At 44.7% G+C, this 72089-nt stretch overlaps 1 protein-coding gene and 1 long non-coding RNA gene across 2 annotated transcripts; both read right to left on the bottom strand.

Moving 5' to 3' along the window:
• Positions 1-13415: 13415 nt before the first annotated feature.
• On the bottom strand, positions 13416-18959 carry LOC149440790 (uncharacterized). The gene is made up of 2 exons (XR_016307497.1): positions 18586-18959; positions 13416-13814 (listed from the first exon to the last, which is right to left on the bottom strand). It is a non-coding gene; the product is annotated as an uncharacterized LOC149440790 (long non-coding RNA).
• A 1269-nt stretch (positions 18960-20228) lies between these two features.
• On the bottom strand, positions 20229-53088 carry LOC149440789 (class I histocompatibility antigen, F10 alpha chain-like). Its single transcript, XM_089658137.1, has 4 exons — positions 52736-53088; positions 26108-26386; positions 21798-21911; positions 20229-20278 (listed from the first exon to the last, which is right to left on the bottom strand). The coding sequence occupies exons 1-4, from the start codon at positions 52872-52874 to the stop codon at positions 20229-20231; spliced, it is 582 nt and encodes a 193-aa protein (XP_089514263.1). The 5' UTR covers positions 52875-53088.
• Positions 53089-72089: the final 19001 nt, after the last annotated feature.

Genomic DNA, 72089 nt, shown 5'->3' with positions numbered 1-72089 from the left:
CTCATGCACTGTACACACTAACGCATTTGACATTTCTAGTGTGCAATGCGTTAGTGTGCAATGCCTTGGACAGTACAATGCATTTGCAGTATTGGTGTATGTTTATGAAGCACAGATAATTAATCTGATTTTAGTTATCAAGGAGAAGTCTTCTCTGTCCCCCTGTTTATGAGGTGGAGGACAATTGTTTTCCGAAGAAGAGAGGAGACATTTTTTCAAGGAGATCTGTATAGATTTCCAGAGATCTGTGTAGATGGTTGAGGGGCTGCATGTGATCGCCGGAGATAATTGTGATTAACGATCACCTGAGTTAAACCAGTGAATGAAAAGTGTAAAAAAACATGGATTGAAAATAATCTGCACTGACCACTGTGCTTTGTCAAGCCACATATTGGCACATTCTGGTGTCACACAGATGCGATGTGAAATTTGCAGTGTTTTCTGTGCAAGCGCTGCACCGCATCACAACCGCAACCCCTTCATGCCACCTGCTGCGGCTTTCTAGGTGAAGTTACCAACACACCAATATTAGTACACAAAGCGTATTGCGATTTGCCAAATTGGATGGCATGCCTATTCACACCCATGTGCATACCCTGAAAAAGGGTCCTGCACATTTTTGGCCTGGATGCGGTGCAATTTGAGGTGTGCAAAATGTTTGTCTCTAATTGCAACGCACACAAATTGCATGTGATTTGCCCAGGAGTGCGGTGTTAGACCACAATGCATGTATGTGAAGCCAGAATAAAAGGATGTGGATTTTGTCTATTTTTACTTGCGCATGTTAACATTATGTAAGTGCATTTTTCTTCTGTTTAACATGCTATAGAAATGCAACATGCATTTGGATGGAGTGTTTTTGTATGTGCATTTTGGAAGTATTCTAAACACACATTGACCCTAGGGCCACACCATATCTTATGCAGGCCATAGATGGGTCGAAAATCGGCCGATTTTTCGGCCGAAAATAAAATCGGCCGATTTTCGGATCGTTAGTGGGCTATTTGTTCGGCCGTTTTTCGGTATTTTGGCAGATTTTTTTTTTCGGTAAAGTTGGAAAAAAACGGCCGAATTTGCCAATCGGCCGATTTTCGCGGCAATGATGGGCAAATCGGCCGATTTTTTACTGATAAAAAATCTGCACATGAGCAGTGACCTGCAAGAGGAAGACAAAAAGAAGAAAAAGAAGAAGAGGATGAAGATGATGATGAAGAGGAAGAAGAGGATGATGATGATGAAGAAGAAGAAGAGGATCATGATGATGAAGATGATGAAGAAGAAGAAGAAGAAGAGGATGATGAAGAAGAGGATGATGATGATGATGATGAAGAAGAAGAGGATGAAGAAGAAGAGGATGATGATGATGAAGAAGAGGATGATGATGCAGAGGATGATGATGATGAAGAAGAAGAAGAAGATGATGAAGAAGAGGATGATGATGATGAAGAAGAAGAGGATCATGATGATGAAGATGATGAAGAAGAAGAAGAAGAAGAGGATGATGAAGAAGAGGATGATGATGATGAAGAAGAAGAGGATGAAGAAGAAGAGGATGATGATGATGAAGAAGAAGAGGATGATGATGATGATGAAGATGATGAAGAAGAAGAGGATGATGAAGAAGAGGATGATGATGAAGAAGAAGAGGATGATGATGAAGAAGAAGAGGAAGAAGAAGGATGAAAAATGAGAGGAATTCCAGTATGGCAAAAAGTGTCCCTGCAGAGAGCTCCGCTATTTCTTTGACAGTTCCTTGACATTTACAGCGGTTGCAACATTGTATCTATTTGTTTCCGAATAAAAACATCTGTATCCGAAATGGATACAAATACATTGTTGCAACCGCTATAAATGTCAAAGAACTGTCAAAGAAATAGCGGAGCTCTCTGCAGAGACACTTTTTGCCGGCTGTAGACGGGATGAAAATCGGCCGATTTTTTTTTTTACCATTGCTGTTAACGTCGGCCGCTTGAACAACCGATTTTTCATTTTTTAAAAGAAAAATCGGCTGTTTTTCTCCCCGTCTATGGCCTGCATAAGCATTAGTGTGCCTGGGGGAGGGGGGGACCTTTGGCCTTTCCAAACACAGTAGATGCTCCAAGAATGTTTCCTTGAACTCTTGAAATGGTTAAAAAGGAAAGACACTCTAGATAGCCTGCACTGAGAATTGACTGTCATGATGACGTGTCAATGATTATTTGCTCTCATTTTTCAGGAGTGGTACTGCTTGCGGTTGAAGCTGGTAGAAATCCACCTTCATGTCCTCCACTCACCTTCACTCGTGGCCAGTAAATATTTTGTGGCCGCAGGCAAGAACTGGCATCGAGGACCTGCATAATGACCCTGGCATGCCTGAGGTGGTTTGGAAGCAGCACAGCAATTTGACCATCCCTTTCCTCTATGTTGGTTTTAGGGTGCAGAATTGCTTCTCGTTCGTGAACGGACTGTCGCCGGATATCAGAGTCCCCATATTTTCAAGATATGTTTTAGCCATGTTGGCTTATTTTTATGTTATTTTCCAAGTGTGTCGCACCTAACCGCACAGTAGTGTGGTGCCATGCGTATTTGTGGCTGTGAATGGGGCTGTTTTTAATAGACGTGTGTAGGTGCAACAACGTTTTCATCATGGTACCTGCGCACATCTACATAGGGCATTGCATTTCTTTGCTGTGCTGGAAAATGTGTGTTCTTGCATGCGTTTCTGCACCACCAATGGTGTGAACAAGTCCTAAGGGCTGGTTCACACTTTAGAAACAGTCTAGATGTGTTCCTGATGGGTTTTTTTCATGCCCTTTTGGCATGCATGTTTAGTGTGTTCCAGTACATTTTGGATGCGTTTTGGACATGTTTACATTGCATTTTTGTATCCCTTCCACTTATTTTTTTCTATTTCCTTTGTATTCAATGTAGTTAGGGACATGTGCGTTTTAGTACATTCAAGGACGTTTCAATGTGTTCCAGTACAGTTCTGTGCAGAAACAATGCAGTGTGGTCAGCTTTGTTTACAGCACCTGCAATGCATTGAAAATGCAAGCGCTGATGTGAACTATGACATTGACAACCATATAACCTTCTTTCTGTGCGTTTGTGATGCTGAAAAAGCAACTGAAACACATGTAGTGTGAACTGGCCCTAAAGGTTATTAGAGGTCAGGGAACGGGACTGACCAGGAATTGTGAATTCAATCAGACTAGTGGTGAGATACAATCAGCAATTGTATAATAATGTGAGATCTGAGCTGTAGCTGATAGAAAATGAGACACATTCACTTGATCAGTAAATAGATAGTTAAAGAGTGGGGCGGTGATCCATAGATTTGCATATGGGACAGGTGATGATGGGGTGGGGGAGGGGGTCAAGTTGTATAAGGAGACAGATTTAAAAGAGAAAAAAGTTACAATGAAATATACACGGCATGAAACTTGCACATGACCTAATTGGCAGAAGAACAGTACGCAAGTAACATTCATCCACTTTCTAGTCATTAGGCAAAATCATAATTGATTGATCAATATTCCTGCCACAACCCAGAAAAGTGATCTCCATTTTTTTGGGATGTTGCCAAGACTGGGATTAGAACCCATGACCCAAGTGCTGTAAGTTCTGAGCTCTAACCACTAAACCACTGTGGGAGACACAGTTTGAGTTATAATGTAGAATAGTTCCATTGTTTAAAAATGATAGAGCGAGCGCTGGTCACATGATATAGACTAGTAAAATGGTATTACACAAGATAAATATAACCACGAACAGTAGTGCATGAACTCGTGAAAGGTCATCCACCCCTGTGACAGTGTACTACACTATTGAGCACCTTTCTGGCTCCTGTGGCTGAGCTAATTCCTCCCCAGGACCATTTGGGCACCCACCCTGATGGATGGATGGATGGAGCTGGATGACTAACCCATAACTGCCAGCATACCGCTGCACCCCCAGATGTGTGGAGTGTATAACCCATGCACATTAATACTTTTGTTCTGGTGAGTGTAGACCAGTCCCAAGGGTGGTTTACCTTTCACGAGTTCATGCACTACTGTCCGTCACGGAGAGAACACACGTGCCATTCATAGGCACTCTCTGAGTTGGTCCTCTCACACCAAGGACATTCCATTATTCAGGAATAATTATATGAACTTATTTTAGCACGATTTACCAGTTTACATCATTATTGCAATTCTTTACACTTTTTGGTTTTTACATGCGTTCATTATTGATCACATGCATTTATAGCGCTGCACTTGTCTTTAACATAGAATAGTTATGTGATTAAAGAGAATGAAGATATATAACTATATTGGGAAATTAGAAGTATATAAATTATTTGAGATATAAGTGTGAAAATGTTTAACATTTGAAAATAGAATGTATGACATTCATTAGTAAATGCAATACTTTCCTGATCATTTTGGAGAAACAGCAAAAAAAAAAAAATAGCAAAAGAGAATTTTCAGAATGTAATAGTACAGCTGTATTAGAATTTTCTATCAGAAAAACGCCAATGTTAATAAAGCCCGCGCTTGTGCGCCATCTAGCGAATATATCCGGTATTGCACCTAAAAATGTGCCAGACGGGATACCACATTCACTAATGGCAAAGTAGTCAGTAGACGCTCGTTAATGAGCTTGCTAGACGCTGGTCAGACGACTGATTGATTGACCGGAGTCTGCCTGAATGGTCAGTCTCTGCTAGTACACTCACATCTTAGTGAATCAAGGCCTTAGTATCCTTGTAATAAATTATGTAAATTGTTATATTTCTATAGTTTGTTTGTTGAGTTCAGGATTCTCTGGTTTGAAGATTAGAGATACATGGAGGGTGTTGCATTCCAAACACAATTGTTACTTTGAAAATAAAAATAGATTTCTGTGTTGGACGTAAAGATAATGTCTGCTGGGCCTGGCAGGGTTTGTGAGGTTCTGTTCTGATGGTGGGGTGAGTGGGTTTGTGGCCATGAGTGTGGATCCGGGCCCCGAGCTCCCCTGAAAACTGCTCCTGGCTCCTTTGAATGTTCCCTCCAGTCCTGGTGCTCATCAGCAGCCATGTCCCACCCAGACCCCCCCCATGTGCTCCTACATTTCACCTGCAACTAGATCTCCTCTCATGGAAATAGTGCCGGGATGCTGCAGCGTAGTCAGGCTTGAGGATATATCGGAGCGGCTCCATCGGTGCTGTCCCTCCCTGTAGATCACTCTGTACCTACTTACCTAGAGATGCTGCCAACCTATATAGTCAGCAGGAACCTACCTGACATCAAAGTACACAGGAGAGAGACAGAGGGCAGTCATCATTGGGAGGCTCTATATCAGTGGTTCTTAACCTGGGTTCGATCGAACCCCAGGGGTTCGGTGAGTCAGTCTCGGGGGTTCGACAGAGGTGACCCACACCCGACTCATATGATTTGTGATGACATGCCCCGCTTGTCCATCATTGGCTGCAGGTGGTCACGCAACATTGCTTAGCCCAGTGGTCGGCAAGCCGCGGCTCTTGTGTGCCGGGCGCCCGCTCCCCTCCCTCCTCTCGGGCGGCAGGGACTCAAATGCAATGATTGGCCAGTCTCGCTGCCACTCACATCCTGATAGCCAGTGATTGGCTGTCAGGATGTGTGTAGGCGGGGCAGCGTGACGAAAGTGAGAGGAGCTAGGCTCCTCTCACAGTCCGCCCTGAAGACCAGAAAGGCGCGGGAATACGGCGAGAGGAACGCGCGGAGCAAAGGTAAGTGAATTGACACAGGGGGGACTTGGCTTACTACTTGCTACTTACTTACTACTACTATAAGGGATGAATTAATATGGGGGATTAATTACTATAGGGGGGATGAATTACTATATGGGGGATGAATTACTATGGGGGATGAATTACTATATGGGGGATGAATTACTATGGGGATGAATTACTATGGGGGATGAATTACTATATGGGGGATGAATTACTATGGCGGATGAATTACTATATGGGGGATGAATTACTATATGGGGGATGAATTACTATGGGGGATGAATTACTATGGGGGATGAATTACTATATGGGGGATGAATTACTATGGGGGATGAATTACTATATGGGGGATGTATTACTATGGCGGATGAATTACTATATGGGGGATGAATTACTATATGGGGGATAAATTACTATACCAAGGTAATGCCGCGCATTTCTGAACTGGCCTCTGAAAGACAACAGCAGAAGTCACACTGATTTGCGGTAAATATTCATTATTTTGTTTTTGTGTGAAAATCATGTTTTAATGGTTTTGTTCTTTGTTCTTAATGGTTTTGTTCATTTTGTGCACCTATGTATAAATATATACCTATGTTTTGAATTTTAAAAATCATATTTTATTTTTCCAATTAAGAAGGGTTCGGTGAATGCGCATATGAAACTGGTGGGGTTCAGTACCTCCAAAAAGGTTAGGAACCACTGCTCTATATGAAGACAAGGGACAGTCCGAGTGAGAGGGGAACTCTGCAAACTCATACAGCCCCAACACATGACTGAAGCCAGCCATACACGGGTCCAACTCCAAAAGAATTGTCTTTCGAAAATCTTTTCTAAGAATTTTCGTTCAAATTTTGCACCATTAGTGGGTCACAGAAATGGCTGATTTTCGTGTGAACATCGAATTTGAGTTATCGGGCATGTTGGAAATTTTTTGAAAAATGAATGAATTTTGAATCAATGATGGGAGAATCCTGCGGGAAATATAAACCAAAAAGAAATGAGGGTGAGCTGTGACCTGGAAAGAAGAGGAAATTCTTGTCCATGAAAATTCTTTTCTGTAGCAACACTTGAAATTGGAAGGCTTGGTTGGTTGAATTTCGAAATCAATGGTGGCGCCATCGGGTTACAAAATGCACAAAATTTCCGATTTTCTAAAGAGAATTCATTCGGAATTCAACCCGTTTATGGCCGGTATTATTCCCTGCTAGGACTCGTGTACAACCAGAGCTTAGATTATACCAACTTATTACACTCAATGTGTGCAGAGCAAAGACAAACCATGACCTAACTCCCCCCCCACACAACCATAACACCCCTCCCCCCGACACCTCACACAACCATAACCCCCCCGCACCTCACACAACCATAACCCTCCCCCCCCGCGCACGCACCTCACACAACCATAACCCCCCCGCACCTCACACAACCATAACACTCCCCCGGCACTTCACACAACCGTAACACTCCTCACCCCGACACCTCACACAACTGTAACCCCCCCCCCCGCACCTCACACAACCATAACACCCCTCCCCTCCCCCCAGGCACCTCACACAACCACACGAGGACACCCCCTTCCCCGCAGTGCTGCACTGATACTGAATTCAAAGCCGAGTTGTCACTACAATATACACTATGTTGCTTACACAGCAGTGGGATGGAAGATGCAGCAAGGGGCCCGACTGTCAGCATTGCCAAGGCTGTACAAGCTGGCAGTTTGTCAGTCAGCACTAGTCCCGCCCACTGCTCCCTGGATTGGTCGCACTGCCTCTCTTACTGAACCCTCCCATTGTGAGCTGCAGTGTCAGGGAGTGGAAGCGTGTGAGACACAAATGAAGGAGGGCTTGGATCAGTCTGGGAGGGTGAAGGAAGTTTGTTTACTTTACGTGGTTAGTGCATCACGCAGTAAATGGATTTTCGAACTTGTTTAACTGCTTCTGAGCCGCCCTGTAGCAGAAATACTGCTACAGGGCGGCACGGGTGCGCAAAATCACATGTATATATATATGTGATTTTGCAGTTCTGGGTAGGGGGTGCGCGCGCACCCTAGCCATGCCGCCATTTGTGGCCTCGGCTGTCAATCACCGGGTCCCAGCCAGTGATTCACTGCCGGCACCCAGCGATCTCCGAGGATTTCTGGCGGGGGAGAGACCTGTATGTAAACAATACAGATCTCTTCAGTTAGCTCCTTCACACTGCTTTGTATGGCTTTTCATAGCACATCCATACAAAGCAGTGTGCTTACAGTGAAACACACACACATAGTAAAATAAAGCAGTTAACCCTTTGATCGCCCACATGTTAACCCCTTCCTGCCCAGTGCCTTTAGTACAGTCAGTGCTTTTTATTAGCACTGATCACTGTATTGGTGTCACTGGGGATGTCAGTGACACCAAATCAGTCCCAGCGCCCCCCCCCCTTCCCCCAGTGCCAGACAACCCGCGCAGTCCCTGATTGCCGCCATTGCTAGTATAAAAAAAATTCCTGTATGTAAACCGCCATTTGTAAATGCTATAAATTTCATGTAAACCAATTCATTTACACGTATTGGGATTTGATTTTTTACTGGACATGTTTAATAGCAAAAAGTCAAAAATATAGTTTTTTTTTCTCAAAATTGACGGTCTTTTGTTTATAGCACAAAAAATAAAAAACGCACATGTGATCAAATACCACCAAAAGAAAGCTCCATTTGTGAGAAAAGAGGGAAGTAAATTTAATTTGCGTGCAGCGTTGCATGACCGTGCAATTGTCAGTTAAAGTAACTCAGCGCCATATCGCAAAAATGACCTGGTCAGGAAGGGGGGTAACTCCTCTGGAGGGAAAGTGGTTAACACCTTCATGACGGAGGATAAAACAAATCTTAGCCTCTTCCCTCTGGCTGTCCGCATATATACGGCCCTATGTACAGACATTGCTGTGCTGAGTGTGTGCTCCCTGTGCGCACCCGGCCCTGTAACTGATGGGTACCACAAAGCTCCTGATGTATACCTTCTGATCATGTGACTGCTGTAACTGACAATCACAGCGGTCATATGATCAGAATGGTATTTAGAACCTCTCAAAGGGGCGGGGAGGGGTTAATGCCTGATCACAGTTCTGCAACTTTGTCATGTGTTAGTAAATCTCTACATATCATTGCAACTACTTATTGTATTCAAGTGAATTATATTGTATTTTTTCCAGCACAAGTTGGGCTTTCATTTGGTGCTAAATTGTAATGATATCACCTGACTTATTTTTATTAAAAAAAACTGGTGAAAATATTGCATTTGTTACTAGTTTGTGCCAACCAACCAAGAACCCAAAATAAATGTTCCGGCTCCTGATGATTGCAGTGATATCACATGTGCAGCACAGCCCAGAAACATTAGAGTCATGTGATTGTCAGCTCCGCTGCATGGATCTGCCAATCACAGAAAATACACATATTAGTCACATTTCAGGGATTATTTGTGACGGCTGTTGAATGCTGAAACATTTACACAGCAACTGTGTTCTGTATAGATCCCCTAAATTTCACTTCTCAATTCTGTATAATTATTTTGGATCCGTGATTCAATGAAAACACCAAAAGCTACCGGATCCCCATGAAAACAATGCAAACGGAATTCACTGAACAAGGTTTGGTAGCCTCTAGATTCCTCTAAGTTCATTTTCGGGTAGAAGGGGCGTGTGCCCTACCCGTGCCGCCATTGACGGCCTCACCTGTCGATCACCGGATCCTGGCTGGCGCCCGGCGATCGCCGAGTATCACTGACGGGGGAGAGACCTGTATGTAAACAATACAGATCTCTCCCGTCAGCTCCTGCACATTGCTTTGTATGGCTCTGCATTGCAGAGCCATACAAAGCAATGTGCTGACATAGTAAAGCACACACACAGCACACTGTAAAACAGCACACAGTTAACCCTTTGATCGCTCCTCATGTTAACCCCTTCCTGCCCAGTGTCATTAGTACAGTGTTAGTGCTTTTTATTAGTACTGATCACTCTATTAGTGTCACTTGGGATGTAAGTGGCAGTCAGTTCCCCCCCCCTCAGTGTCAGAATGCCCGCCCCAGACCCGCTATAAATCGCTGATCACTGCCATTACTAGTATATATATTTACAAATGGTGGTGTATATATACCGGAATTTTTTTTTTAGATTCTATACCTTTCACGTAACCAATTAATTTACACGTATTGGAATTTTTTTTTTAGCAAAGACATGGAACCGAATACATTTTGGCCTAAATTTATGAAGAAATTTGATTTTTAAAATTTTCTTACTGGACATGTTTAATAGCAAAAAGTCAAAAATATAGTTTTCTTCTAAATAAGACTCACCTTCCCTAATACCACAGCAGACAAGTTCACAGATTTCACACATCGGCCCTTCCACTGCCCCACTATAGGACCCTTCTCAGCACAGACTGACTATACTGGAATGTGATTGGTCGATAGAGATTATTGCATGGCATCCTTTCTCTATGTGGTGCCTTACTGAACAAACCCAGTGTAGTTATTTGTGCCACCAGGGACCCCATCCCACGAAGCAGAAAAATATAGAAACTTGTTTAGATGATTGCAAATTTCCTTTTTACATATTTGCACTGTCAATAAATTTTTTCTAAACATATCAATGTATTAAAATACAATTTATCTTGATTACATTACAAAATTCTGCATAGATAACTGCCAGATTCACAAAACTGTTTTTTTCTTTTGCAGGAAAGTAACGATGTTTACAAATAAAGTCAAATTATTTTCTCGAAATCTGTACTTGTAACTTGTTCATGCAGATTTGGCAATATATCTGTGAAGGGTGAAATGTATCCAGGTCATGGTATATCTAGCGGGGGTTAGCCTAGGTTCCCACTATGGATCACACAGGGATGCACACTGCATTCTGTACAATTCACACGTGATTCAGTGCAGTGCAAGCTGACCAATTCATTTTGAATCCACTCAAATGACACCGAAGTTCTGCATGCACCAAGTCTGGAAATGCACTGCAACCAGATCACATGGTCATGTTGTACCCTGCAATCTGGCGCAGGATACGCACTGCATTTGTGACCTGTGTTTGTGGTGTCGTTATCATTGCACTAACCCCCCTGCAGATCACAAGGGCAGTGCAGGTAGAATGCGGTGTGGGGAACCCACATGGATCACGGATTTCCTGCACCGCATTCTAGTGTGAACCGGACCTTAGTCACATGTAACCGGACTTGTTCTGTAATGTTTACATTTCACAGCCATCCAAGCAGCTTCTTACGTTGAGCAAAATGTAACTTAAAGAAGAATTTATCACTTTTTTATACGAACGAGTTCCTGATGAGACAAAGTAAATGCATTTTCCCCATCTCCTTAGGTGTCCAGGGCAGAGTGACAGGGGCTCACTCCCCCAACTCATTTACACTTCCTTTTGCAGTGATACCCCACTCTGTTGAAGCCCCCCAAAAATACCTGGGTGTGGGACAGGATGTGATATCTTCCCAGAATGCAGTGCTTGGGGAAGAGCAACCAGCCAGAACCCTGACAAGTGAGAGAGGAGGGTGGCATGACTAGCAGTAGGTTGGGTGGCCTTTAAATAGACTGTTACTTTGTTCTGACAAAGTCAGATTCTCTTTATAGGGATCCTTTTGGCAATCAAAGTACTGAAACATGTAGCAGTTCATTGACAAGTGACATGCCCTCACCAAGCCTGCTGCTGTATGGATTGCAGGATCAGTACAGATTGAAAGTGGTTGTAAACCCTTACATATACCTAGTGAAGTGACTGGCCTCGGGTGATACACAGAGATTAAACAAATTCTCCTACATAAGTTGTACCTGTTTATCTGTGGTATTCTCTACATCTATTCACAGTTCTGAATTTATAAAGCTTATCTGAGAGTTCAGAAAACTGGGACAGAAAACAGAAATTACACACTGCAGAGCTCAGTGACGAGAGTTCTGAGAGTTGATTGGAGGAAACGGCCACACCCCTCCCCCCTCCAGACAGCATACAGGTACAGAGCTGAGGCTATCAATCTGATGAAGATCCCTCCCCATCACCATTTTTCTCTTGGTGTCAGGAAAACGTTTCATGATGACAGCAGACAGAAATGACACTTCGTGCTCTTAATTGAGACAAGCACACACTATAGAGGGATGTGCTTTGTACATATTTAATGTCTGAGGTTTACAACCACTTTAACTATCCACCTTGTATTTTGCAATCTGCACCCCCAGCAAATCCCCCCATACAGTCACATTCTGAGCATGATCATTTCCACCTCTCCAGCCCTGACTGTACATACTCCACTCCTGCACTCTCATTGGGTGGTGAACCTCACCCAAGTACCAGGCCTGACCATACAGAATATTGGCCATGCTCATTTTATTTCCCGATATTTCCCAGCAGGCATTGCATGAACTCTCTGTCTGCAATGTTTATTCCACTAAAGTTTTGCTTTGTAATATAAATGTTTCATTATCACATAAAATTACTTAAAAAATAAACTGAGTATAAATGTGAACACAGTAAAGGACAAACACAACCCCATTGCAAAAGAAATTATTGATAGCAAAATGCTTGTATAATAGAAATCAGAGATCTTGAACAAAACCAACACCATACTGTATCAGCTGAACCCTTAAAGGGAACCTGTCATTATGAGCAGAAATCTAAAACATATTAAATGAAGGGTCTCTTTTCCACTGAAAGGGGTGGGATCTGTTATATTCTGAGCTCCTCTGCAGTCCTCTGACATTTCCCACCCATCCTCCATATTTTGTTTGTCACAGCTACATTGATGACTTTTTACCTTGCCAATGTTTTGTGTTTTATACTCTCTGGGCCTTTGGTCAGTTGCACATCTTATAGTCAGAACAGGCATTTAACAGATGTTTCTGAAGTTCAGCGCTCACAGTTCATCTGCATAGATTTTGCCCAAAAGTGTTCCAAAAGTGCAGCAATGAGGGAGGTCGGCTGACATGCAAGGTATCGCCGTCCATCACACATCTCTGAAAACCAACCAATAGGCTGGAAGATTGGACTGGAGAACTTGAGGTTCTTGCAGCAGACAGGAGTGATAGCTGAACAAACACAAGCATGCTCTAATATCCCTCAGCTGACACCAGATGTCAGACACCAACCTGCTAGGACTAGTAACTGAGGGGAGGACCTTGCTTGTTGTGGGAAGGAATGAGAGCAGAACTTGATTTGGGCAGCTAGAATACAGATTTCACAGCCTGTAATATCTTTGGCAACCACTAGAGGAAGACTTTACCAAAATGCAATTGTCTGTCTACACTGGGGGGGGGGGGGGGGGGGGGTAGACCCAAATCTCCCATGCAGGGCATTCTCTAACTGGCACCAGTGCTGAGCGAATGACCCCCTGAGGTTAGTACACAGAAGGGAGACACTCAGCACTGGACCCAGAAGACTGCTGATATCACTGTAGTAGCAGCAACAGCAACTACTACAGCAATTTCCAGTGTTATACAGGGAGCGGTGAGGTATGTGATATACATACATACATTGATCTAAGCCAGGCCAATGTAACTGTGCAAGAAACAGCAAACCTAGTATTCAACTTAATAATAAAATAGGATTTGTTCATTCTTCCCATCTACTCTGCAATACACAGATCTGATTTCACATATGGCAAGATCAGTTTAGCAGAAATACTTTTTTATTAAATTTACTTTTTTTTAAATTATTATTATTATAGACAAAGTAGGGAAGAGTTGGGACTATAAAATTGTTATTGCTGTGTGTGGACCCTGTCTGGGAAATTTCCCTCCAATTCCTTTCTTTTGAGGAGTGTCAGACAGAACAGGAAGTATGATAAAATCGTTCAATCAGGTAATAGACACCAATAAAAATTCATCCATCCAAAATTAATACAGGAAGGGGAGGTCCTTAAACAGAATGCTAAAAATAAATTTATATGTAAAAATGATTCTTCGTTCCAAACATCCTGAACATAGTGCTCATTATTCAATAGAAGACGGGTCCACCTGAAAGTAGAGAACAAACGCTAAAACAAGTCGGCAGATTGAAAGCAGAACGGCTCCATATCTTCCGTCTCCTTGTTGATGATCTTCAGACAATTGTCATCCTGTAAAGACAGAGATTTTTATCTTTGGTTGTACTCCAATGTAAATGTTAAAATATAAAATGACAGAAGTCTTTGTACTAACTAGGACCTCTGTTTGGACATTTGGGTGCAGTGTTGCATGACCGTGCAATTGTCAGTTAAAATAATGCAGCATCGTATTGCAAAAAAATGTCCTGGTCAAGAAGGGGGGTAAATCCTCTGGAGGGCAAGTTTCACATTTTTCTGTTTGCTGCACCATATTTCCAGCGCTGCAATATACTGTATATTGTACAGTAAGTCCCTGGGTGGCAGGCTTGTAGACGGTGGATACAGTATGTGTCACGTTGGGTTTTCGCCTACACATGGTGAGGGGCTCCAGGGTTTGTGTCTAATATGAAGAAAACAAACTGGTTTTCTCAGATCTTAAAATAAGTTCTATTGTCACACATATTCACTCTGCCCTGTTCATAGGCACTGCTGTGTCACACATTTCACAGAGCCTGCCTTCTGAACTGGTTGCTGGGAGGAAGAGTCTCAGGAGGCGGAGTCAGTACAAGAATCACTGCTTGCAGGCAACACGGTACCATGGGATATGTAGTCCTTAGAAATGGAAAGCAAACAGCAGAGGAGAAGCTGCAAAGCATGCTGGGATTCCAAGAAGTTGTGGAAATTGAGGGCTCCAGACAGGCAACACTCATAACAAGAAAGGAGATGTTTGAAGTACACTTATATTGGATTGTGAAGAATAACAGTTGGTTGTATTGTTATTACAATGCTGAGGTTATAAAATGAACGTTGTGACTATAGAACTCATCTAGATCTGATGATTCCATTATATTATCTGACATCTTCTATTACAGTATGAGATCCCCCCAAATGGATGTTTCAGTATTAGATATGGGAAGATGTCAAACTACTAATTCCTGATCTGGTGGCATACAGTAGGTGGACGGGTCCTCACACCTGGTGTATCTAATAGAAAGGTCTCATTCTCCCTGTAGGACAGACTTTCTCAATCTTTTGAACACAGAGGAACCCGACACAACTCTCCGATCTCAGGGAACCCCTGCTAAAAATTCTATATCTACAACTCATGATACATTCGTGTGATGGTCAGTGGGAAGAATGCTCCTTACATTTGTGGTCATTGGGAGGAATTAGCCCCTTATAGATCGCTATGAAGATCAATGGTGTCAGTGGGAACTTATCGGAGAGGCACATTGCTTATTGATCAAGGAACCCCTAACCACCTCTGGAGGAACCTTTGTTGGGAAACCCCGCTGTAGGATCCTATTTATATTCTGCACAGAGAGTGTTCATGCAGCTCTCAGACTCTATGGGAAGGGAGGTGAAGCTGTGAGCTCCAGCCCACCAATCACATCTGGGTGGAGTGACCCTTTAGCAGCCATTGATAAAACATTTTGCTCCTTCACATGAAAATGGCATTAGACTCAAATCAAAAAAGGTGTAACACTAGAGCTAGATTTTATGCATTTTTGCTTATTTTGATAGTAGTTTGTTTAGTTCATACATCACAAATCTTACCACAGACATGAAAATGTACTGAACACGGCACAATTCACTAAGCGGTATCTTACCTCATCCGAGTATGCAGTAGGATACCGCATAGCATTAAAAAAAAAAAAGTTTGAATTCACAAAAAAAAAAAAAAAACGCTACTAAAATACCGCATGAGTTATTTTATCAAGTCATTAAATGTTTCAGCTGTCAGAGGGATTCCCCACTGACAGCTGAATGTAAAAGAGAGAATTGCTGGCAAGTAACAAAATAATTAAAAAAATGGCATGGGGTCCCCCTCCATCCATACCAAGCCCTTCGGGTCTGTTATGGACTTTGAGGGAAACCCCCATGACATTTGTAAACAAAAAGGCATGGGGTCCCCCCAAAATCCATAACAGACACTTATCTGAGTATGCAGCTTGGAACGTCAGAAAAAGGGGGGGTGGGGGACGAGCGAGCGCCCTCTCCCCCCCCGAACCATACCAGGCCACGTGCCCTCAATATGGGGGGGTGCCCCCCCCACAAAGCACCTTGTCAAAGGGACAAGGGTCTTTCCCCACAACCCTGGCCGGTGGTTGTGGTGGTCTGCAGGCAGGGGGCTTATCGGAATCTGGAAGCCCCCTTTAGCAATGTGAATGAGTATGCAGTGCATGATACCACTACCCATTCACAAAATACAAACAAACAAAAAAAACAACACTAGAGTGAAAAATGACAAGAGAGAGTCTTTGACAAGTCATTTATTATACAAAGAAAAATAAAAGAATGTCCCCCTAAGTAGATTCAAGGTCAATCACAATGCCCACCGCCGCTACCCGAAAAAAGAGAAAAAAAAAAAGGGGTTTGCTCACCTAGTGACATGTACAGTTGTGTTCAAAATAATAGCAGTGTGTTGAAAAAAGTGAATAAAGCTCAAAATCCTTCTAATAGCTTTTATTTCCATCCACACAAATGCATTGGGAACACAACACCTTCTATTCCAAATCAAAACAGGAAGAAAAATACATCAAATTTGAGTTGTTCCTCTAACAAAATTGAAGAAAAGTGAATATTAGACTGTTCAAAAAAATCGCAGTGTTTGTATTCTTCTTTACAAACTCAAACATTCACTATATAAACTGAAAAATGTTTGAAGATTTTGCTTTCCTTTGAATCACTTAATGAATATTTGGTTGTAGTCGCACTGTTTCTGAGAACTGCTGTAAATCTGTGTTGCATGGAGTCACCCAACTTCTGGCCCCTGTGAACAGGTATTCCAGCCCAGGATGATTGGACCACATTCCACAGTTCTTCTCTATTTCTTGGTTTTGCCTCAGAAACTGCATTTTTGATGTCACCCCACAAGTTTTCTATTGGATTAAGATCCGGGGATTGGGCTGGCCACACCATAACGTCCATCTTGTTGGTCTGGAACCAAGATGTTGCACGTTTACTGGTGTGTTTGGGGTCGTTGTCTTGTTGGAACACCCATTTCAAGGGCATTTCCTCTTCAGCATAAGGCAGCATGACCTCTTCAAGTATTCTGATGTATTCAAACTGATCCATGATCCCTGGTATGCGATAAATAGGCCCAACACCGTAGTATGAGAAACATCCCCATATCATGATGCTTGCACCACCATGCTTCACTGTCTTCAGTGTACTGTGGCTTGAATTCAGTGTTTGGGGGTCGTCTGACAAACTGTCTCCGGCCACTAGACCCAAAAAGAACAATCTTACTTTCATCAGTCCACAAAATGTTGCACCATTTCTCTTTAGGCCAGTCAATGTGCTCTTTGGCAAATTGTAACCTCTTCAGCACATGTGTTTTTTCCAACAGTGGGACTTTGCGGGGGCTTCTTGCAGATAGCTTGGCTTCACATAGGCGTCTTCTAATTGTAACAGTCCTCACAGGGAACTTTACACCTTCTTTCATCTTCCTGGAGCTGATTGTTGGCGGAGTCCGCGCCATTTTGGCTATTCTTCTATCCATTTGAATGGTAGTTTTTCGCTTTCTTCCACGTCTTTCAGGTTTTGGTTGCCATTTTAAAGCATTTGCGATCATTTTAGCTGAGCAGCCTATCATTTTCTGCACTTCTTTATATGTTTTCCCCTCTCCAATCAACTTTTTAATCAAGGTACGCTGTTCTTCTGAACAATGTCTGGAATGACCCATTTTCCTCAGAATTTCAGAGAGAAATGCACTGTAACCAGCATGTACAACATTTGCTGCCTTCCTTCCTTAAATAAGGGCAATAATTGCCACCTGTTTTTCAAAGAATGAATGACCTCACTAATAGAACTCCACACTGCTATTATTTTAAACATGTCCCTTTCAATTAGTGATTCAATGACACAGAATCAGCAGCATGCATGTCATGACTGTTGGGTCTGTTGGATTTCTATTACTCTACTACACCTGCTAGTAAATTATTTGCCATGTAGAAATATCATTTCTACCAAAAACAGTGATTGATCCGGTTAGTGATGTCTGACTGCTATTATTTTGAACACAATCCCGCCCCTTTGTGACATCATCCACCCCTTACATATTTAAGATCTGTCAAGCCAGACCCCCACAACCACCAGCCAGGGTTGTGGGGAAGAGGCCCTTGTTGAGGGAATATGGCCTGGTATGGTTAAGGAGGAGTGTGGGGGTGGGGGATGTTAACTTTGGCATGGGGGTTCCCCTCAAAACCCATACAGTGGGGATCGAAAGTTTGGGCACCCCAGCTAAAAATTTGTATTAATGTGCATAAAGAAGCCAAGGAAAGATGGAAAAATCTCCAAAAGGCATCAAATTACAGATTAGACATTCTTATAATATGTCAACAAAAGTTAGATTTTATTTCCATCATTTACACTTTCAAAATAACAGAAAACCAAAAAATGGCGTCTGCAAAAAAGTTTGGGCACCCTGCAGAATTTATAGCATGCACTGCCCCCTTTGCAAAGCTGAGACCTGCCAGTGTCATGGATTGTTCTCAATCATCGTCTGGGAAGACCATGTGATGTCAATCTCAAAGGTTTTAAATGCCCAGACTCACCTGACCTTGCCCCAACAATCAGCACCATGGGTTCTTCTAAGCAGTTGTCTAGAAAACTGAAACTGAAAATAGTTGACGCTCACAGGTAATGTTCAATTTATGAGGATAAAGAAAGATGTCACAGCAATGTGATAATCAGTGACATAGAATACAAACATGCGTACTACTGTACATAACTAGACAGGAGACAGACTTATAATAGTAATACAAAGCAGACAGCTGGGTAATGACATTCAGGGACTCACATTCAGTTGTTGGAGGAGTTAGAAGAATTCTCTTCATTGTCTGCAGATAGAAAGTATTGGTAACTATGGTTAGTTTCAGCCTACAGAAATATGAATGCCTGCCCTCAGACAGCCTCTTGCACACAGATAGTTTGACCCATCAGTACCAATTCCCACAGGAATTCTGTGATCGGGGCATACGTTCACCCACCATGTCATTTTACCTGCCATAGATCTGACCGGCTGCTGGCAGCAGAGGAGGATGCTGCACCTGTGACTCCCGGGAGTCCAAAACACAGATCTGATGCTGATGGGCCAAAGCACCTGTGTGCATGTAGCCTGACCAAACAGAGAAAATGCCACCCCCACTGGGAAGTTCAGTGTGCTACTGTTTCTCCTCCCCCATCTCGCTGAGCTCCTTATGCAGCTGAGAACAGAGAGAATGTGATCACTAAGACCTCATGCACACAGGACATTAAAAAAAAAAAAGAACAGAAATAAACCCTCTCCTAGAAGCTGTCCTCCTGGCAGCAGCGTTTTTGCAGAAAAAAACACCTTATGTTTGTAAAAGTATCTAACGCTTTTACAAGCGTTTACAAGCATCAAGCACTTGGGCATGAATTCATTTCATTGGCCAGAATGATAACTTATTCTGGCAACTGAAATGAATTAACGTTCAAGCGCTAAACATGCCTAGCGTTAAGACGCGTTTACCCACGTCAAGCGTTTTTTCTGCCAAAACGCTGCTGATCCTAGACACACTGACCCTTTTTTTCTTTAATTTTCTGCTGATAAACGCTATTGCTACTAAAAGTCTATGTGTGCATGGACACATAGGATAACATGGAGGGCTGTTTTGAAGAAGTAAATCCTCTGGAACTCTCTACCCCAATCTATCAGACTATCGCCCACTTTTAGGCGATCTCTGAAAACCTCTCTCTTCAGGGAAACCTATCCTGCCTTCAGCTAATAATGGAAACTTCTATTCCTCCTACCAGTCCATCCCAGACAGTTACTACCTTTTGTACCACCAGCCCCTCCCTCTTAGATTGTAAGCTCCAAGGAGCAGGGCCCTCCTAACCCTCTTGTATTGAACTGTATTGTTGCTGTACTCTTTTATTTTGTAAAGATCTGAACAAACTGCTGGCGCTATACAAATCCTGTATAATACTAAGAAAATAAATCACCTGACGCCCCTAAACATGGCTGTAAAAAAATGCCCTGTGTGCATGAGGCTTTATAAAAAAAAAAAAAAAGACCCCTCCCCCAAAAAAAACCCAGACTGTAGTTATAATGGTCTTTATATCTATACACAAATGTTTTGCCTTTTATTTCTATTTTAAACTGAATGAGTTGTTTTACAAGGGAGGGTTCACATATACTTTAATTAACTGGAAAATAGATAATCACAGAATAAACCCGCAGCATGCAATCTGTTTGTAGATCATTTTCACTCCTGTCCCCAGTGCGATCTCTGTAGACACTGTTGCCTCTAGTTTTATGATTTGGCTTCACAGCCTCTTTAATTAAAATAAAAATCGCACTTTATAGGAGGAAAAACAACCATACATCCCCCATAGCCTCAATATCAGATCAATATGCATCACTCTACAGCTCAGCCCCCATAATATAACACTGCGGAGGGGACAGAACACATAATAATGTTACTTACTGGGAGCCGGAACATAAATATTGCCATCAGCAGGCGTCTTTCCTAAAGAAACACAGAATTTGATACATTAGGAACCAGAAAATTGCTTTTTGAAACCTTTCATATATAATAAGTCACACACATATCTTCAATTAATCACAATTTAAAAAGTATACATCTCTATTCTGTATTTGCTGGTACTTTGTTTTTAATGAAGTGGAGACCTTCGGATGGTTTTCACTGATGCTGGTCGGTGAGATTTCCTGTTCCAAATGACATCAATGGTCTTCCAAGATTACCCTAAACGTTTGGAGATAATCCTGAACAATATCTGTATAATATCTGTTCCAGCCGTTTGCCTGTGTTACCGGAGCCACCCTGGACTTCACTGTGAGGGACGCGGTTTATGAGGATAATAGCAAGAAGCTGTTCTTGTTGTGAACTGTTTACTGAAGTGATGATTCTCAGCCAGACTTCTCATAGAGACCATACTATACAGCCACATGTTACCATGACTGAGCCACATAGACATTGCTGGGAGGACTCCATGTTAGTGCAGCTTTCATCATCTATTGTGTATTATTCTGCAGTGTATTCATGCTTTCCCCATTCTGGACCTGTCTTGCATTATAGATTCTAACATTGTACCTGTTTAGGCTGGCCATACATTATACAATTTTCCTTTAGATTTACCAAAACCATATCATATGAGGTCAAAGCTAAACACTTTCAATTTGTATGCAATCAGGCAGGCCCTTGCACTACATAGCTGAAGGTAGATCTAAAGGAAATTGAACAAGAAAATTATATAATGTATGGCCAGCTTTAGTGAACTACAAGTTACAGTCACCGTCTGGCCAATTACCAATTCTGTTACAACTTTAAAATCTAACATATTGAACTAGGGACTGTAATTGGAGAGCTTGCTTTTAGAAATGTTCAATAACAGAACCATATGAAGGCCTTTAAAATGGATACTAAAAAGGTTCTTTTTTTTTTATATACAAAATAACAAACATGTTATACTTACCTGCTGTGTGTAGTGGTTTTGCACAGAGCAACCTGCATCCTCCTCTTCTTGAGTCCCCTGCTGGCACTCCTCCTTTCTGTTGGGTGCCCCCATAGCAAGCACCTTGCTATGGGGGCACCCAAGCAGGTGTGTTCTCAAGTCGTTGCTCCGTGTGTCCATTCACACATGGAGCCCCCCCTTATTGGCTGACTTGCTATGATTGACAGCAGTGGGAGCCAATGGCTCCTGCTTGCTGTCTCAGCCAATGAGGAGGCAGATACCCAGGACAGCCAAGGCTGTTGTGCACATTGATGGATCTCGATGGGGTTCAGGCAAGTAATGAGGGGGCTGGGGGCACTGCTGCACACAGGTTTTTTCCCTTCATGCATAGAATACATGAAGGTAAAAAAAACCTCGAGCCTTTACAACCACTATAAATATCCCTCTGTGCTGACACATCATTTTCTTCGTTGTCCATATACAAGGGCTTCCTGCTGATCAGTGTGTAGGACTCATGTCTGGTTCTCCTATATGATGAATAGAGCTCTGGTGTGTAATGTGCAGTAATCTCACCTGAAGCGGAGCGTTTCCTGTATATGACGACTCCAATAACGGCCCCGATAATCAGCGCTACAGCAACGACCACAACAACCCCGATAATTATAGGAATATTGTCCTTAGGGGGATCTGGGGGAAACACAGAAGTAACATGATGTGAGATCTACTGACAGTCTTGTGTATTTAGTCCCAGAATCAGCTGATTGCAGGTCATAGAAGCACATTGTTCCTGCATTGTTCCATCATATCATTACAAGTGCACATTATAATTCACTAAATGAGATATAATGGTCTATAATGAAGAAACAGACTCACACATGGATGATGTCAGTGCCAGGAGGATGGATTTGAGCACAGCCAGGTCCACAGAGATTTGGGTTTGTGGAATGTGTAGAATAGACCTGACACTTCATAAACATGTGTGCGGTGTTGGGGGGGAACATGAAGGATAACAATCACCAGTCCACCATAAATAACACAGTGCAGTCAGCAGGCATCAGTGTGATCATCGTGGAAGGAACACCTCGGGAAGGGTGCAAATTCTTCCAAATCATTTACAAAGAGAAGGTGTGCTAAAGAGGTTCTATATACAGAATAATGTCTGTGTACAGCACAGTGCACTGGTATGGTACAGCAACTAATAGTAGAAGCAGATAACTGGGGCCCATTCTCACTGTAACAGAGCTTTCTGAATGGACCATCAATGCACCTCATTGCACAACAAAGGTCCTTCCCCATTACTATACAGCCCAGCTACAGGAGTTAGTCAAAATCTACCCTTGTAGTGGGGGTAGGTCTAGGGGGTAGAATCAAACAATATAATTAACCCTCACCCCCCAGTCCAGTGTTGTCCTCTTCTCCACCCAAAGCTCCAGCCTATGTGTGGTCCTTTCACTAATAACTCTCCATGGAGGGGGCAATAGTGCGACCACGGCCATGAGCAGCTTAGCCACTTCTGGAGTTTCTGGTGGTTGTACCGGTGTGATGCCAGCAGCTACAGGCATCACCCTGATACAGTTTTTTACAGCTGGCGGTCGGCTCTCTTGTACAAGCAATCGGAGCAGCTAACTAGCAGCTCAATGGCTTGCACAACCAGGAAGGGAGCCCCCCCCCCCCCTTCCGCTGCCTTCCAAGGCTCTCTTGGGATCTCCCATCCCACCGGAGTCCTGAGCAACCAGCCGGTGTGTCCGACATTTACTTGGCTGTCATGCTGACCCTCTGGATTCATTATTTTCTAATGTTATTGACCTGGAACAAATATGCAAATCAACTAAGTCAGAGTAAAACTTGGACTCTTTATTTGTATACCTGTTCTAGGTTTGTGAAGCCAAAAGGGTCAGTGTGACAAACAGGCAATTATCAACCAGTCAGCAATGGCAGCCTCTATGGCCTCCTTTAAAGTGTTACGAAACGCAGGACCCGGCATTCACTATATCTGCTCTCCACGGATCCTGCATTCACTATATCTGGTCTCCCCGGACCCTGCATTCACTATATGTGGTCTCCCCGGACCCTGCATTCACTATATCGGTCCCCCAGGACCCGGCATTCACTATATCCGGTCTCCCCGTACCCGGCATTCACTATATCTGGTCTCCCCAGACCCGGCATTCACTATATCGGTCTCCCAGGACCCGGCATTCACTATATCCGGTCTCCCCGGACCCGGCATTCACTATATGTGGTCTCCCCAGACCCGGCATTCACTATATGTGGTCTCCCCGAACCCGGCATTCACTATATCCGGTCTCCCCAGACCCGGCATTCACTATATCTGGTCTCCCCGGACCCTGCATTCACTATATCCGGTCTCCCCAGACCCGGCATTCACTATATCTGGTCTCCCCGGACCCTGCATTCACTATATCTGGTCTCCCCGGACCCTGCATTCACTATATCTGGTCTCCCTGGACCCTGCATTCACTATATCTGGTCTCCCCGGACCCGGCATTCACTATATCTGGTCTCCCTGGACCCTGCATTCACTATATCTGGTCTCCCCGGACCCTGCATTCACTATATCTGGTCTCCCCGGACCCTGCATTCACTATATCCGGTCTCCCTGGACCCTGCATGCACTATATCTGGTCTCTCACAGTACACAGAAATGCAATTATTTTAGCAAACATAAACTGCTTAATACCTTTTCTCACCAGCAGTATGTAGTCTTGTGACTTCTATCAGTGTCTGGTCGAGCACTGGCTACTCTTGTAGGAGGAGTTTTCATTCTCCTCTGACTATCCTACAAGGCTGCATAACCCCTGACCCTCTGTTTGGACAGCTCTGATTGGCCCCGTGCTGATCACATGCCCCTCCCAAAAAAAAAAAAACAGAAATGAAAAACACCCCTATCAATACACAGTAAACAGAGCATGTGTAGACTTGCCACTGCTGCTCTAACTATGGCTGATGGATTGGGAAACGCAAAAGAAGGGCAGGATCAGAGAAGACAGGATCAAACAGCCTTTTTTACACAAGGCAGAGGATTACCCTCTTAAGTTCCACAGTGAGTATAATAAGCATGCTTTACAACATATACAGACTGATTTTACTGTTGTGGGTTTAGTAACACTTTATCTGTAAATTCTCAGTTATGTATGAACTAACCCTTTAAATCCAGAGTTACCGAGGTACAAAAGAAGAACAAATCCCTCCATTGGCAATGTTACAGAACAGAACATGGGAGAAATACTTTTGCTAATGATTAACATATCAAGAACAATATATCTTATATATGTGACAGTGATCATTGGTACAATATGAAATGATGACATGCCAATGACATGGAGATTCTGGAATTTTCTACAGATAACCATACAAAGGCAGATCTTTCATTGTAAATGGATTTCAAATCTCAACAAATCACCGACCAGCCTCAGTGCAGGAAATACTACCCCAGATACTGCTGTGTACGGTCTGAATGCTATTTCTGTATTTCAGTACTTTGTTTTGTTCCTCGGTTGCACTCGTTCTCATTCATTTAGTGACACAAACACAGCCGGCTTATTACAAAGGATGTTTCCATTTTAGCATTACTTGTGATAAACACACAGGGGGAGATTTACTAAAACCGGAGCACTCAGAATCTGGTGCAGCTGTGCATGGGAGCCAATCAGCTTCTAGCTTCAGCTTGTTCAATGACAATAAAACCTGGAAGCTGATTGGTTTCTATACAGAGCTGCACCAGATTTGAGTAATTTATTATTATTATACAGTATTTATAAAGCACCAACAGTTCGCTCAGCGCTGTACATTACAAAGGGGGACAGAACATGTGACAGAACAATACCAATACAATGCAAAACATGAGGGGATTGAGGGCCCTGCTCTTTGGAGCTTACAATCTAGGAGGGAGGGGATGGTGGCACAGGAGGAGATAGCTGTGGGGGATGGAGTGGTAGGAAGAGTGGAGGAGGTCGGCAAATTAGTAGGGGGTGGGGTAGGCTTCCCTGAAGAGATGGGTTTTCAGGGTGCGCCTAAAGGAGAGGAGAGTAGGTGATAATCTGATGGGTTGGGGCAGAGAGTTCCAGAGGATGGGTGACACCCTGGAGAAGTCCTGGAGGCGGGCATGGGAGGAGGAGACCAGGGAACTAGAGAGAAGGCGGTCTTGTGAGGAGCGGAGTGTGCGTGTTGGGCGGTACTTGGATATTAGGTCAGTGATGTAGTACGGGGCAGTATGGTGGACGGCTTTGTACGTCAGTGTTAGGATTTTGAATTTGATCCGTTGCGCAATCGGAAGCCAATGGAGGGATTGGCAGAGGGGGGTGGCAGAGACGGAGCGGTTGGAAAGGTGAATGAGTCTGGCAGCCGTATTCAGGATTGACTGAAGAGGGGATAGCCAGCGGCGAGGCAGGCCAGTGAGGAGGGAGTTGCAGTAGTCCAGTCGTGATATGATGAGGGAGTGGATGAGCTGTTTAGTGGTTTCTGGGGTTAGGAACGGGCGGATTTTGGAGATGTTGCGGAGGTGGAGTCTGCACGAGTTTGTTAAAGAGTGGACTTGGGGCTGGAAGGATAGGTTGGAGTCCAGAATGACACCAAGTACTCTGGCCTGCGGGGCGGGTTTGATGGTGGCGTTGTTGGACGTGTTTGAGAAGTCAATGGGGGGTGGTGTCCGGGCTGGGGGGAAGACAAGAAACTCGGTTTTGGAGAGATTCAGTTTAAGGAAGTGGAGTGACATCCAGTCTGATATGTCGCTCAGTAGGTGTGTGATTCGGTCGGAGACTGAGGGGGTGAGGTGGGGGGTTGAGAGATAGATTTGTGTGTCGTCGGCATAGAGGTATAACCCCGTGGTGTATGGACAGATAGCAGAAGTCCTACTCACTCACCCCATTTCACACTGAGAGTCTCATCCCCCAGGCTGGTGTGGTCCACATGACAGAAGTAAGTGTCTCCCTCCTTGGTTGGGACTTCCACGCTGACTCTGGTCTGATAGGTGCCATCAGGATGGGGGAGAATTGGAGTCATTTCATCTGAAGGAACATGGTCCTCCCCATTCCTCATCCACTTCACATCCACAGGTCGGGGGTGAAACCCGTACACCAGGCAATGAAGTCTGGTCACATCATCCGACTGACGGCGGCCCCACACCTGCACCTCTGGACGCACTGAGAGAGAGAAAACAAGGTATGTGATCTACTGACAAATGTAATCTATGTTCTCCTATGAGATGAATGTGGACACATACAGTATGATGATCTCCAGCATAGAACTATGAGGCCACAGTCCCCACCATTCACTCTAATAGAAGGTGAGCTGTCAGTGATGTCAGTGGGGTGTAGATCCATCAACACAGAGCAGTCCTGAGGACATCCCTTCAGAAGACGATCCATCATGCATCCCATTGACAGGAAGCGGCCTGTCTGACTCCCAGGATGGCTCACACTGATCAGTACTTTTTGTCTTTTAACCACTTGTCCTCTGGAGGATTTACCCCCCTTCCTGACCAGGCCATTATTTGCGATACAGCTCTGCGTTACTTTAACTGACAATTGCGCGGTCATGCAACGCTGCATCCAATGACAATTTTGAAAGATAAAAAAAATATTTTTTTTATTTTCTGCTCTAAAACATAATAAAAAAAAATTAAAAATCAAACTTCATAAAATTTAAACCAAAATGTATTCTGCTACATATTTTTGGTAAAAAAAAAATCCCAACAAGTGTATATTGATTAGTTTGTGCAAATGTTATAGCGTCTACAAACTATGGTACATATAATGGATTTTTTTTTATACTAGTAATGGCGGAGATCAGCAGCTTATAGCAGGACTGCGATATTGCGGTGGACATTTTTACACTGACACTGTGGGAACCAGTGACACGAATACAGTGATCAGTGCTAAAATTAGGCACTGAAACTGTACTAATTACACTGCCTGGGAAGAGGTTAACTTCTAGGGCAGTGGATCCCAAACTGCAGTCAGGGGGCCAGAAATTGTCCTTTGCTTGCCTTTATCCGGCCCCTGGGGAGGGAATTATTCCTCTTACTGATACCAACAATGGGGGCATAATTTTTGCCACTGACACCCACAATGGGGCATTATTCCTCCCACTGACACCAATGATGGGGCACTATTCCTCCCACTGACACCAATGATGGGGCACTGTTCCTCCCACTGACACCAATGATGGGGCACTATTCCTCCCACTGACACCAATGATGGGGCACTATTCCTCCCACTGACACCAATGATGGGACACTATTCCTCCCACTGACACCAATGATGGGGCACTATTCCTCCCACTGATACCAATGATGGGGCACTATTCCTCCCACTGACACCAATGATGGGGCACTATTCCTCCCACTGACACCAATGATGGGGCACTATTCCTCCCACTGATACCAATGATGGGGCACTATTCCTCCCACTGACACCAATGATGGGGCACTATTCCTCCCACTGATACCAATGATGGGGCACTATTCTTCCCACTGATACCAATGCTGGGGCACTATCCCTCCCACTAAAGATGTGACATTGTTTACTCCCACTGACACCAGGACATTTCCTACTTCCACTGGCCAAAGTCTGGCCCCCCTGAAGTCTAATCAATCATCTAAGGCAGGGGTGTCCAAACTTTTTTCAAAGAGGGCCAGATTGGATGAAGTGAACATGGTGGAGGGCCGAACATTTTTCCAAACATTCTTTGAACCATTACAATTAAATGCAAATAAATTATTTTATGCCAAGTTACCGTATTTTTCGCCGTATAAGACGCACCTGACCATAAGACGCACCTAGGTTTTAGAGGCAGAAAACAGGAAAAAAAAATTCTGAACTAATGGACTGCAGACACAGTACAGGAGATGACCAGAGACTGCGGACAGCACAGGGATGACCAGAGACTGCGGACAGCACAGGGATGACCAGAGACTGCGGACAGCACAGGGATGACCAGAGACTGCGGACAGCACAGGGATGACCAGAGACTGCGGACAGTACAGATGACTGCTGACCTTTGGGGAGGGGGGAGCGGGTACCTGAATTTGACAGGTACCCGCTCTTACTTCCGCAGTTGTTCTTTGATCTTACCTGTTCCTCGATCCAGCCGCGCGCTGTCTTCCCGGCTTCTGTAATGGCGCTCGGCATGACAGCCGGGTGCCCAGTGCGCATGAGCGAGAAGCACTTGCGCTTTGTGATTGGTCCGGCGGCTTCTGGGATCTGTCATGTGTCCCAGGTACCACCTTACCATTCACAAAAAGCACCGCTTCTTGCGCATGCGCACTTGGCACCCGGCTGTCATGCCCAGTGCCCACACTACAGAAGCCGGGAAGACAGCGCGCCGCTGGATAGAGGAACAGGTAAGGTCCCGCTGCAGAGCTAAGCGGCCGGCCCGGTATTCTGACACGGCCGCGGTGGAAATACCGGACCGGCCGCTCCATAAGACACACTGACACACTGACATGGAGGGCCGTATTAAACCGACCCTCGGGCCGTAAATGGCCCTCGGGCCGGACTTTGGACATGCCTGATCTAAGGTGATCAAAGGGTTAAGTGTGTACTTAGGTGGTGCTTTTACTAGGGGAGGTGATCAGAGCTGTCTTTAACCTGTTCCCGCCCCGCCAATAACAGAATGATGGCCCAGCGGAATCTCATCGATCTGGGTGGGCATCATAATGTCGTTCCTGGATTGTGTCGTGCTGTGGCGAAATCTGTCACCGGCTGTGTACCTCCGATCGAGCCGATGACAGATCTGTGTACCAGTCCATTGCCAGTACCATGTGACTAATCACAGCACATCACATGGATGGCTTCCTTTCATGCCATCCATTGTACACAATTGTGTCACTAGTTGTGATTGGTCACATGTACAGACTGGGCCAATCACAGCCCATCTGTGTCATGTGATTAGCCGTGGCCAATCACAGCTATTCACAACAAAAAAACCTGAATGAATCAATTTAATTCAGTTAAATGCTTGCTTATAGCAAATAAAATTCTTTGCTATAAGCAATCATGTATAAAAAAAAGAAAATACTGATCACCTCTCCAAAGGAGTACAATGATACCAATAATCTGGTTATTGTGTATTATGAAAAAAAAAAAAAACTAAATAAAAAATTGAAAAACCAAGTATTTTTTTTTTTTTTGTACTGCCACCAGTCAGTGTCCCTGATCACCACCAAACCAGTTATATGATGATGCTGTACTGCTGCATTGGTGACAGTATGTAAACCACCCCCCCCCCCCAAAAAAAACATTTGTGAAAAATAATTTTTTAATTTCTTCATTTTCCAAAAAAATGGCAAAAAAAATTACAACTTCAAAAAACTTGCCACGCCTCTTACTAAATACCTCCGACTGTCTACTTTAAAAAAAAGGGGGTCTTCTGTACTGTTCTGACATTTTTGGGCCTCAAGAAATTAGATTGGCCATCAGTACATCAGGATTGATTGATTTTCAGACATAGAACATAGTTTGTGGACTCATCATTTTAGCTTTCCTACAGAATAAATAATTGTAAAGGAAATTTGCTAATTCTGTATAAAAACTGTATTTTATTTTGTGTGCTTTGCCTATGTATTGTACACGGCACTCTGTGCACACGGCACTAATAATCTTCTCATTACATGTTTGCATTCTTTCAAGCCCTGATTTGAATTTACCTGCCTATGTAATGCCCCTCGTTACTGTAAAATACAGGATTGTCTCAATATTTTGTTAACTTGTATTGGTGAGAAAAGTCCAAAAAAGAAAGTCCTTCCAGCTCTTGCATAATCAAGATACTGTATATATCCATATACATATGTATTCACATAGACTAACAATAGTCTGTTTATCTCACTTTTCCCAATCTAGAACAAATACAAATCTAACAACACAATTCTTCTATTAAGATCCAACACATTCATACAAATGTTAGTAATGTTAATAAGCAGATATTAGGTTATGGAAAGCTTCTAACAGTTACCATAAAGTACAATTGTAATATTAATGTGATCCCTACATAATCATGTGTATAAAATACTTCAAATACAAATAAACACAACAGTTATTTGGAAAGATGCCGAGTGTAAGGTTTGTGTCTGTTCCCCACTGCAGTACAGTGATCCCTCGTTTTTCGCTGTTAATGGGGACCAGAACCTCCCGCAAAAGCTGAAAAACCGCGAAGTAGTATTTGCCCCTAGGAATTTTTCTGTATGCGGGTACTGTACAAGAATGTTTTAAATATGTAAACATCATGGACTAGACTGGCGAGATACAACAAGGGAAGATGCTAAGTGAGGCTGCAATGATGCGCAGACAATCAACTCACAGGGATAAATCCACTCATACTCTTATTGGTCGATGTCACACCGGAAACCAATCACGCGCCTTTATGAAAGCCCGTGGTATGTACAGTACTCTGAGTCAACTCATCTCTTTGGTTGACATGCAGGGATCCTTCTCTTTTGCGCATCAACATGAAACAACACTCCTTTCCACAATGTGGCTGCTGACCCGCGAAGTACTGAAGCCGCAAAACATGAAGCGCGAAGTGGCGAGGGAACACTGTATTTATTAACAACCAGCCTACCGGGCACTTAGACCCCCTTCCTGCCCGAGCCAATTTCCAGCTTTCAGCGGTATCACACTTTGAATGACAATTGCGCGGTCATGCAACACTGTGCCCATATGACATTTTTTATCATTTTTTTGTGACAGATAGAGCTTTCTTTTGGTGGTATTTAATCACCTCGGGGTTTTCTATTTTTTCTTAAACAAACCAAAAACCACTGAAAATTTAGAAAAAAAAAAGTTTTTTCTTAGTTTTTGTTATAAAATTTTGTAAATAAGTGATTTTTCTCCTTCACTGATGTGCGCTAATGAGGTTGTAGTGATGGGCACTGATAGGCTGCACTGATGGACACTTATAGGTGGCACTGATGGACACTGATGAGGAGGCACTGGTAGGTAGCACTGATGGGCATTGAGAGGCATCACTGATGGGCACTGAAAGGCAGCACTCATATGGCACTGATAGGTGGCACTTATATCCGGCACTGACTGGCACTGTTAGGCGGCACTGATACATGACACTGACTGGCACTGATGGGTGACACTGAAAGGTAGCTCAGATGGGCACTGATATGTGGCATTGATGTGCACTGGTAGGCACTGAAATGTGGCACTGGCAGGTAGAATGGATGAGCACTGACACATGGCACTGATGGACACTGACAGGTAACACTGATGGGGCTACACTGATCATCAGGGCACACTGATCATCAATGCCCTGATGATCAGTGTAGATGTCCCCTCTGAGGAATGCCAATTACCGGCTCTCCTCTGTCAGTGTGACTGCTCGTGAGAGAAATGCCGATAACCTGCATTTCCCTGTTTACATGCGATCAGCTGTGATTGGACACAGCTGATCACATAACCGAGCCGACATCTTTGGCTTTTTCCATAGATCAGTGATCCGCTGTGTCTGAGGGACACAGCGCACCGCCGATCGCCACGCGCTCCCAGAGCCACGCATGCGTGGTGAGAATTGGAAGACGTCATATGACGTCCTCCCAGAACGAGAGAACCGCCTTGCGCCCATCATTATACTATATGGCAGGCGGGAGGTGGTTAAATTGGAACCACTGTCATGGAAATTTTGTATTGTTGGTCGAACTTTAAATGTGTCATATATTCGTGTTATTCATATGTCTCTCGTGTGGCTTAATTAAAGCTCTGAAGGCTGCAATTGGGCCATGCGCATGTACAATGTATGTATTACAGTACTCGGCTTGGTAATGGATGAGATGGCAGATCTGCGCTTATAGACCGGCGTGTATACCACCACGGCATTCCATGCGAATGCTGCTGTCAGTAGACCGTGGGCCTGTATCCACATATCAGCAGCATGGTACCACGTGGGCTTCATAACGCAATGCGCAAGCGGTGTGAACTCCACGTGTAGGCTTATGCATATCTTACAACCCATTACCAACTTGAAACTGTATCTTGGATGGATGTGTTTTAATAAAGATCGTATCGGGCCCATCCAGGTACAGACTGATATTTTTAGGGAGTGCTTGTGCAGAGAATTTTACATACCAATAGAAGCTAGTAGGACAGGAAATATGACCTCAGATGGCTCATAGGGGGGAAGGGGAGGAAGTCTGCTGACCTCAGAAGGTTCATGGGGGAGGACCAGTGATAGATAATAGGAAAGGCTATGCTCCAATTGGAATGTACATCTTCTGTATAGGCAATCCCCATTGCATTGTTCGGTGGGAGGGGTTTGACTTTATTCATGTGGGGGGCATGTGTGTATTTTTAATAAAAACAGAGAGCTGAGCCTAAAGCCGGCCCTTATGTGGATTGCAACCAGCCTTAGAGTGTCGTGTGATCATTCTAGGGTAACGGAGCTCCAAATCACCTACAAATCAACAGGACCAAAGTATTTGGATGGGCAGGAATCGTGTAGTTTGGCTGCAGTCGTGGTAAGCGAAATTCACACAGCTTTATGGGGGATTTCTGCGCATCCAACTGCGAGTACTCACGGTAAGGAGAAATTCGTTAAAGCGAATTTCCAAGACAGTTTGGCGAGCCTGGTGGATACTAACGCGTATTCTTGCGTAGCTAACCTAGAACGAGGGGGGAATGGCCATCATGAACTAGCAAAAAGTATGCCGGCACATTTCAGGTCTCTCTGCCATTAAGAGGATCGCTTTTTGCGTGTTCGTGTGGCTGATTTCGCTCTCTGTTAGCTAACAAGAAATACCGCTTGGCAAGGACCTCATTTTTTGTCCTAAACTCTTGATTTGTGGGTGAAAAGACAAGGGTTTGTCTCTGCTGAGAGCAGCAGGAGGGGTGGGTTTTGGTTGGCTGGATTTGGTCAAGTTTAAAAATCTTCCAACCAAAAATTAAACGGGTATATGTTTTAGTGGGTAAAAGTTGTTGCATAGTGTTAGGTAAGTATTTGTGGGCTGTAGGTACTGTGGTGATTGCTTTACCCCCTCCACGTGAGGTAATTATTACAGTGCTGAAAGGCTTAGGTTAATTGTTAACTGTTGTAAGATCTCTGTGTGTATGTGATCTGTACAATGTTTTGTGGTACTACTGCTCCCAGCAAGCATGCAGCAGGGGGTCCTTTCTGTTACATGTGCATGTTAGTGTGATATGTTGGTGTTTTATGTCCGTTCTGTGATTGTGCCCAAATTGTGTTGTATGTGTGCTTCATATTGTTGTGTAATTGTCCAGTGTATGTTCTGTCTAAAAGTCTGTTTTATGTAAGAGGCAATTTTGAGGCTAGAGGCTGCCGTGTGCTTCCCTGTGGGGGGCCATTCTAGCGTTACCATGTGCTTCCCTGTGGGGGGTCATTCTAGTATCTGCCATGTGCTCCTCTGTGGGGGGTCATTTTCTTGACTAAACCACATGGACTCCTTTTGTTTGGTGGCCATTTCGTTGGCTACCATATGTGCAGTAATCTCTATGCAATGTGCATGAAGTTTCCTATATGCATTTGACCCATATTGTGTTTTTAATCCAAATTTTTTACAGTTTCATTTGTTTGCTTTTAGCTTTAAATTTGCGTATTGCCAGCCAATTTAAAGTGTATTAAGCGAGTTTTCCCTTCACGTGTTCCACATTTAATGAGCGCGGTGTAGTCTGGGTTTTTGCACATAGATTTCTTGTATAGTGATTATGTTTTTCTTGTGTTTTTCCTGTTAAAAGTAGTTCCTTATTGTAAAGCGGGTTTGTTTTAAGCTGCTGTGTCGCGTGTTTCACGTCCAGCAGACTTTTTGTGTAAACGGTTCTAGGTGGTTGCAGTAAAGATTGCGTGTATAACGTGGATCGTTTAGCGGTGCTGATAGGAGTGATTTTTGCGTCAGCAACAAGGTTACTTTTGGCGCAGTTTTTCGGTTTACCTCTGTGTAATTGTTTTACTGTGAAACGTCCCGTGTTTTTCATAAGGATCCACTTTGTCCTTTTTAACAGTTTTTCAGGTTGAAAAGAGTTTTTTTTCTGTGTGTATTAGGAAAGTTTTTTTCTTTACACAAATTTCCTAAAGGTCAGTTAGTAGGTTTCTGCCCAACCAGTGACCCCTAAGTAACATCCAAGAACCCCTCTTTTTGTTTTGACTTGTGTTAGCTTCTGTGTGCAGGGAGAGAAAAGCCACTTTCATCATTGTGCGGTGTGGCCTGCCAAACACAGTGGGTGATGAGAGCCACATAAATTACGCTGTGCGAGTGGGCGGTCCAGGGAAGTCCTGGTCACCACAAACACTTCGGGTGGTCAGGATCACACAAATTGCGCTGTGGGAGTGGGAGGTGTGCTCTCAGTCTGACCGCCACTTGATGCGCTTCGGGTGATCGATAAGTATCACATAAATTACGCTGTGCTGGGAAAGTGGTGGAATCAGGCCTCTCGGTAGGATCCCACCGAGTGCTCCAGGGGGTAAACAGGTACCCGGACGCGGGATATATACCAGTGACTAGTCACGATGGGCAGTAGTCAGTCCATGAAGAGAGAGGGGGAAGCAGCCCTCTTCAGGGTAAGGACAGCTGCACAACTGATGAAGGTGAGTTTGGGGGGGAAGTCTACAGAACCCCTCAAAAGGTGGAATAAATGGTCGAAGGGTACCAGATGGGAAATTCCCCGGGAAGGTACATTTGACGCATGGAGGTGGGAAAAATTCATCTCTGAATTTGAACCACGGATGCAGGCGTCAGAACTAGAGATCGCACAGCTATGGCTTCACAGGTCAATCCGATTAGGGAAGCAGGGCATACATAAACTGGTGTCTGTCCGGAAGAACCAGGTGATGTATACCTGGCCTCCAGAGGGAATAAAACAGGAGGATCCAGTGTCAGAGGTGGAGGAAGCTCTTTCAGGGCTGACTCTACTAAGGCAGGCAGGATCAGGGTCTGCTGGGGTTCTCCAACAACCAACAGTGGCTGAGATAAGTATAACTGCACCTGTCTCTTCTGTTAGTGACGTCACTCTTGACATACCTTCTGTGTCTTCTGTCTCTATGCCTCAGCCTCTGCCTCTACCTCTCCCTTCTCCCTGCTTCACCCCAGCTCCTTCTGTTTCCAACTATGAAGCCTACTCAACAACCGATTTGCAGACTATCTGTGAATCAAGGGGAATAGACACCCGGTTAAAAAAACAGGGCGGATTGCATCAAAGCGCTACGAACCACTGATCAGACCCCTGCCCCCCAGCTATACCCTGATCTGAGGGACCTCAAACCTGAAGGTGCAGTAAGCGAGGTGGTTAATCTAAGCCCACCGATGAAGCTGGGCCAGCCCTTGCACTCTTCCCGGACCGAGGCCTATCCAGTCAGGGTGCAGCAATTTGAAGGTCCTCCCAATGCACGGGGGGAACGGACTTTAGGGGAACGGGTAGTTTGGCATGTCCCTTTCACCCCGGCAGAGATCCGCACTATTCTGGCTGAGCTCCCGGACTATCGAGTCAATCCGAGAGGATTTGCTCGAATGTTTGGACAAAACCAGTTTAGCTATGGTATGAGCGGGTCAGATTGTGCACAGATCCTACGGGCAAAGGTGGGCATGGAAGTGGCCAGTACAGTGATTGCAGGGTGCTCTATAACCACGCATGAGGAGATGACTTCAGGGGGCAAAGAGTTCTGTACACAGCTAAAGGCAAAGCTTCCAGAAATGTATGGTGCTACCTCTACTACGGACATGATGAAGCTCACCCAGGGTCCTAATGAGGAAAGCGCCTGCTTCTGGCGCCGTCTCAAGCAGACGGCACTGGATGCGGATCTGGAAGTTGGACCTGATGCTCCAACTGAAGGGGTAAAGGTGACCGCGACGCACATTCTGTTGCGGGCCAAATTTTTGGAAGGCATCAATATTAAAATTCGGGAAAGGCTGGTTCTGGCCCGACCCGAATATAATGAGATGTCTATCCCTGCTATCCTTTCCACTCTTGCGGCAATAGAGAGGGAAATGGATAGAAGAAAACAAGACAAGGCCAAAGTTCTTATGTCCCAGACCCCACACGAAAAACCAAGGGATCTGGGTCACAGGAAGGATAGGCCCCCACCCAGGTGCTTCCAGTGCCACCAAACGGGGCACATGAGGAGGAGCTGTCCCCAATTACCTAAAGGTCGGTGGCAGTTCATTCCTGATGAGTCCTCCGCCCCTATGACCACCATGGTAAGTAACTCCTATGAATTCTCATAGGAAGTTGACAAATCGGTGTCGGCCCAGATCCATCTTTTTCTAGAGGAATTAAAATATCCCCTCCCTTGCCTCACTGACACCGGTGCAGCAAGAACGGTCCTGCAAAAACAGGACATCCAAGGCAAGGTACCCCTCTCAGGGGAAAGCTCTCCTAACCCCTACTAACCTCACTATCAAACGATGCACTATTCTTAACCCAGCTTCTCTTCTTCCTGTGTCGGAAGATGAGAAGGGGGGGGAGGACAGAAATGACAGTGCTGAATTTTGCAACACGACTAACAATACTAACACCTCTTCTGCTAACATGTCTTCTTTGTCCACTACTAATCTCTCTTCCAAAGGACACGACTGCATTTCTTTGGTGGAACTGGAGTCAGCGGCGACACACCCCATATCACCCCGAGAGTAGCGGTAAGGTTGAACGTCTTCCGATACCCAAAAACCTAGGCCTGAGTGTCTCCCCATTGCCCCCTATTCCATCCGGAATGCCCCTCGGCAACCACATGGGCTGTCACCCTACGAGGTGTTGTTTGGGGGACCTCCCAAAACAGGGTTGTACTTTCCTCAACAGTTGTCATCTTTGCATTCACAGCTTACAGGTTATGTGCAATCTCTGCAACGGGAGCTGCAGAAGATACACCATCGGGTTCGCGAATCGCTCCCCGATCAATAACAGGTGTTCTTTCTATTGAGCCAGGTGATTGGGTCGTCCTAAAGAAACATCAAAGAACCGGACTCGAGCCACGGTTCACCGGACCATACCAAGTCCAGCTGACGACACCTACCTCACTCAAACTCAAGGGACGAGACAACTGGGTGCACGCAAGCCACTGCAAGAAGCTTTTCAGCTACACCAGAGAATGAGGGGTGTCATTTTCCTTTTTCTTTTTGTTTGTATGTCAAACATGTGTGTGAACGGAGGAAAAGACGGCAGATACACCAACCTTTTATTTAAAATGCACCTGCGTTTAGCTAGAACCGCCAACAAAACCAACTGTTGGGTATGCTCTAAGCAAGGGACCCCTGGTCAGCCCCCACGTAGACATTTGTCGGTAGAACTTAATGACACATTTTTGTCAGGTAACATCAGTTTCAGCACCAATATTAGCTCTAGCTCCTGTAGGACCCTCGTCAGTCCATTATGGGTAACTGGACAGCTAGGCAGCCCTCAGGTGTGCTTTAACATCAGCTTTGGCACAGGTAACAAGTTTGTTGGGACTACCACCTGTGAGGGAGGTATAACTGTCAATCTGACTAACCAGACTTCCCTTCTGAGTAACCACACTGACCGACCAGACCACGTGTGTTGGAAGGACGGATGTGATGTGCAGACTGAGGGAGCAATCCCCCAGTCTGTGCAACTGTTGCTCAGTGCCAGAGGCCGAACGAGGAACTCCTCCTGTTCTGCTCTGACAGGTCCATACTATTTTCTGTGTGGTTCGGCAGCCTATAGAACATTTCCCCAGAACGCGAAAGGTTTGTGTGCCCTCATAAAGCTAGTCCCCGCATCCTATGTAGTGATGGACCATGAAGAGTTGATGGTCCACAAGAAGGTAAGGATGGCAGGGAGAGTTCGCAGGGAACTGTTCTCTGAGGGCGACCAGGCATGGGCTTGGTTCCCCTCATGGACAGGATGGGGAATAGAACTTATGAAGCGCCTGAACAATTTTTCTGTCATCGTGGATAGTATGTTTAACGAGACCGTAGAGGCTGTCAGAGAAATTGCCCAAGAACAACGGCAGATGGGAATTTTAGTGCTTCAGGAGAAGATGGCCCTTGATTATCTTTTAGCCGCCAAAGGGGGGTTCTGTGAGTTCATCAGAGAGGATTGTTGTACTTGGATAGAAGACACCGATGACAAGGTCCAGGCCCATATGGACAAAGTTAGTGAACTACAGGGAAAAGCTAGAGCTATAGCTAGTGAGGGTTGGAATCCGTTCAAGGGTTTGGGAGGATTGGGAGATTTCCTGTTCTCCATCGGATCTTGGTTGAAGGAAGTGGGAGTGTATATCCTGATGCTTCTCTTTTTCATCTGCCTTTTATATGCCGCGGTGAGATGTTCCTGTTGCCTCATCGACCGTGTAAACCAAGCTCGGGCAGACGACCACATCTCCATGCCCGCTCCTGGGATCCCACTCCAACCACTGATCGGAGGAAGACCTCACCAACCATCCACCTTCTCTACAGATTACGTCCTGGCTTCCCTCTAATTTATCTCTCTGAAGACCACATTCTCCAAGACCTTCAAGCAAGCTTCAAGCCTCATCATGGTTTGTGTCTGCGATTTGGAAAACTGTCTGGGTCGAGACCAGCCTTGTGTGGCCCCGTCTGCAGGGGCAATTTGAGAATCTGTTGCTGGATCTCCCCAGACCACCGTGGGATCACAAGCTTTATTCATACCACAAGTCTGTTTGTGGTTTTTGCAAGAGCCTTCCTGTAGTGAAGGTTCCAACGCTCTTGAGGATCATCGCTTCAATCAAGCCTGTTTGCGTCGAGTCTGCGTCGGGTCTTGTTGTTTCAGCTACCCCGTGGAGCTTTATTCTCAGGGACAACTACAGGAACTCTTTGAAGTTTGAGACTACACCCATCAAGCTGAAGAAGATCAAGAAGGGACACGAGGAGAATATGATAAAACAGGAGGGAATGTCATGGAAATTTTGTATTGTTGGTCGAACTTTAAATGTGTCATATATTCGTGTTATTCATATGTCTCTCGTGTGGCTTAATTAAAGCTCTGAAGGCTGCAATTGGGCCATGCGCATGTACAATGTATGTATTACAGTACTCGGCTTGGTAATGGATGAGATGGCAGATCTGCGCTTATAGACCGGCGTGTATACCACCACGGCATTCCATGCGAATGCTGCTGTCAGTAGACCGTGGGCCTGTATCCACATATCAGCAGCATGGTACCACGTGGGCTTCATAACGCAATGCGCAAGCGGTGTGAACTCCACGTGTAGGCTTATGCATATCTTACAACCCATTACCAACTTGAAACTGTATCTTGGATGGATGTGTTTTAATAAAGATCGTATCGGGCCCATCCAGGTACAGACTGATATTTTTAGGGAGTGCTTGTGCAGAGAATTTTACATACCAATAGAAGCTAGTAGGACAGGAAATATGACCTCAGATGGCTCATAGGGGGGAAGGGGAGGAAGTCTGCTGACCTCAGAAGGTTCATGGGGGAGGACCAGTGATAGATAATAGGAAAGGCTATGCTCCAATTGGAATGTACATCTTCTGTATAGGCAATCCCCATTGCATTGTTCGGTGGGAGGGGTTTGACTTTATTCATGTGGGGGGCATGTGTGTATTTTTAATAAAAACAGAGAGCTGAGCCTAAAGCCGGCCCTTATGTGGATTGCAACCAGCCTTAGAGTGTCGTGTGATCATTCTAGGGTAACGGAGCTCCAAATCACCTACAAATCAACAGGACCAAAGTATTTGGATGGGCAGGAATCGTGTAGTTTGGCTGCAGTCGTGGTAAGCGAAATTCACACAGCTTTATGGGGGATTTCTGCGCATCCAACTGCGAGTACTCACGGTAAGGAGAAATTCGTTAAAGCGAATTTCCAAGACACCACTAATCAATAGGCGGTAAGGAGTTCCTCAGTATTAATGTCCAGAACAATAATGACCAATGATTTGGATTATTTTCACCCAAAAAATGTAGCAGAATACATCTTGGCCTAAATTTATGAAGAACATTTATTTGAAAAATTTTATAACAGAAATGAAAAAAAAAGTTTTTTTTCCAATTTTTTTTAGTTTATTTAGCAAAAAATAAAAAACAAGTGGTGAGTAAATACCACCAAAAGAAAGCTCTAGTTGTGTGAACAAAATGATAAAAACTGAATTTAGGTACAGTGTTGCATGACTGCGCAATTCTCATTCATAGTGCCAGAGAGCTGAAAATTGGCCTGGGCAGGAAGGGGGTGACAGTCCCCGGTATTGAAGTGGATAAGTCTGGGCTCTGACCCGGCCATGCAAGGACTGTCACCCATTTCTCCCCCAACCTCTGTGGGGTCTTTTTTGCTATGTGCTTTGGGTCATTGCCATGTTGGACTTTCTGGCAGAGGGCAGATGATTTTCCTCAGAATTTTGATGGCATTTTTCCTTCTGTCCTGACAAGTGCTCCAGTCCCTGCTGCAGAGAAACCCCCCCCCCCCCCCCCCATACCAGGATATTCCCCCCTCCATGCTTTACTGTAGGAATGGTGGGATTTGGATGGTGAGCTGGATTGGATTTCTGCCAGACATATAATTTAGTGTTGAGGCCAAATCATTCCATTTTAGTCCCATCTGACCAGAACACCTTTTTCCATGCGGCCTCAGAATCTTCAAGGTGTGTTTTGGCAAATCTCAGTCATGACTACATGTGGGCTTTCTTGAGGAGCAGCTTTTTTCTTGCCACCCTCCCATACAAGCCACATTTGTGGAGGATTTGTGATATTGTTGTCACATGCACACAATGACCACTCTTTGTCATAGATTCCTGCAACTGCTTCAGAATTGCTGGAGGCCTCTTGGTAGCCTCTCTGACCAGTTTCCTCTTGGCTCTTTCATCCAGTTTGGAGCGACGACTGATCCAGGGAGGGTCTGTGTTGTACCAAATACCTTCCACTCCTAAATAATAGACTTCACTGTGCTTCTAGGCATTGATAAATCATTTGACATTTTCGTTTGTATCCTTATCCTGACTTGTGCCTGTCCACAACTTTATCCCAGAGATCTTTAGACAGTGCCTTGCCACCCATAATTGATAGTTTTCTACAGTTGCACTACCAGGGACTGAAATGCTCCAGGAAAGCTCTTTTTATGCTGAGCTAATCAAAATGACCACAGCTGATCACAGTAGAAAGTCAAATGGCTTTGTGTGCCATTGAGAAGGTGATTAGCTACACCTGACTGAGTTTACAAGTCATTGTTAGGAGGGGGGGGGGGGGTGATCCTTTTTCCAACTCAGTGATTTGGTTTTTGAATTAAAAAAAAAAAAAAAACAATTCTGACATGTTGGTGTTATATCACCCGGATGTTATAAGTTGCACTGAGTGAATCCAGCTGGATAAAACAAAAACTGTGTGTCTTCATTTCAGGCTGCAAAGCAACAAAATGTAATTATTTTAAAGGGGGGGGGGAGGGAGGGGGTTGATTATTTTCTATACCCACTGTATGTACCATGGGTTGTAGACGCTGTAACCAATTAATATACACATTGGGATTTTTTTTTTTTATAATTTATGAAGAAATTTGATTTTATTGGATATGTCCTATAACAGAAAGTAGAAAATATTGGGTTTTTTTTAGGTTTGATCTTTTTTCATTTACATAATAAAAAATAAATTCAGTGATGATCAAATATCACCAAAATAAAGCTCCAAAAATAAAATGAGTTTTTCATGGCACAATTGTGCAGATTGAGCTTTTCTGTGACCTTAGATTCTTAGGCCTTGTTCACATGGATGTACTTAGAGTGGTTCTAAAGGCTCAAGGTTCTTTATCGTCATGCAGGTAAAAAAAACCTGTGTGCAGCATCCCCCCAGCCCCCCCCCCCCAATACTCACCTAGCCCCCTCTCGCTTCAGTGATGTGCACTGGACTCTTGGCTATCCCGGGTCTCCCTCTTCTTATTGGCTGAGACAGAAGCAGGAGCTATTAGCTCCCAATGCTGTCAATCACAGCCAGTGAGCCAATGAGCAGAGAGGGGCGGGGCCAAGCCACAGCTCAATGTGTGAATACAAAAATGGAGCAATGGGGGCCTCCATAGCAATAGGCTGCTTTCACACTGAGCAGTTTTTGCAGCACTTTTGAGTAAAGAAAGAAAAAAAAAGGCACAAGAAAAGCTCAAGAATAAAAAAAAAAGAAAAATGCATCCCTTTAAATTCAATGTATGTCTTCACACTGGTCTGTTGCGCTTCCCTTGTGTTGTACTTGGTGTTAAATCCTGCTTGCCGCATTTTGGGCGCACCAAAAATGCACCTCCCCATTGAGGCCTGACCACCATCAATGCGTTTTTTACGGCTTTTTTTGCAGAAACGCACTACAGTCCATTAAACATGACTTTCTATGGGACACATTCACATCTATGCTTTTTTGAGCTTTATTCAGCAACTGCATTTTTGGAAAGGGTCAGGGACTTTTTTTAAATGCAAAACAGTTTGGTTTTGGTGCAACAGAAATTAATAGATGCAAAAAACGCATGTAGTGCGTTTTTGACGCATTTTCACAAGTTTTGCTTTTTAATCTGCCCTGCAACAAATTGGCCAAGAAAATTAAATAAAAATAAAAAAACGTAAACCGCATAAAAAAGGTGTCAAAATGTGCGTGCATAAAACACAATATGAACTGCAAAAAGGACAAAAACGCAAACTGCATTGGTGTGAAGCAGGCTGGAAATGCACTGATAACAGCAAAAAAGTGTCAAAAACTTATGTGTTTCGTTTTTGATGCATTTTTAATCTGCCTAGCAACAAGTTGCCCCCCCCCCAAAAAAAAAGCTTTAAAAAGAACATCAAAAACACGCCTGAAAAAAAAAATGCGCTGAAAAAGAACTGAAAAACAGACAAAACAAAACCTGTATTGGTATGAAACAGGGCTGAAATGCACTGCAAACTGCAAAAATGAGTCAAAAACTCAGGTGTTTCGTTTTTGATGCATTTTGCGTTTTTAATCTGCCCGGCAACATGTTGGCCAAAAAAAAAGAAAACAAATTCACAAAACGCACAAAAAAAAGTCAAAAAACACACATGCAAAACTGACAAAACACAAACTGCTGGTGTGAACCAAGCCTGAAATGCATTGAAAATGCATCAAAAATGCATGTGTTGCGTTTTTGATGGTTTTTGAGTCGCATGACTATAAAAACCGCACCATAATCATGGTAAAATCGTGGCAAAATTGCACATTTTCAGCAGCCACTAATCGGCTCCTTTTTTCCTATTGGCAAAGTGCTAACAATATTTTCGGCTGATACATTTTGACCGCTGGTATATTGCTGCATCCCTGATATACAGTGTATAGTGCGTACACAGGGTATATAGGGTGTAGAGTGTATACAGGGTATATAGGGTGTAGAGTGTATACAGGGTATATAGGGTGTAGAGTGTATACAGGGTATATAGGGTGTAGAGTGTATACAGGGTATATAGGGTGTAGAGTGTATACAGGGTATATAGGGTGTAGAGTGTATACAGGGTATATAGGGTGTAGAGTGTATACAGGGTATATAGGGTGTAGAGTGTATACAGGGTATACAGGGTATAGAGTGTATACAGGGTATATAGGGTGTAGAGTGTATACAGGGTATATAGGGTGTTGCGTGTATACAGGGTATAAAGGGTGTAGAGTGTATACAGGGTATATAGGGTGTAGAGTGTATACAGGGTATATAGGTTGTAGAGTGTATACAGGGTATATAGGGTGTAGAGTGTATACAGGGTATATAGGGTGTAGAGTGTATACAGGGTATATAGGGTGTAGAGTGTATACAGGGTATATAGGGTGTAGAGTGTATACAGGGTATATAGGGTGTAGAGTGTATACAGGGTATATAGGGTGTAGAGTGTATACAGGGTATATAGGGTGTAGAGTGTATACAGGGTATATAGGGTGTAGAGTGTATACAGGGTATATAGGGTGTAGAGTGTATACAGGGTATATAGGGTGTAGAGTGTATACAGGGTATATAGGGTGTAGAGTGTATACAGGGTATATAGGGTGTAGAGTGTATACAGGGTATATAGGGTGTAGAGTGTATACAGAATATAGAGTGTATACAGGGTATATAGGGTGTAGAGTGTATACAGGGTATATAGGGTGTTGCGTGTATACAGGGTATAAAGGGTGTAGAGTGTATACAGGGTATATAGGGTGTAGAGTGTATACAGGGTATATAGGGTGTAGAGTGTATACAGGGTATATAGTGTGTAGCGTGTATACAGGGTATACAGGGTATAGAGTGTATACAGGGTATATAGGGTGTAGAGTGTATACAGGGTATATAGTGTGTAGCGTGTATACAGGGTATATAGTGTGTAGCGTGTATACAGGGTATATATGGTGTAGAGTGTATACAGGGTATATATGGTGTAGCGTGTATACAGGGTATATAGGGTGTAGAGTGTATACAGGGTATATATGGTGTAGCGTGTATACAGGGTATATAGGGTGTAGAGTGTATACAGGGTATATAGGGTGTAGAGTGTATACAGGGTATATAGGGCGTAGAGTGTATACAGGGTATATAGGGTGTAGAGTGTATACAGGGTATATAGGGTGTAGAGTGTATACAGGGTATATAGGGTGTAGAGTGTATACAGGGTATATAGGGTGTAGAGTGTATACAGGGTATATAGGGTGTAGAGTGTATACAGGGTATACAGGGTATAGAGTGTATACAGGGTATATAGGGTGTAGAGTGTATACAGGGTATATAGGGTGTTGCGTGTATACAGGGTATAAAGGGTGTAGAGTGTATACAGGGTATATAGGGTGTAGAGTGTATACAGGGTATATAGGTTGTAGAGTGTATACAGGGTATATAGGGTGTAGAGTGTATACAGGGTATATAGGGTGTAGAGTGTATACAGGGTATATAGGGTGTAGAGTGTATACAGGGTATATAGGGTGTAGAGTGTATACAGGGTATATAGGGTGTAGAGTGTATACAGGGTATATAGGGTGTAGAGTGTATACAGGGTATATAGGGTGTAGAGTGTATACAGGGTATATAGGGTGTAGAGTGTATACAGGGTATATAGGGTGTAGAGTGTATACAGGGTATATAGGGTGTAGAGTGTATACAGGGTATATAGGGTGTAGAGTGTATACAGGGTATATAGGGTGTAGAGTGTATACAGAATATAGAGTGTATACAGGGTATATAGGGTGTAGAGTGTATACAGGGTATATAGGGTGTTGCGTGTATACAGGGTATAAAGGGTGTAGAGTGTATACAGGGTATATAGGGTGTAGAGTGTATACAGGGTATACAGGGTGTAGAGTGTATACAGGGTATATAGTGTGTAGCGTGTATACAGGGTATATAGGGTGTAGAGTGTATACAGGGTATATAGTGTGTAGCGTGTATACAGGGTATATAGGGTGTAGCGTGTATACAGGGTATATAGTGTGTAGCGTGTATACAGGGTATATAGGGTGTAGAGTGTATACAGGGTATATAGGGTGTAGAGTGTATACAGGGTATATAGTGTGTAGCGTGTATACAGGGTATATAGTGTGTAGCGTGTATACAGGGTATATATGGTGTAGAGTGTATACAGGGTATATATGGTGTAGCGTGTATACAGGGTATATAGGGTGTAGAGTGTATACAGGGTATATATGGTGTAGCGTGTATACAGGGTATATAGGGTGTAGAGTGTATACAGGGTATATAGGGTGTAGAGTGTATACAGGGTATATAGGGCGTAGAGTGTATACAGGGTATATAGGGTGTAGAGTGTATACAGGGTATATAGGGTGTAGAGTGTATACAGGGTATATAGGGTGTAGAGTGTATACAGGGTATATAGGGTGTAGAGTGTATACAGGGTATATAGGGTGTAGAGTGTATACAGGGTATATAGGGTGTAGAGTGTATACAGGGTATATAGGGTGTAGAGTGTATACAGGGTATATAGGGTGTAGAGTGTATACAGGGTATATAGGGTGTAGAGTGTATACAGGGTATATAGGGTGTAGAGTGTATACAGGGTATATAGGGTGAAGAGTGTATACAGGGTATATAGGGTGTAGAGTGTATACAGGGTATACAGGGTGTAGAGTGTATACAGGGTATATAGTGTGTAGCGTGTATACAGGGTATATAGTGTGTAGAGTGTATACAGGGTATATAGGGTGTAGAGTGTATACAGGGTATATAGTGTGTAGCGTGTATACAGGGTATATAGGGTGTAGAGTGTATACAGGGTATATAGTGTGTAGCGTGTATACAGGGTATATAGTGTGTAGCGTGTATACAGGGTATATAGGGTGTAGAGTGTATACAGGGTATATAGGGTGTAGCGTGTATACAGGGTATATAGGGTGTAGAGTGTATACAGGGTATATAGGGTGTAGCGTGTATACAGGGTATATAGGGTGTAGAGTGTATACAGGGTATATAGGGTGTAGCGTGTATACAGGGTATATAGGGTGTAGCGTGTATACAGGGTATATAGGGTGTAGAGTGTATACAGGGTATATAGTGTGTAGCGTGTATACAGGGTATATAGGGTGTAGAGTGTATACAGGGTATATAGGGTGTAGCGTGTATACAGGGTATATAGGGTATATAGGGTGTAGAGTGTATACAGGGTATATAGGGTGTAGAGTGTATACAGGGTATATAGGGTGTAGAGTGTATACAGGGTATAAGGGTGTAGAGTGTATACGGTATATAGGGTGTAGAGTGTATACAGGGTATATAGGGTGTAGAGTGTATACAGGGTATATAGGGTGTAGAGTGTATACAGGGTATATAGGGTGTAGAGTGTATACAGGGTATATAGGGTGTAGCGTGTATACAGGGTATATAGGGTGTAGAGTGTATACAGGGTATATAGTGTGTAGAGTGTATACAGGGTATATAGGGTGTAGAGTGTATACAGGGTATATAGGGTGTAGCGTGTATACAGGGTATATAGGGTGTAGAGTGTATACAGGGTATATAGGGTGTAGAGTGTATACAGGGTATATAGGGTGTAGAGTGTATACAGGGTATATAGGGTGTAGAGTGTATACAGGGTATATAGGGTGTAGAGTGTATACAGGGTATATAGGGCGTAGAGTGTATACAGGGTATATAGGGTGTAGAGTGTATAAAAGGGTGTAGAGTGTATACAGGTTATATAGGTTGTAGAGTGTATACAGGGTATATAGGGTGTAAAGTGTTTACAGGGTATATAGGGTGCAGAGTGTATACAGGGTATATAGGGTGTAGAGTGTATACAGGGTATATAGGGTGTAGCTCATACAGGGTATATAGGGTGTTGCGTGTATACAGGGTATATAGGGTGTAGAGTGTATACAGGGTATATAGGGTGTAGCTCATACAGGGTATATATGGTGTTGCGTGTATACAGGGTATATAGGGTGTAGAGTGTATACAGGGTATATAGGGTGTAGAGTGTATACAGGGTATATAGGGTGTAGCGTGTATACAGGGTATATAGGGTGTAGAGTGTATACAGGGTGTAGTGTGTATACAAGGTATATAGGGTATAGAGTGTATACAGGGTATATAGGGTGTAGAGTGTATACAGGGTTTATAGGGTGTAGAGTGTATACAGGGTATATAGGGTGTAGAGTGTATACAGGGTATATAGGGTGTAGAGTGTATACAGGGTATATAGGGTGTAGAGTGTATACAGGGTTTATAGGGTGTAGAGTGTATACAGGGTATATAGGGTGTAGAGTGTATACAGGGTATATAGGGTGTAGAGTGTATACAGGGTATATAGGGTGTAGAGTGTATACAGGGTTTATAGGGTGTAGAGTGTATACAGGGTATATAGGGTGTAGAGTGTATACAGGGTATATAGGGTGTAGAGTGTATACAGAGTATACAGGGTGTACAGTGTATACAGGGTATATAGGGTGTACAGTGTATACAGGGTATATAGGGTGTAGAGTGTATACAGGGTATATAGGGTGTAGAGTGTATACAGGTTATATAGGGTGTAGAGTGTATACAGGGTATAGAGTGTATACAGGGTATATAGGGTGTAGAGTGTATACAGGGTATATAGGGTGTAGAGTGTATACAGGGTATATAGGGTGTAGAGTGTATACAGGGTATATAGGGTGTAGAGTGTATACAGGGTATATAGGGTGTAGAGTGTATACAGGTTATATAGGGTGTAGAGTGTATACAGGGTATAGCCATACAGGGTATATAGGGTGTAGAGTGTATACAGGGTATAGAGTGTATACAGGGTATATAGGGTGTAGAGTGTATACAGGGTATATAGGGTGTAGAGTGTATACAGGGTATATAGGGTGTAGAGTGTATACAGGGTATATAGGGTGTAGCGTGTATACAGGGTATATAGGGTGTAGAGTGTATACAGGGTATATAGGGTGTAGAGTGTATACAGGGTATATAGGGTGTAGTGTGTATACAGGGTATATAGGGTGTATACAGGGTATATAGGGTGTAGAGTGTATACAGGGTATATAGGGTGTAGAGTGTATACAGGGTATATAGGGTGTAGCGTGTATACAGGGTATATAGGGTGTAGCGTGTATACAGGGTGTAGAGTGTATACAGGGTATATAGGGTGTAGAGTGTATATAGGGTATATAGGGTGTAGAGTGTATACAGGGTATACAGGGTGTAGAGTGTATACAGGGTATATAGGGTGTAGAGTGTATACAGGGTATATAGGGTGTAGAGTGTATATAGGGTGTAGAGTGTATACAGGGTATATAGGGTGTAGAGTGTATACAGGGTATATAGGGTGTAGAGTGTATACAAGGTATATAGGGTGTAGAGTGTATACAGGGTATATAGGGTGTAGAGTGTATACAGGGTACATAGGGTGTAGAGTGTATACAGGGTATATAGGGTGTAGCGTGTATACAGGTGATATAGGGTGTTGAGTGTATACAGGGTATATAGGGTGTAGAGTGTATACAGAGTATATAGGGTGTAGAGTGTATACAGAGTATATAGGGTGTAGAGTGTATACAGGGTATATAGGGTGTAGAGTGTATACAGGGTACATAGGGTGTAGCGTGTATACAGGTGATATAGGGTGTTGAGTGTATACAGGGTATATAGGGTGTAGCGTGTATACAGGTGATATAGGGTGTTGAGTGTATACAGGGTATATAGGGTGTAGAGTGTATACAGGGTATATAGGGTGTAGCGTGTATACAGGTGATATAGGGTGTTGAGTGTATACAGGGTATATAGGGTGTAGAGTGTATACAGGGTACATAGGGTGTAGAGTGTATACAGGGTACATAGGGTGTAGAGTGTATACAGGGTATATAGGGTGTAGCGTGTATACAGGTGATATAGGGTGTTGAGTGTATACAGGGTATATAGGGTGTAGAGTGTATACAGGGTATATAGTGTGTAGCGTGTATACAGGGTATATAGGGTGTAGAGTGTATACAGGGTATATAGTGTGTAGCGTGTATACAGGGTATACAGGGTGTAGAGTGTATACAGGGTATACAGGGTGTAGAGTGTATACAGGGTATATAGGGTGTAGAGTGTATACAGGGTATATAGGGTGTAGAGTGTATACAGGGTACATAGGGTGTAGAGTGTATACAGGGTATATAGGGTGTAGCGTGTATACAGGTGATATAGGGTGTTGAGTGTATACAGGGTATATAGGGTGTAGAGTGTATACAGGGTATATAGTGTGTAGCGTGTATACAGGGTATATAGGGTGTAGAGTGTATACAGGGTATATAGGGTGTAGAGTGTATACAGGGTATATAGGGTGTAGAGTGTATACAGGGTATATAGGGTGTAGAATGTATACAGGGTATATAGGGTGTAGAGTGTATACAGGGTATATAGGGTGTAGAGTGTATACAGGGTATATAGGGTGTAGAGTGTATACAGGGCGTAGAGTGTATACAGGGTATATAGGGTGTAGAGTGTATACAGGGTATATAGGGTGTAGAGTGTATACAGGGTATATAGGGCGTAGAGTGTATACAGGGTATATAGGGCGTAGAGTGTATACAGGGTATATAGGGCGTAGAGTGTATACAGGGTATATAGGTTGTAGAGTGTATACAGGGTATATAGGGCGTAGAGTGTATACAGGGTATATAGGGCGTAGAGTGTATACAGGGTATATAGGGCGTAGAGTGTATACAGGGTATATAGGGTGTAGAGTGTATACAGAGTATATAGGGTGTAGAGTGTATACAGGGTATATAGGGTGTAAAGTGTATACAGGGTATATAGGGTGTAGAGTGTATACAGGGTATATAGGGTGTAGAGTGTATACAGGGTATACAGGGTGTAGAGTGTATACAGGGTATACAGGGTGTAGAGTGTATACAGGGTATACAGGGTGTAGAGTGTATACAGGGTACATAGGGTGTAGAGTGTATACAGGGTACATAGGGTGTAGAGTGTATACAGGGTATATAGGGTGTAGAGTGTATACAGGGTATATAGGGTGTAGAGTGTATACAGGGTATACAGGGTGTAGAGTGTATACAGGGTATACAGGGTGTAGAGTGTATACAGGGTATACAGGGTGTAGAGTGTATACAGGGTACATAGGGTGTAGAGTGTATACAGGGTACATAGGGTGTAGAGTGTATACAGGGTATATAGGGTGTAGAGTGTATACAGGGTATATAGGGTGTAGAGTGTATACAGGGTATATAGGGCGTAGAGTGTATACAGGGTATATAGGGCGTAGAGTGTATACAGGGTATATAGGTTGTAGAGTGTATACAGGGTATATAGGGCGTAGAGTGTATACAGGGTATATAGGGCGTAGAGTGTATACAGGGTATATAGGGTGTAGAGTGTATACAGGGTATATAGGGTGTAGAGTGTATACAGGGTATACAGGGTGTAGAGTGTATACAGGGTATATAGGGTGTAGAGTGTATACAGGGTATACAGGGTGTAGAGTGTATACAGGGTATATAGGGTGTAGAGTGTATACAGGGTATATAGGGTGTAGCGTGTATACAGGGTATATAGGGTGTAGAGTGTATACAGGGTATATAGTGTGTAGCGTGTATACAGGGTATATAGTGTGTAGAGTGTATACAGGGTATATAGTGTGTAGCGTGTATACAGGGTATATAGGGTGTAGAGTGTATACAGGGTATATAGGGTGTAGAGTGTATACAGGGTATATAGGGTGTAGAGTGTATACAGGGTATATAGGGTGTAGAGTGTATACAGGGTATATAGGGTGTAGAGTGTATACAGGGTATATAGGGTGTAGAGTGTATACAGGGTATATAGGGTGTAGAGTGCATACAGGGTATATAGGGTGTAGAGTGTATACAGGGTATATAGGGTGTAGAGTGTATACAGGGTATATAGGGTGTAGAGTGTATACAGGGTATAGAGTGTATACAGGGTATATAGGGTGTAGAGGGTATACAGGGTATATAGAGTGTATACAGGGTATATAGGGCGTAGAGTGTATAGAGGGTATATAGGGTGTAGAGTGTATAGAGGGTATATAGGGTGTAGAGTGTATACAGGGTATATAGGGTGTAGAGTGTATACAGGGTATATAGGGTGTAGAGTGTATACAGAGTATATAGGGTGTAGAGTGTATACAGGGTATATAGGGTGTAGAGTGTATACAGGGTATAGAGTGTATACAGGGTATATAGGGTGTAGAGGGTATACAGGGTATATAGAGTGTATACAGGGTATATAGGGTGTAGAGTGTATACAGGGTATATAGTGTGTAGCATGTATACAGAGTATATAGGGTGTAGAGTGTATACAGGGTATATAGGGTGTAGAGTGTATACAGGGTATATAGGTTGTAGAGTGTATACAGGGTATATAGGGTGTAGCCTGAAATGCATTGAAAGCATATATAAAAAACAAACACGTGTTGCCTTTTTGATGCGTTTTAAATCTGTCCAGCAACAAGTTGTCCCAAAAAAACGAAAAAAATCCAAAAAAAAAAAACGAAAACAAAAAACACCATGCAAAAAAAATAAACCGCATCAAAGAAATTTGTCAAAAACATGCGTGTAAAACACAAAACGCACTGCAAAAACACAAACTGCATTGGTGTGAAACAGGCCAAAAATGCACTGAAAAAAACAAAAATGGAAACACTCATGTATTTAGTTTTTGATGCATTTTGTGTTTTTAATCTGCCCAGCAACAAGTTGGTCAAAATAAATAAATTAAAAATGCTAAATGCATTTAAAAAAAGTGTAAAAAAACGCACATGCAAACATGCAAAACAGACAAAAAGGCAAACTGCTGGTGTGAACCAGGCCTGAAATGCATTGACAACGCACACGTGTTGCATTTTGATGCTTTTTTTGAGTCACATGACTATGCAAAACGCACCCTAATCGCTGTAAAATTGCACGTTTTCAGTGGCCATTATCAGCTCCTTTTTCCCATCTGCAAAACGCTAACAATATTTGCGGCTCATACATTCTGGCCGCTGGTATATTGGTGCATCCCTGGCATAGTGTATAGCGTGTAAATAATGTATATAGGGTGTAGCGTGTATATAGGGTGTAGCGTGTATATAGGGAGTGGTGTATATATATAGGGTGGAGCGTGTACATAGCGTGTATACATTGCGTGTGGATAATAAACATGTATACAGTCACCTCTCCTCTCCAGATCTTCTCTCCCGTACTCTATGAATTGCTTGAGCTCCTCCAGACATTGATTCTCCAGATAATTCTTGTCTCTCCCCCCATCTCTCCTCCGGACTGTTCCATCTCTGTGTGGTGATCTGAGCCCCATTCATGGTCGGGATATACTGTAGATCCATCTCTGTGTGTCCAGAGACACGAATTCTCTCCCATCATATCCGTGCTGACCATACCCCGCAGTGGTGCCGTCATCTCTCAGCTCACAGCCGTACATCCACTGGAAGATATGGATCCCTGCAGAGAGAAGAGGGAGATGTGAGCCGGGATCAGAGGGTGTCATGTGTGTGATATGTGATGATGTAGGAGGTGACGGTATAGGGGGGAGATATGTACGGGGATGGAGGTGTGTGATATGTGATATGTAGGAGGTGATGGTATAGGGGGGAGATATGTACAGGGATGGAGGTGTGTGATACGTGATGATGGAGGAGGTGACGGTATAGGGAGGAGCTATGTACAGGGATGGAGGTGTGTGATACGTGATGATGTAGGAGGTGACGGTATAGGGAGGAGATATGTACAGGGATGGAGGTGTGTGATACGTAATGATGTAGGAGGTGATGGTATAGGGGGGAGATATGTACGGGGATGGAGGTGTGTGATACGTGATGATGTAGGAGGTGACGGTATAGGGAGGAGATATGTACAGGGATGGAGGTGTGTGATACGTGATGATGTAGGAGGTGACTGTATAGGGAGGAGATATGTACGGGGATGGAGGTGTGTGATACGTGATGATGTAGGAGGTGATGGTATAGGGGGGAGATATGTACGGGGATGGAGGTGTGTGATACGTAATGATGTAGGAGGTGATGGTATAGGGGGGAGATATGTACGGGGATGGAGGTGTGTGATACGTGATGATGTAGGAGGTGACGGTATAGGGAGGAGATATGTACAGGGATGGAGGTGTGTGATACGTGATGATGGAGGAGGTGACGGTATAGGGAGGAGATATGTACAGGGATGGAGGTGTGTGATATGTGATGATGTAGGAGGTGACGGTATAGGGGGGAGATATGTACAGGGATGGAGGTGTGTGATACGTGATATGTAGGAGGTGACGGTATAGGGAGGAGATATGTACGGGGATGGAGGTGTGATACGTGATGATGTAGGAGGTGACGGTATAGGGAGGAGCTATGTACAGGGATGGAGGTGTGTGATACGTGATGATGGAGGAGGTGACGGTATAGGGGGGAGATATGTACAGGGATGGAGGTGTGTGATATGTGATATGTAGGAGGTGATGGTATAGAGGGAGATATGTACGGGGATGGAGGTGTGTGATATGTCATGATGGAGGAGGTGACGGTATAGGTGGGAGATATGTACGGGGATGGAGGTGTGTGATATGTGATATGTAGGAGGTGACGGTATAGGGAGGAGATATGTACAGGGATGGAGGTGTGTGATACGTGATATGTAGGAGGTGATGGTATAGGGGGGAGATATGTACGGGGATGGAGGTGTGTGATATGTGATGATGGAGGAGGTGACGGTATAGGGAGGAGATATGTACAGGGATGGAGGTGTGTGATACGTGATGATGGAGGAGGTGATGGTATAGGGGGGAGATATGTACAGGGATGGAGGTGTGTGATACGTGATATGTAGGAGGTGACGGTATAGGGAGGAGCTATGTACGGGGATGGAGGTGTGTGATACGTGATGATGGAGGAGGTGACGGTATAGGGAGGAGATATGTACAGGAATGGAGGTGTGTGATATGTGATGATGTAGGAGGTGACGGTATAGGGGGGAGATATGTACAGGGATGGAGGTGTGTGATACGTGATGATGGAGGAGGTGACGGTATAGGGAGGAGATATGTACAGGGATGGAGGTGTGTGATACGTGATGATGGAGGAGGTGACGGTATAGGGAGGAGATATGTACAGGGATGGAGATGTGTGATACGTGATGATGGAGGAGGTGACGGTATAGGGAGGAGATATGTACGGGGATGGAGGTGTGTGATATGTGATATGTAGGAGGTGATGGTATAGGGAGGAGATATGTACAGGGATGGAGGTGTGTGATACGTGATGATGGAGGAGGTGATGGTATAGGGAGGAGATATGTACGGGGATGGAGGTGTGTGATACGTGATATGTAGGAGGTGACGGTATAGGGAGGAGCTATGTACGGGGATGGAGGTGTGTGATACGTGATGATGTAGGAGGTGACGGTATAGGGAGGAGATATGTACGGGGATGGAGGTGTGTGATACGTGATATGTAGGAGGTGACGGTATAGGGAGGAGCTATGTACGGGGATGGAGGTGTGTGATACGTGATGATGGAGGAGGTGACGGTATAGGGAGGAGATATGTACAGGAATGGAGGTGTGTGATATGTGATGATGTAGGAGGTGACGGTATAGGGAGGAGATTTGTACAGGGGTGGAGGTGTGTGATACGTGATGATGGAGGAGGGGATGGTATAGGGAGGAGATATGTACAGGGATGGAGGTGTGTGATACTTGATATGTAGGAGGTGACGGTATAGGGAGGAGATATGTACAGGGATGGAGCTGTGTGATACATGATGATGGAGGAGGTGACGGTATAGGGGGGAGATATGTACGGGGATGGAGGTGTGTGATATGTGATATGTAGGAGGTGATGGTATAGGGGGGAGATATGTACGGGGATGGAGGTGTGTGATATGTGATGATGGAGCAGGTGATGGTATAGGGGGGAGATATGTACAGGGATGGAGGCGTGTGATACGTGATGATGGAGGAGGTGACGGTATAGGGGGGAGATATGTACAGGGATGGAGGCGTGTGATACGTGATGATGGAGGAGGTGACGGTATAGGGGGGAGATATGTACAGGGATGGAGGTGTGTGATACGTGATATGTAGGAGGTGACGGTATAGGGAGGAGATATGTACAGGGATGGAGGTGTGTGATACGTGATGATGGAGGAGGTGACGGTATAGGGAGGAGATATGTACGGGGATGGAGGTGTGTGATACGTGATGATGTACGAGGTGATGGTATAGGGGGGAGATATGTACAGGGATGGAGATGTGTGATACGTGATGATGTAGGAGGTGACGGTATAGGGAGGAGCTATGTACAGGGATGGAGGTGTGTGATACGTGATGATGGAGGAGGTGACGGTATAGGGAGGAGATATGTACAGGAATGGAGGTGTGTGATATGTGATGATGGAGGAGGTGACGGTATAGGGAGGAGATATGTACAGGGATGGAGATGTGTGATACGTGATGATGGAGGAGGTGACGGTATAGGGAGGAGATATGTACGGGGATGAAGGTGTGTGATATGTAGGAGGTGATGGTATAGGGGGGAGATATGTACAGGGATGGAGGTGTGTGATACGTGATGATGGAGGAGGTGATGGTATAGGGGGGAGATATGTACGGGGATGGAGGTGTGTGATACGTGATGATGTAGGAGGTGACGGTATAGGGAGGAGATATGTACGGGGATGGAGGTGTGTGATACGTGATGATGTAGGAGGTGACGGTATAGGGAGGAGATATGTACGGGGATGGAGGTGTGTGATACGTGATATGTAGGAGGTGACGGTATAGGGAGGAGCTATGTACGGGGATGGAGGTGTGTGATACGTGATGATGTAGGAGGTGACGGTATAGGGAGGAGATATGTACAGGAATGGAGGTGTGTGATATGTGATGATGTAGGAGGTGACGGTATAGGGAGGAGATTTGTACAGGGATGGAGGTGTGTGATACGTGATATGTAGGTGGTGATGGTATAGGGAGGAGATATGTACAGGGATGGAGGTGTGTGATACGTGATGATGGAGGAGGTGACGGTATAGGGAGGAGATATGTACAGGGATGGAGGTGTGTGATACGTGATGATGGAGGAGGTGATGGTATAGGGAGGAGATATGTACAGGGATGGAGGTGTGTGATACTTGATATGTAGGAGGTGACGGTATAGGGAGGAGATATGTACAGGGATGGAGCTGTGTGATACATGATGATGGAGGAGGTGACGGTATAGGGGGGAGATATGTACGGGGATGGAGGTGTGTGATATGTGATATGTAGGAGGTGATGGTATAGGGAGGAGATATGTACGGGGATGGAGGTGTGTGATATGTGATATGTAGGAGGTGATGGTATAGGGGGGAGATATGTACAGAGATGGAGGTGTGATACGTGATGATGGAGGAGGTGACGGTATAGGGGGGAGATATGTACAGGGATGGAGATGTGTGATATGTGATGATGGAGGAGGTGATGGTATAGGGGGGAGATATGTACAGGGATGGAGGCGTGTGATACGTGATGATGGAGGAGGTGACGGTATAGGGGGGAGATATGTACAGGGATGGAGGCGTGTGATACGTGATGATGGAGGAGGTGACGGTATAGGGGGGAGATATGTACAGGGATGGAGATGTGTGATATGTGATGATGTACGAGGTGATGGTATAGGGGGGAGATATGTACGGGGATGGAGGTGTGTGATATGTGATATGTAGGAGGTGATGGTATAGGGGGGAGATATGTACAGAGATGGAGGTGTGATACGTGATGATGGAGGAGGTGATGGTATAGGGGGGAGATATGTACAGGGATGGAGGTGTGCGATACGTGATGATGTACGAGGTGATGGTATAGGGGGGAGATATGTACAGGGATGGAGGTGTGTGATACGTGATGATGTAGGAGGTGATGGTATAGGGGGGAGATATGTACGGGGATGGAGGTGTGTGATAAGTGATGATGGAGGAGGTGACGGTATAGGGAGGAGATATGTACAGGGATGGAGGTGTGTGATACGTGATGATGTACGAGGTGATGGTATAGGGGGGAGATATGTACAGGGATGGAGATGTGTGATACGTGATGATGTAGGAGGTGACGGTATAGGGAGGAGATATGAACGGGGATGGAGGTGTGTGATACGTGATGATGTAGGAGGTGACGGTATAGGGAGGAGATATGTACAGGGATGGAGGTGTGTGATACGATAAAAATTACAGGCCTACAATAAAAAAATTACATATTTCCATGCAAAAATGTACCGCTTTAAGCACAGAAATATTGACATAATCAGACCGCTAGGGGGGTTAAACCAATAAATCGATGGGTTTAGTTCTGCTTTATAATTTACTGCTGTTCAGGGGCTCTGGGCTTCAGCAAAATGGCTGCCTGCAGCAAGAAGAAACCGGAATGATGCTGGAGGCAATTAACAGCACACACTAATAATATTACATATGTATTACATGGTCCTTGCTAAAGAACATTATTTTTCTATCAAGTTGTGGGTAAATTTCCGCTTTAACCGCCTCCTGCCCGCCATATAGTAATATGATGGACACAAGGTGGTTCTCTTGTTCTGGGAGGACGTCATATGACGTCCTCCCATTCTAACCGTGCATGCACGGCTCCCGGAACGCGGCGATCGGTGGTGCACTGTGTCCATCGGACACAGCGAATCACCGATCCACGGAAAGAGCTGAAGATGTTGGCTCGGTAATGTGATCAGCTGTGTCCAATCACAGCTGATCACATGTAAACAGGGAAATGCCGGTTATCGGCATTCGTCTCCTCACGAGCAGTCACGCTAACAGCTCGTGAGGCGAGGAGAGCCGGTAATCGGCATTCCTCGGAGGGGACATGTACACAGATCATCAAAAGCATGGATGATCAGTGTGCCCTGATGATCAGTGTGGCCCCAGCAGCGCCACCTGTCAGTGTCCATCAGTGCCAGCTCTCAGTGCTCATCCATGCCACCTGCCAATGCCCATCAGTGCCACATTTCAGTGCCACATATCAGTGCCCATCTGAGCTGCCTTTCAGTGGTCAGTGCCACCTATCAATGCCAGTCAGTGCCACCCATCAGTGCTGCCTATAAGTGCCAGTCAGTGTAGCCTATCAATGTGCATCAGTGCCATCAGTGCTGCCTATCAGTGCCACCTAACAGTGCCAGTCAGTGCTGCCTATCAGTGCCATATATGAGTGCTGCCTTTCAGTGCTCATCAGTGATACTTGTCAATGCCCATCAGTGCCTCCTCATCAGTGCCACCTATCAGTGTCCATCAGTGCAGCCTATCAGTGCCCATCACTGCAGCCTCATTAGCGCACATCAGTGAAGGAGAAAAATCACTTATTTACAAAATTGTATAACAAAAACGAAGAAACTTTTTTAATCAAAATTTTCAGTGGTTTTTGGTTTGTTTAAGAAAAAATAAAAAACCCAGAGGTGATTAAATACCACCAAAATAAAGCTCTATCTGTAACAAAAAAATTATAAAAATTTCATAAGGGTACAATGTTGCATGACCGCGCAATTGTCATTCAAAGTGCAACAGCGCTGAAAGCTGGACATTGGCCTGGGCAGGAAGAGGGTATAAGTGCCCTGTAGACTAGTGGTTAATTAAAGAAAATTAAAGCCAATTTCTCAGTAACTTTACAACTCAGTATTATTAAAGCAGAAGTAAAGTCTCTCAATCAACAATAAAGCCGAGCTCCAGTCAAAATGAAAAAAAAAAATAGAGGTCAGCAGCTACAAAAACTGTAGCTGCTGACTTTTAAAAAACAGCCAATCACCTATCCCTTGATCCTGCGGTGTTCTCACACCGGCCGTCCTGTGTTCGCGGCATCTTCACTGTGGTCACCCGGCCATGACAACTTGTGACTTGCGCAAGTAGCGCTGCCTTTTGCAAATAGTCCCGTAGTGTTCTGGGAACGGTCACGTGTCCCAGAAGACTAAAGGGAGGGAGTGGGGGTAGGAAAACTTCCATTTTCAATTGCCAAATTTGGGTCCCCCCCCCCACTCCCCAAAAGTGCCAATCCTTAACAGGGAGTGGGGGATGAAGCTTTAAAGCAGAACTTCCCATTTTGGATGGAGCTCCACTTTAACTATTTTAATCCTTATGCTGCTAGCATTAGTGAATAAATAAGAAGATAAACACGGCTCAAAAAAATTAAAGGAAGACTTTTTACTCAGAGTCTAGCATCAAGTCAATGAAACTCCAGGGCTATTGATCTGGTCAGCTAAGTAGCAGAGGGGGTTATTAATCAGTTTCAGCTTAATGAAATTAACAACAAGTGCACTAGATGGGCAACAATGAGACGACTCCCAAAACAAGTATGATTTTACAGGTGGAGGACACTGACATTTTTTCCATACTCATCTTTTCTGACTGATTTTTACTAGGTTTGCAGTTGGCTAGGGTCAGTGTCACTACTGGTAGCATGAGGCAATACCTGGACCCTAAAGAGGTTGCACAGGCAGTCCAACTCCTCCACCATGGAACATCAATATGTGCCATTGCCAGAAGGTTTGCTGTGTCTCCCAGCACAATCTCAAGAGCATGGAGGAGATTCCAGGAGACATGCAGTTACTCTAGGAGAGCTGGACAGTGCCATAAAAGGTCTGTAACCCATCAGTAGGACCGGTATGTGCTCCTTTGTGTAAGGAGGAACAGGATGAGCACTGCCAGAGCCCTACAAAATGACCTTCAGCAGGCCACTGGTGTGAATGTCTCTGACCAAACAATCAGAAACAGACTTCATGAGGGTGGCCTGAGGGACAAACATCCTCTAGTGGGCTCTGTGCTCACTGCCAGGCACCATAGAGCTCAACTGGCATCTTCCATTGAACACCAGAATTGGCAGGTCCTCCACTGGCGCCCTGTGCTTTTCACAGATGAGAGCAGGTTCACCCTGAGCACATGTGACAGACGTGAAAGGAACTAGAGAAGCCTTGGAGAACGTTATGCTGCCTGTAACATCATTCTGCATGACTGTTTTGGTGGTGGGTCAGTGATGGTCTGAGAAGGCATATCCATGGGAGGACGCACAGACCTCTACAGCCTAGACAATGATACCCATTAGGTATTGGCATGAAATCCTTGGACCCATTGTCAGACCGTATGCTGGAGCAGTGGGTCCTGGGTTCCTCCTGGTGCAGTGGATCCTGGGTTCCTCCTGGTGCATGACAATGCCCGGCCTCATGTGGCGAACGTATGCAGGCAGTTTCTGGAGGATGAAGGAATTGATAAAATTGAATGGCCCCCATGCTCGCTTGACCTAAATTCAATATAACACCTCTGGGATATCATGTTTCGGTCCATCCGCCGCCGCCAGGTTGCACCTCAGACTGGAAAGGAGCTCAGTGATGCCCTGGTCCAGATCTAGGAGGAAATACCCCAGGACACCATCCCATGTCTCATTAGGATCAACATTGTCAGGCATGCATACAAGCATGTGGGGGCCATAGAAACTACTGAGTACCATTTTCAGTTGCTGCAATGACATTTCAGCAAAATGGACTCGCCTGCTGCATCATTTTCTCACTTAGATTTTCGGGGTGTCTTTGATGGGGCATTCTTACGTTCCTAACTCATTACCCGTCCATGTCAGTATAGAGATCCAGCAGGAGGTTTTTCCCCATTGAGATCTGATGTGTTTTCAAACTGTTCCTTTCATTTTTTGAGCAGTGTATTATATTTAATTGTTTTAACCTTTTTTTTTTTTCCATTTCTTCAGTTGTTTCCTGGTTGCTGGCCTATGCCAAAATGATTTCATACATCCCTGGATTTTATTTTTTCCTTTCATTTCCTGTCTAAAAAGCAAAGTACCAAGAAAAGAGATTTTTTTTTATTGGCATATGAAGCAAAGACATATTTTTGGACTGTAAAAAAAAACCTCTAACATTCCAGTGGTTATATAATAATTTGCTCAAAATGCAGCTTCTGCTACAGAAGTCATCACTTGTTGAAGATGCTTTAATTTTTAGTGAGGCACCTCCTAGTTAGCTGGCTGGTGATAGCTGATTATTTATTAGTTAGAAAGGTTGAGCCTGGGCAATAGTTAGTTCGGTCAGGGCTGAGAGGCTCAGCAGATCAGTAACTTGAAACTTGTCCCTGCTCTAGAATCTTGGAGATTTTAAAAGCAGTGGGTGGGGGTGAGGAGGGGCTGGTCTGCACTCTTAAGGGATCCTGACCAGTCATCAAGCAGGTTTGTCATGGGGTCAGAACAGCCCTTAAAAGTGTTTGAGCCTGCTCAGTGGCAGGGAGAGTTTGGGTCGTAGATGTGAGGAAGCTGGGCCAGGAATCCCTGGGAGTGAGGGGACCTGGGAGGGGGCCCAGTGGGAAGGGGCCTACCTACAGGAAGGGCACTGGAAAGGAGGATCACTCAGCCTCACTGGCCCCCAGAGCGAGGACCACTTGTAGAGCCAGGAAAGGAGTCAGTCCAGCGGAAGGCCTAATGGCAGCCAACTATGTAAACCTGCTCACAGGACTGAGACTGATTGAGTAGTCCTACACCCCGTGGACCAGTTAAGGGAAAAAGAGCATTCTGGTGGGAAACCTGATAAGCTCCTTACCCGGGACTGTTTAATTTAAAGTGGCAGGCACTGGATTCCCTTGCCCAGGGATTCCCTCAGGCAGCTGGAAAAGAAGAGGATTATCTGGGGTCTCGGGCGGTACACCCGGAGAGGCTGGAGAGCTCTCGAAGAAGAGTTTCTACTGAGTAAAGACTTGTACATAGTTGCTAAGGAGTTCATCCTTGGTTTGTAGTTTCATTGGGTATCCCATACACCCCTTTCCCCATCCAAGTTTAACACCCCTTAATAAAACATAAAACCAAGCTCAAGGACTATTTACTGACTCTGAATGCAAGTCTGTGACAAATGCGTGTTGCCTGGCTGTGCAGGACTATAGTCAGGCCTCATGTCCACAACCAAACATAGGATTCCATGAAGGACCTTTCTCATTTCAGTTTGCTGTATTTGCTACAGTAGGCCAAGTATGCGGTTTAGAGAAAGTCCAATGCTTTCAGTGGTCTATGCTAACAGCAGCATGTTGCTTTGAGATGTATTGGGGAAACACTCTGTTTCCCTTTTGGAATTTGCCAGTAACAGTACCTCCTGTTGAACACTGACATCCCTAAGCCAATGCACCGCAACTAACAGCAGCATTGTCAACCTGCCTTGCAAGCATATTCAGTTGTCAGTTCGGCTGCCTATCCAATAGACTTAACAGTCAGAAAAATGGCTAACTGAAGAAGCGCATGTTGGGGGGTGGCCAGCTGCCTTGTGTTGTGGCTATAGCAAACAGCTGAGCCAACCCCCCAATGTAAAACTGACCTTCAGAGCAATACGATACCTTTGCCCATGATTCTTCCCAATGTGCAGGTGGCAGGCAGAGACCGACTCTACAATCCACCCTCCAGGCTGTGCGCCTTCGCCCCCTCACTCCCAGGGATTCCTATCTTTCTAAGGCCCAACAACCAGGGGACATCAGTGGAATTCACTCTCACTCTCTTCAGAGTAGCATTCTGACCGAATAAAAGCACCACAAGGCTGGATGTGGTTAACATCTTTACTTGAAAGTCTCAATCAATAACATGGCTCCAGTGGGTCACAGACTCCAACACAGTTCCAACAGCAATATGGACTCTTGGCACTGGGCCCTGCCGGTTGTTGCTCAGGTCCCTGCAGAAAGGTACTCATTCCTTGTAGGCCTGTTACTCTTTCTGGGCTAGGGAGGGGAGGGACTGAGGGGTAGATCAATTTCCAAAGTCCTCTCCTGGGCATGCACCCGGAGAACAGGTGTCAGCAGATGGATGTTGCCTCTTCCTCTGGCCCACCTCCCTCCTAGGTCCTGCCCAGACTCCCAGCCTTCTGCTAGGGGAGGGTGCACCTTAAGAGAGAACCTACATTACCACCTGCCAACACGCACATGGCAGGCCAAAAACACTGCTGCTAATTGCAAGGCATCAACTTAGCTTTGTTAGCTTTCAAAAAAGAAGTGCTGTTCCTGGCAGGATTACCAGATAAGAAACTTTGCAACACATTTCCAAAAAACTAATGTGCTTCAAGTGGTTCTAAAGTCTATAGTTTTTTAATGCATACTCTGCATTAAAAGTAAAAGTAAAATCAGGAAATAGACTGCTTTATTTTAACACAGACACAAGATATCTACATTCAAGGGAACAATTCCCCCCTCCCTGCATAAGGACACGGGGCGGGGCAAACCAAATCTATCAACCAGAGACACATCAGCCTACACCCCCCACCAAGCCAATACACAAACACATACATCCCATAATAGTTTGCTCCCAAGCAAGACACACAATAGAACAATGGGATGCACCACATGGCAGTAAACAATGAACAACCCCCACCCCTCCTATACATGTCTACACAATATCAGGACATTCCACCCTGTACCCCTAACAGGCACAGGGTGACTTACACATAATAGGGATATGGGGAGCTGAGACAGGGGTCTCCCCACCCCTCCAAAGGGGGCTGTGTTCCATGGGCCCCCCACCCAAAGTGACACCTGGGTCTACTTCATATGACATCCACCCAGTTGCACTTCTCATGTTCACTCTAGGGGCTGCAGAATGGCGTGATCTGTTACCTGCTGTGTCCACCAGACACAGCGGATGACAGCTCCTTGTACTGGGACAGCCCTGGTACCATGTTTTTTGCTGAGACCAATCACAGCGATCACATGTCAAATTTACACAATTTTTATTATTATTATTACCAGGATTTATATAGCGCCAACAGTTTGCTCAGCGCTTTATGGTATAAAGGGAGACAATACAGCAACAATACAGTTCAATACAAGAGGGATAGGAGGGCCCTGCTCCTTGGAGCTTACAATCTCACAATTAATGGCTTTCATTCATAGCCATTCATTTTGTACGATTATGATCTCTGTGATTGGTCACATTGATCACATGGTACAGGCAGGGTCAATTACAGCACACCTGTACCATGTGATAGCTGTGAAATCCAATAGCAGCTATCACATTTGTATATAAAGGCACATTAATGGATGCCATTCATAAAAATGACTTCTTATAAGAGTTATCATCTCTGTTAAAAAAAAAAAAAAACCTAATCACCTCCCCAAAGTAGTACAGTGTCACTATAGTGAGACTGCACTGCTCTGGTCACAGTATGTAAAAAAAAATATTATTATTATTTTTTTTACATACTGTCACCAGTCAGTATCCCTAATCACCACCACAACAGTCATATGATGATGCTGTACTGATCTGGGGACATTATGTAAAATTGTGAAAAAAACTAAACTTTATTATTTTCTTCATTTAAAAAAAAAAAATTACAACTTCAAAAAATTCACAATGCCTCTAATTAAATATATTGGGGTGTCTACTTTCCAAAACGTGGTCATTTGGGGGGGAGGGGGGTATTTGTACTGTCCTGACATTTTAGAGCCTCAAGAAATTAGAGTGTCCGTCAGTACAACAGGATTGATGCATTTCAGATATATATCCCATAGTTTGTAGACTCCATAACTTTCACCCAGACTTAACAATATACAATGATTTGGTGTATTTTAACTAAAGAAATGTAGCAGAATACTTTTTGTCCTAAATTTGTGAAGGAAGATTATTTATTGCAAAAATTTAAAACTGAAACTAAGAAAATATGTTTTTAAATAATTGGTATGTTTTTGTTTATATAGTGAAAAAAATAAAAAAACCCACTGGTGATTAAATACCACCAAATGAAAGCTCTATCTGAGCTGATGATAAAAATTTTATTTGAGTACAGTGTTGCATGACTGAGTAATTGTCACTCAAAGTGTGAGAGCGCTGAAACCTGAAAATTAACCTGGGCAGGAAGGGGGTGAAAGTGTCTGGTATTGAAGTGGTTAGGCAAACATTTTTTAAAGTGGAGCACACGTTAAAAAAAACCTACCAGAGTCTCCAAGGGTCCAAAAAATCTCTCTGTACATCCAAAATAAATAAGTTGGTGGCACACTATAAAATCCAACACAAATGAAGCTTTATTATTCTAGAAAACCAACACAAATTCCATCCTGGGGCTGCCTCCTCTGCCACATTTCACCTAAAACTGGGCTTCATCTTAGAGACTCTGTAATTTTTTTATGGTGTGCTTTTTATTTTGGAATTACAGACAGTTTGGGGTAAGGGTGAGCCCCTATTTGGTTTCGGCACTCACAGTGGTGAATAATTTTCCTGCTTGTATGATCGTTCTGCATAGTTTGCCTTATTGGGGTTCCTTTCACATAATTTGGAGGCCAAATATTTAACTATGTACAGGGGCGGACTGACAACTCATGGGGCCCCCGGGCAATAGGGGATCATGGGGCCCCTGTGTCCTTGCCCAAACTCAAAAAAGCCAAAGAAAAAAGGTACCATGGGCATCTCATGGTGCCCCCTACTGACCCCGGGACTGACCAAATGGTCAGTCCGCCCCTGGTTCCCTTTAAACAGAACCTTTTTTCTGTATAGTCTTGATTGTACATTAAAAAGCTATGTTTCAAAGAACTTTTTTTAAAAAAAGCTACAAACTGTCCATAGAAAGCAGAGTTTATTATCATTATCACTTGTAAATGTACATTTCTAGAGGAATGCTTGTGTATACAGAGCTAGATTCCCAGCTAGGTTAATCAAAGTCAATTGCAAAAGTGTCCCTCACATTGGTGGTCAGTAGGAAGAATGCACCCCTTACCTAATGTCATGCTGTAGTCTGGTGTCACACATGGAACTAACTAGGCACCATCAAATAGGAGGTCAATTAAAAGGAGAATTTTGGGGTTCTCAAAAAACAAACATCCATACTCCCCGCCACACTGCAGCATCAGTCTGAGATGTATGGGGTTACTAAAAAAAACATACCCACCTCTATGCTGCAGAATTGCAGGTGCCCCATTCAGAGCACCCCCATAGATTAGGGTACCCCCACAGATCAGTTGCCCTCATCAGAGTAACACCACAGATCAGGTGCCCCAGAGTACCCCCATAGAGTGCCACTACAGATCAGAGTACCCCACAGATCAGGTACCCCAATCAGAATACGCCCATAGAGTGCCTCTACAGATCTGAGTAGACCCGCAGACCAGGTGCCCCAATCAGAGTACCCCCATAGATTAGAGTGCCCACATACATCAGAGTACCCCCACAGATCAGTTGCCCTCATCAGAGTACCCCCACAGATCAGGTATCCCAATCAGAGTACCCCTATAGAGTGCCTCTACAGATCTGAGTAGACCCGCAGACCAGGTGTCCCAATCAGAGTACCCCCATAGATTAGAGTGCCCACATACATCAGAGTACCCCCATCATCAGATCATTTGTGTCATCAGAATACCCCCCATAGATCAGAGTTCCCTCATAGATAAGAGTAGCCCCCATAGATCAGCAGAGCCCATCACAGTGCCCAGTGCCTGATCAATATGTCCCCGAAGAAGAGCAGACAGGGTTGATGGGAACTGGGAGGAGGTGTGCTACAGGGGACAAGGCATACACATGACATCATTGGTTGCTAAGAAGTTGCTAAGTACGCTGGCGTTCCTAGCAGTCATTGACTGCTGCTCAGTGGGATCCAGTGCTGTAGACTGGCGGGCTGACAGTCCAGGTCTGCCATTTCCTGAAGAGCTTTCAGTAAATTTTAAGTATTACAGAGCCTGAGAGGTGGAGCCAAGGATGAGAGGTGGAGCCAATGATGGGAGGTGGAGCTGAGCACTCCAGCGGCCATCTCTTTTATGGTAAAGCGACCCTTTCACTCCGATGTCTGGTGCTGGCAGCAGGAAATGTAGTGCAGAGCAGTAATAGCCGCAATACACCCCAGAGGGACCCCTAATGGCTGTTGCCATCATCCTTAATCATCCATACATCCATGAATAGCAGTTTTGGTACAAAGCGGTCATAATCTGCCAGCCCAGCACAATGTTGCGGGGTGGAGCCGAGCGCTCAGAGCTCTTTGTTCTGGTAAAAGAATGACTTCCGTTATCATGTTTTGTAAGCTATAAAGTACATTCCATGAACGCATGCAAAATCGCATTCATTTCAGTAGGCGGCCCTACGCATGACACACGTGCCAAAGTAGCAGTAAGCTTTGTGCGTTTTGACACGTCTGCCACGTGGAACAACACATGTGTGCTTGCTGTGTTTGTGATGTCATTAACAATGAATGGCACCACAAAGTTTCATAAATGCACATAAAAACTTACGATTTTGCTGCGCTCAGAGAACAGTCAGGTGTTTTGGTACATCATCGAGGGGCCGCTGTCTCTCCGGGGTTCTCGTAGCCGTCCCCCTCATGGCACGCATTGGCCACAGTGCAGCATCATGGCTACAGCTGCAAGAATCAGGAAGTGACAGCCAGAGCTCTGATGATGCGCATGCGTTGTACAGGACCCCGAGGCTTCCTGGGATGCATGACATCAGTATTCCAGGAGGATGTCGGAGAGTCCTGCCCGTGGTGGGAGGGGACAAGGAAAATGGTATTACAAAAATGAATAAAGAAATGCAAAAAAGGCGAATAATCCATAAAAGAAATACAAAGAAATGTCCATCTGTGACAGCGGAGGGGGAGGAGTGCAATCATACAAAGTGTGTGGGGGGGGGGGGGGAGGAGTGCAATCATACAAAGTGTGTGGGGGGGGGGGGGAGGAGTGCAATCATACAAAGTGTGTGGGGGGGGGGGGAGTGCAATGATACAAAGTGTGTGTGGGGGGGAGGAGTGCAATGATACAATGTGTGTGGGGGGGGGGGGGAGGAGTGCAATCATACAAAGTGTGTGTGGGGGGGGGGGAGGAGTGCAATCATACAAAGTGTGTGTGTGGGGGGGGGGGGGAGGAGTGCAATCATACAAAGTGTGTGTGGGGGGGGGGAGGAGTGCAATGATACAATGTGTGTGTGGGGGGGGGGAGGAGTGCAATCATACAAAGTGTGTGTGTGGGGGGGAGGAGTGCAATCATACAAAGTGTGTGTGGGGGGGGGGGGAAGAGTGCAATCATACAAAGTGTGTGTGGGGGGGGGGGAGGAGTGCAATCATACAAAGTGTGTGGGGGGGGGGGGGGAGGAGTGCAATCATACAAAGTATGTGTTGGGGGGGGGGGGGAGGAGTGCAATCATACAAAGTGTGTGGGGGGGGGGGGAGGAGTGCAATGATACAATGTGTGTGTGTGGGGGGAGGGAGGAGTGCAATAATACAAAGTGTGTGGAGGGAGGGTCACTTTAAAAGAAAACTGACAAACAAAAGTAGCAAAGTGTCCATAGAAAGCAGAGTGTGATGTCATGATCACCTGTAAATGTGAGGGGTGGGGACAAGAAAAAAAGATATTACAGCAATAAACAAATTTAAGAAAAAATGCCAAAAAAAGTAGAATAATACAATAATGAAATAAAATGTCCATCTGTGACAGCGGAGGGGGAGGAGTGCAATGATACAAAGGGGGGGGGGGGAGGGGGAAGGGTCACTTTACAGAAAACCTCTGACAACAAAGTAGTAAAGTGTCCATAGAAAGCAGAGTGTGATGTCATGATCACCTGTACAGGAGATGACAGACATTTCTATAGCAATGCTTGTGTATACAGAGCTACATCCCCTCTGAGGTCCCCCATAGATCACAGTCCCCCTCCCCATAGCTCAACACAGCTCCTATCACAGCCCCCATTATACCTGACAAGTCCCAGAAGTCAGCCAATCAGGGGGCGGGAAGTGGGAGGAGCTACACGCAGCAGGGGGCGGAGCAAACCTCGGTTGCTAAGCACTCTGGAGTCCCTAGCAACTGTTCATTCACTGCCTTTTCTTAGAGAGGAGAGGACTGCTGGGCTGAAGCTCCTCCTCCGTCAGTTATGAAGAGACCACAGACTCGGCTATATGAGAGGTGGAGCCAAGGAGAGGCGGGGACGAGTACTGCGATGGCCATCTTTGTTAAGGTACAGTGACCCATTCTCCTCTATATACAGTGTGGGCAGCCGTGAATGTCATTCAGAGTAGTAATAGCCACAGTATTCTCTGGAGGGACAGCTCATGTATTTTGTAATGTTTATTCATGTTTGAATGCTGGTTTTGATTGAAGTTTCAAAGCCGTCATTCGTTGCTACTCGGATCGCTTCTCGGCCTTTTGGCTGCGATCACTTTGTGGTTGTAGCTGAGAGGCTAAGCTAGTAGAGGACCAGCGCCCTCGGCCTGGCGGGGTACACCAAGCCCTGCCTGCTGCTATTGGGGGTGGCGCTCCTCGAAAGCTGTGAGTTGCGATCGCCGGGCGGAACCTACCCCTTGGGGCGGGGGACGCTTCGGTTTTTGACCTGATGGCGCATATTCCTTCCGATGCACCAAACACCATTCGGGTGTATGTCCGTGAGGAGAGACGTGGGGACTGCGGTCTGTTTCATGTACAGAAGAAGGTGGTGATGGATCTGTTGGGGATGCCTCTCGAGTCGTTGTATTGTGTGCAGGCCTTTCCGTCCAGCGGCTTCTTTGATTTGACCTTCTTTCGGATGGCTGAGATGCAGACGTGCTTGCAGAGGAGCCGAGAGAAAGTGGATGATCCCTTGATGGTGGGCCTTTCGTTTATCGGGAATGAATCCAAGCAGAGGATACCATTGACGATCCAGACCTATAACCCCTTTGTGAGAGAAGAGGAGATTCAGGCCTTTTTGAGTCGGTACTGTTCCTTTATTTCTGCTGGAGTAAAGCAGACAAATGTGCTTGGCACATTTAATGGCCACCGGAGGTACTATGTCCAGTTGAGAAGGGATGAGGGTGGGATTGGTGGCCAGATGCATCCTCCTCAGGCCTTCTCTATCGGCCCTAATAGGGGGGTACTGTGGTACCCGGGTCAGCCCCAGTACTGTCGAAATTGCTTTTCTTTTGGGCATACTAGAGAAAGCTGTGATGCCGGTTTGGTATGTCGGAACTGCTTCCAGCCGGGTCACAGGACAGCAGACTGTTCGGAGGGCCGGAAATGTCATTTTTGTGGAGGAACGAATCATCTGGCGAGGCAGTGCCCTGTGTTGACCCATGTGGCTCCTGTGGACTCTGGCCATCAGGTCGTGAGGAGTGCGGAGGAACGGGCACCATCTTATGCTGAAGTGGTGGGGGGGACTGCTCCTGCCAGGAGGGTGGAGGTCCCGCCTGAAGGCAGGGGGGAGGAGGTGGCTGTGCAAAGTGGAGATGTGTTGTCTTCTGTTGAGGAGGCTGGGGGGGCTGTACCGGCCCGGGAGGTGGAGGTCCCGCCAGCAGTGGTGTTACCTGGTTCTGGAGTGACTGGGGGGACAGCCCTGGTCAGGGAGGTGGAGGTTGTGTTGGGCAGTAGGGTGGATGCAGCACGATTTCATGGAGAGCGGGCAACTTCTAGTGCAGTAGCAGCTGAGGGGATGACTCCGGCCAGGTTGGTGGAGGTCCCGTCGGTTGCCAAGGCAGGTGGGGTGGTGATTCAGCCCGAGCTTGGTGACACGGCGACGGCGACTCAGGCCCCGGCAGTCGGGGAAGCTGGGCCCTCTGTGAGTGGTGCTGTGGAGCTGGGCGGGGCTGGTGGCACTGAGGTTATGGATCTCTCGCGAGATACCTTAAAAAGGAGGAAGGGTGGTATGGAGGTTTCTTCGCAGGTTATATCGGAGTTCCCGAGTCAGGAGGAGGACTCAGACTCGTCTGAGCTCTCTGTGGAGTCGTTCGCGAGTAGTGGAAAAACAGAGAGCCTGGTGACCCGTAGGGGGTCGAAAAAGGCAGCTGCTGAGGGGGGTCGGGAGTTGAGGAGTAAAAAGGCAGCAGCCCGTTTTAGTAAAAGGGAGAGGAAGGGTAAGGAGAAAAAATGACACCTGAGATCATGATGTATGATTTATTTAATTTTTGGGAAGGGTGGATAAGTCTGGCAAAGTGTTGTTGGACATCTGTTTGGATTTTGGTCTGAAGGATCTTGGGAAGGACGGTGGTCACACCTTTTTTTCTAGCGGCAGGAACTTAAGTTCCCGTATTGACTTTGTTTTTAGTTCCAGGGAGTTTTCCTCTGTGTCCTTTGGTGTGCGGCCAGAGCCGTTCACGGATCATGGGCGGATAGAGTGTTGTGTGAGTATGGAGTCTGATAGGGTGTACGGAAGGGGTGTATGGAAGTTAAATGTTGAGTTGTTGGATGATGTGAATGTAAGGGCGGAGTATGTGAGGAATTTTGAAAAATGGGAGAGAATGAAGTTGGAGTTTGAGAGTGTGGTGGAATGGTGGGATTGGGTGAAAGTTCAGACTAAAAAGTTTTTTGTGTGGAAGGGATGTGAGAAGGTGAAGAGAGAGAGAGAGGAGTATGAATGGTGGCAGAGGCGTTTGGAGTATTTGAATGAGATGAGTGTGTGGGGAGAGAATGTGGAGAATGAGAGGGCAGAGGCAAGAGTGAAGATTGGAAGATTTTTGGATGTTAAGGGGAAGGCGTTGGTGATGCAGGCAAGAATGGTTGTGAAAGAAAAGGATGAACAGTGTACGAGGTATTTTTTTAAAAAGGTGTATGGTAGTAAGAGTGAGTTGGTGAGTGTGGTGAGGGAAGATGGTAGT

This window comes from Staurois parvus, unplaced genomic scaffold (genome assembly GCF_062004578.1).
Source record: "Staurois parvus isolate SC_StPar_1 unplaced genomic scaffold, SC_StPar_1.0 ptg001052l, whole genome shotgun sequence".
NCBI lineage: Eukaryota > Metazoa > Chordata > Amphibia > Anura > Ranidae > Staurois > Staurois parvus.
This window is presented reverse-complemented; position numbering and strand designations above follow the sequence as displayed.

Coding starts and splice junctions, on each gene's coding strand:
- LOC149440789 (XM_089658137.1), bottom strand. CDS start 52,874: ATGGGGCTCAGATCACCACACAGAGATGGAACAGTCCGGAGGAGAGAT. Junction 26,387..52,735: donor AGAAGATCTGGAGAGGAGAG/GTGACTGTATAC, acceptor TCTCTCTCTCAG/TGCGTCCAGAGGTGCAGGTG. Junction 21,912..26,107: donor GACTCTCAGTGTGAAATGGG/GTGAGTGAGTAG, acceptor TGTTTCCCCCAG/ATCCCCCTAAGGACAATATT.